The sequence below is a fragment of the Callospermophilus lateralis genome, chromosome 1 (assembly GCF_048772815.1).
Source record: "Callospermophilus lateralis isolate mCalLat2 chromosome 1, mCalLat2.hap1, whole genome shotgun sequence".
NCBI lineage: Eukaryota > Metazoa > Chordata > Mammalia > Rodentia > Sciuridae > Callospermophilus > Callospermophilus lateralis.
In genome coordinates, this window is record NC_135305.1 from 93,803,148 (window position 1) to 93,875,236 (window position 72,089).

Below are 72,089 nucleotides of genomic sequence, written 5' to 3' on the forward strand. Positions count from 1 at the left end.
AATCTTAAGCTGATTATAGTTTGTTGTTGTTGTTGTTGTTGGGCTGGGAATTGAACTCAGGGCCTTGTGAATATAAGGCAAGCACTCTACCAACTGAACTATGTCTCCAGCCCCTTAAGCTAATTATAAACAAACAAACTTCCCAGGATTAAATACATTGTTGTTTTAACTCTAATAACAACAAAAAAAATTACTTTAAAATGAGTCATTAAAGAAAAATAGCTTTTTAATTCAAAAAAATTCATTTACATTTTTCACCCACCTACAATTCACTGAACATTTCCTTTTATCTTTGCCTACAGAAATATCAGTATTATTATACTTAGTTAAAACAGATCAAAGGCATGAATATATACTGCAAAAAATAAAGAGTATAAACACAGGAAAAGATGTGTTATCTGTATTCATAATAGCAAAAAAAAAAAAAAGTGACTGTGAGTGGCAAGTTAATTTTTCTAATCTGTATACTGTAGGAATATAAATACACCTGCCTGAAAGAGCTCTTTGAGGATCAGGGATTGCCTGGTACATGGTAGAAGCTGCAGCAGGTTCCATCCAACCTCTCTGCAGAGAGGTAAGAGCAGAGATCTTCCTTGGTGCTTTGGCATGTATGTGAGTCCATACTCTTTTTAGAGTTCATCACGTTACAATGCTGTTGAAGACTTTCCTGCACCAAGCAATATTAAAATATCTAATCCAGACAGCTCCAGGGAATAGGGCATCTAAGTTCATTTTATAGGAGGAAATTATGGCAGAGAGTTTTTAAGTATCTGACTTCACACAAATGCTAAATCTCAGACCCAGGAGTGATATTTAGGCCCTCTATATCTCTGGCTACAGAGTCCAAGTGCTCAGTCTCCTAGTTCTGCTGCCTCTCCATGGTTGGTGCCCCTCTCCTGGGGACTATTACGAGGATCCAGAAACATAGTACTTGTAAAAAGCTGTTACAGAACTGAGCACATACAGTGTGAGTCACATTAGGTGTTTTCCTATTTTCATTGGTCTCAAATCAAGTAAACCTGAATCTATGAACCTTCAGAGCAGTATTGTGGGTGTTTCCATTTGGCTGTGGCTTCTCTTGGAGCCAGTCCCTCAGGGAAATCCCCATAACCACCATCTCAAGGGCAGAATTGGACATGTGGTATTGGACTCTTGTTAACAACCTAGGCTTGAAGTCATGGCTAAGCATCCTCTGTTTCTCACCTTGGACTTTCCATTCATTTTCATCAAAATTAAAATATGCATGTACAAATGTAGACATTTGATATTTAAAAATTTATTGTATCTATTATGAAAAGAAAAGTACAGAATAAAGTAGAAAAGAGAGCTGCTTTAGAGTGTTTAGAATGGAAGGCCATCTTAAAGATGGTCTCTGCTTAAAGGGCACTAAGGGCTGTGACTAGAAGCGGCATTCTGTCCCTAACAAGGATGCCATGATTTGGGAACTCTGGAGAAGTTGATGGAGAACATGGAGACAAAGGCACTAGGGGTTACAATAGGTTGTTCTTTGTTATTACAGCATCAAGTTTCTGAGTTCATGGATGAATCTGAAATCTTATGCAATGAGGACAGAATAACACACACAGGAAATTAAGGACCCCATGCTCAGCAAGCAAGCCCAGCCAGGTCCTCAGCAGACACTCTCCAGGACAATAAACAAGAAACACAACACTACCCTGTTGTGCTTCTGTCTGTTAGGAGCTCTTCAGATTGCTGCAGACAGCTGTTCTTCTTAACAGATGGAAGGTGATGATGGCCAAGTAGACCACACTCTTGAGCAGCAGGAGGAGGAAGGTCCAGTAGGCAGAGGTGTTTGTGAGCTGCAGCCTCAGTGTATCTAAGAGAAGTCATGCAATTAATTTTGCCTGTTCTTTCACAGGAAAAAAAAATAACTCTTGAGGTAGGGTTCCATAGATGTTTATTTTTGGTGACCTACACTGAAGTGACACCACCCCAAAGGTTAACATTTACCAGGTCTACCCAAACCTCCAATAGCAAGGTTCAGCTTGCAAGTCAAGTCCATTAACAGCCTCTGCCATACTCAACTTAGAACCTTACCAATGCCAAAAAGTAAGGTTCATTTTTAATATTTGACATCAATAGGGGTCAAATGAATCTGTGATAACTAGGTTTTAGATTTTCTTCACCTCCAATATGTCTCTAAGTAAAACTAGTTGATCATATTCATTAACTACTAACCAAATGCCAAACAGTATTTGAGTATCTGAGAGCTTTGCATGTAAAGTTTTAGTCTTTAAAAAAAACCTCTGAGAGAAAGAAAAAAAAATATCTTTATTCCCATCTACAAACTAATGATCTGAGAGTATGGATATAAGTAATTTTCCTGATGTTATGCTTTTATTAAGTGACAGTCCCTGATTTTGACCCCAGCAATATGACTTTAAAGAGGACATTCTTATCTACTCTGTGATTCCGCATTCCCAAAGGCAATAAACTACCTAGACATCAAAAGTTTAATCTTAAGTATAAATCTGAGTTTCTGCTTTCGAAGCATATGAGACATTGCAGGTTATGCATGGATGTAATAAGACTATTAGAGGGACTAATCAGTGGAGTTTTGTGGCATTCACCATTGGGCAATGTGGGAGATTTTGGAAAAGAGTACACTATGAAAAATAAAAAGAAAGCTTTTATGCAAAATTTCTGAAAATATTAGGTTGTTGGGGTACACTCATCTTTTCTGAATGTTTCTTGTTGAAGCTATAATATTTTGGGGGTAATGACACATGATATCTTTTGAAGTTTGACAAGAAATATGTGACATCATGTAACAATTGAAGATACTGACAGTGGGACACAGTAGTTAATCAATGAGCCACAAGGACAAGTCTCTTCCTGTGGAAAATTCCACATACATGTTACATTTTCATAGATTCAGACCTCAAGAATCATTGACCCTGAGAGTAGAAAGAGATCTCAAGAAATATGTTCAAATCTCCATGCCCTTGGTCAGGTGTGGGTTCCAGCCTCTCCTTGCCTGTGTGCCAGCTGAAGTCCAGACCCAGGGATACTGGGAGCAGAGGTAAGGTGAGCAGGGCTGGAGCCAATGCCTTCAGCCACCTTCTGTGTGCATATGAAGGGAGAAAGGGGCCATAAACTCGTACTTATTTTCAGTTTGATAAAGATACAATTTGCTACACATTGACATTCAATGTAAGTGAGTCTGGCATAATTATTATTCTCTATTGGCAGATGAGCAAAGTGGAAGTCCCTCACCTAGGTGGATACAACTGATGATTGTCAGAACAGGGGGAACAGTCCAGGTCTGTGGTACTCTGAGGCCCATGCACTTCACACCCCCCACCATATGTCCGTTCTGCCTCATGATCAGGCTTTGGAATTTCTTGCTCTGAGACTCTATCTTGGAGGAAGAATAGAAATCTGAGTAAATCTTCTCTTGAAGCCATGAGTTGAAACTCAGGGTCTGGCTGTGTGGCATGTGCAAATTATATAATTAATTTTAGCTCATCAGCTTCATCTGTAAAATTGGAAGAACTATCCTACCATTTCATAGGAATAATATGAGGAGGCATGCAGAACATAGTCCAAGAACTTCTACACTAAAAGCACTAAATGCCACTGTACTTTATTAACACCTATATAAAACTTTATTTAAAAAACTAGAAATAGCTTGAACCCTTAAAAACACTAGAAATAACTTGATATCAATTTTTTCCAAATCATTTGAAACAATAAAAATCTTTTTGTTGAAATAGTTCAGAGCATGTTACTGTAACTTTTAATTTAAGCCATTTCCTCCCCAAATCAGTAGTTGACTGTGTTAATGTCATGCCTAGAAATGATGAATTAATTTAATATATCACTCAATCTATTCTGTAATATCCAATCATTCTGTTTTTTTTTCACCTAAAACCAGGGAAGTACAAAAGGGAAAAATGCTAAAGCATGACATGATAAAAAAAATACACTAAAACTTACTGATTTCATCTTTAGAGCAAGCTTCAGTCCTGGTGACACCTGGCAGAAATGAGAGCAAATACTGTTCAATTACTCATATCCAATATTTGACAGTGGGATCATAAGTGTTTGTATAGATACACAAAGGTTTATGCATAAATCATAAATATATATAATCAGTTCCATGGAAAGACAGGAAGACATTAAAAATCTGAGCCCCACGATTACAGAAATAATTGGTCTGAGGCTGTAATTAAATATGTATCATTCATATATAATTTTTCCACTCTTGAAGAAGTAGAAGTTCATGCTAGATATTTTTTCTCTTTTTTACCACAAATGTAATATAATGTCCAAGATAACCTACAATAGAAAGAAGCCATATTATTCCAAATCATGCATATCCTAGGATAACTCTGCAGACTTCACTTGTCATTGCAAAAACTAAGGGTCTCGGAGGATGAAATCTTACTTGGAAAATCTGGACCTTGCATGGCAAAGTTCTTCACATGTTCTGCTCTATGTTTCTTTCACTGATTTAAAAGGGCTGTTATCCACAGGGAGTAGTCTAAGAATGATTCATTTCCACGGCCATTTTGGAGCATTTGGATAGCAGTTTAACACTCAGGACTATTCTTACTTTCCAAAGTCATCAAATGTGGAAACTCCTTTTAGCATTCTCATGTACTAAATTGCTAGATGCTTTAGAGTATGGTGTTTATAGTTTTGTTTGATTTGTTTTTTGGTTTTGTTTGCAGTGCTGTAGATGGAACCAGGGCCTCTCACATCCTTGACAAGGGATCCATCATGGGGTTAAATGTTGGCCTTGTTGTCTCCTACAAACCATTTAACAATTCTTAAAAATATAAAATCATGTGATCTTAATATTTTGCATGAAAAAAAAAAGGCTGAGAAAGCTTTGGAAAAATTCCTCTTTTTTTCCCCCCCAAAGACTAAATCATTCTAATTGAATGGTAAAATAACAGGGCATGTGCTACCATTAAATGTAATGATATTTAAGAAGAATCTATATATTTTTACATTAATATATCACCAAAAAATGTAATAACTCTTTTTCAAACAAGATTTCTAAAGCTGAGCAATGTGTCAGGCACCTGTAGTCACATCTACAGAGATTGAGTGAGGAAGGTGACAAGTTCAAGACAAGCCTGGGCAATAGTGAAGCAATCTCAAAAATAAGAAAAAAAAAGTTTTCAAGGAAAAAAGCATTAAAATTTATAAAGTTCACATTTATATTTAAACATATATACCTTTATTTATCGCAGGAAAGAGAATCTCTTGATCAACTCCACCTTTATTATTCTCGTGTTTGACGATACACCTGTGCTCTTTATCCATTGACTCTCCAGTCACAGTTAGCCAGCTCATCTTCATGTATGTGTCATCAGTCTTCACAGTGTTTCCCTGCTGGTCTTCCAGAATCCCATCACCATCCTTTTCCTTCCAAAATACCTTAATAACATCAGGGAAAAAGTTCTCAAGAAGACAAAGATGGGTCCCAGCCTTATGGAAATTTATTTCAGCAACTGAAGGAAGAAAAATTGTGGGCTTGGGGGAAATGTCTACATCAGAGCTTTTATCTGTGGAGAAAGTGGAATATCAATAAAAAGAATTACTAGAGAAACAGAAACATTACATAGTTTGGAAAAACCTAGTGCATAGAAATAGGAAGAAGAGTTGTCATTGAATTAGTGCCCAAGCTGGCTTTCATTCCCAGTCTAGGTTGTGAAGTATTTACTATTGTCCTTATTTACAGATATGGAGAGAGTTTCAAGAGATTAGGTAACTTCCCAAAATAAGAGTTATGAAGTGGCAGAGACTGGAGGCAAATCTGGCCTTCCTCCTTTCTTCACATGCTAAGAAGGGGATGACATTTAACCGTTCCTAACCAAGCTACCAACATTCATGAAACCACTTCCTTTTTTTGATTTCTTGTAGTGGTGCATATTTTCATGGCAGATGACAGGGAGGGAAAGGAGACCAGGCTGCTGTAGTGATCTGTCTGCAGATGAGTCTGTTACTTCTAAAGTGCTTCCCTTGCCCATCCTTTATCACTTGTGCTCATTGGCCAAGTAGCTCACATTCTCATGATATTTGGTTCTGTGCAACCTAGACTTCATTTAGCTGATTCTAGAATGCATCCTATTTATCTTATTTCTTATATGAGTAAGCATCAGGATGTATATTTTCTTTTTTTCTTCTTCTTCTTTTTTCCCTCTTTTTGTGAACAATATGCAATAATTAATTTTAGTGAGCATATACTTTCATTTATACTTTCAATCTATCAAGTTGATCTCTTAGTTTCAAAGACAGATCCCATGTCCTGTTCTGAAGTCCCTGGAGTTCTAGCTGATGTCTAACTAGCTACATAACACTTCACTTTCACATCTGAACTACTCCAAGTTTTGGGTTAGGCAGTATTTAAAGTTGCATCTCCAAATTATTCATACTGTCCTGAATTTAGAAGCAAAATAACAACATTGTTGTACCTTTTATTAAAAACAATTTACTGCTTATTTTCAGAAATGATCTTGTGCTTAATCTTATCAACCAATGTGCTTATCTAATTTTGTTTTGCTTTAAAAAAGATTCCAAGATGTTCATTTTATTTTGGGTTTTCATTTGAAGTTCAGTGTGATTAGGAAGATAGCAAGAATATTTTTCATATGTTCTTTAATATAAATTGGGAGAGTCTATACATATCTGCATATCCCATATGTGCCTCTCAGTATTTTTCCCCAAATTCACATTTAATCTACATACTATTTAACTGTTTTGAAGCTCCATTATTCTCTTTATCTTAATCTGCTTGAATAAAGCATGTAATGTAATTGGTATAATGTAAAATTTGTGTTTCTAAAGTTTCTTGCAAATATAATGTCAAAATATCAACCAAAGCATCATGTGTTTACAATGGTATATCATTTGTGTCTGGAATGTGAATTTGTTATATAATTATTTTTAACCTATTGACTAAAATGATAGATGTTGGCTTTCTAATTGATTTTCAATTGAAACTCAAATGCTTTGCTCTTTGGACTAGTTGAAGTGAGCATAATAATTCAAGGCCATTTCTTTCTTTTTCCTTCCTTTCTGTTTCTTTTTTATTTTCAGTACTGGAGGCTGAACCCAGGGGCACTTAATCACTGAGCCATAACCACAGCCATCCCCCCTTCTTTTTATATTTCATTTTGAGACAGGGTTACTAAGTTGCTCAGGTCTTCACTAAGTTACTAAGACTGGCTTTAAACTCATGATCCCTAGCCACTGGGATCACTCCATACCACGCCCAGATCCCCAATACTATTATTTATTTATTTATTTGAGGAGTACCAGGGATTGAACTCAGGGGCACTCAACCACTAAGCCATATCTCAGCCCTATTCTGTATTTATTTAGAGACAGGGTCTCTCTGAGTTGCTTAGTACCTTGCTTTTGCTGAGGCTGGCTTTGAACTATTGATCCTCCTGCCTCAGCCTCCCAAGCCATTGGGATTACAGGTATGTGACACCACACCCAACCTTACCTTTTATTTTAAGACAGGGTCTCAGTAGGTTGCCCAGACTGGCTTAGAACTTGGAAAAATTCTGTGTCAGAATCTGGAATTATTGGGATTACAAGCCTGCATGGCCATACCAACCGGCAAATTCTATTTTTCTTCTTTTTCCAGGGCCCAGGACCAAATCCAGGGCCTTGATCAAGATAGGCAAGGGCTCTGCTGCTGAACTAAATCCCTAACCCCAGGCAATTTCTTAAGAACAATTTGGATTCTCATTTGAGATGAAAAAGACTAAAGCTCCTGACTTTTACACAAAAGTCAGCTATAATGTCTATGTTTTTGAAAATGCTGTAAATATAATTGGGTTATAATATACTTATTTTAATTTGGTTCATCTTGCTTTTAAGTGCACATAGTAAGATATTATATATTTCTCCACCACATGCTTTATTTTTAATTCAAAAAGCATATTGTAGAAGATAAGATTGATTTTGAAATTTTATATTATAGTTACATAATTTGGGTCACTAGTCCATATATCAACAAATCTAATTTTCATTTTAAGAATAAGTTTGTCCATTGAAATACATCTGATTCATTATAATACAGAAATTGAAACTCAAATGTTAAACTTGAAAAATTTCTGCACAGCACCCCACCATGCATTGCCTTTTTTCTCTGGCTAAGCTTGTTTTATTTTTTTGAGGATAAAATGAATCTCAAACTTCTATGACATCCTCAATGTAACAGTTAACTGGGCATTAAATAGCATATTTGATTGTAATGAAAAGTACCTTTATTGTGTTTTGAAAGACATGGTCCTTTAAAACTTCCTTTATAAATGTACTTATTAAGAGCGTTTTTCATGGTCGATTTTTGTTCAAGAAGCATAAAATGGCAGCAATTCTATTTTATTTAAATGACGAATAAAAGAATTACCCTATATTTAATTATTTTTAAAAATGACAAGACCTCTTCAATTCAATTATTTATATTAATTTGTACAATCATGCAATGTGAGTTAAATTGCCAACTTGTTTGTATTTGAAGATTCAGCAAGATGAATTATGTATAAATTTATCAAACGTCATATGCATTTTCTATTTAAAGTAAGATTTTGAATCTTTATGTGAGAATTTAAGTATTCTCTACTTTCTGTTTTTCCTTCATCAAATCTGGAGGTATAGTTATTTTATATTTAAATATGTATTTCAGATTTTTTATAAGTTTCAGACTGTATTTAATTGATTTTTATATAGACCAATTTCTGTATGAATTTATTTTCTATATGAATCTTATTTGTCAGGAAAAAGCTTTGTATGAATGTTTCCTAATAAAAAAGGTAAAAACCTTTTTTATTGACAATAAAATACAGAATAAATAAATGTTGATGATACAGTTATTATTAGTTAAGATAAAAATATTAAAATTCAAAGCATGTAAAACAACAAAAATGCTAAGAAACATTTTAGTGTAATATTTTTTGCCAAGTGATAAACAAAAAAAGTCTGCTAAAGATAAACAAGGGCTGGGGATGTGGCTCAAGCGGTAGCGTGCTCGCCTGGCATGTGCGCAGCGCTGGGTTCGATCCTCAGCACCACATACAAATGAAGGTGTTGTGTCCGCCGAAAACTAGAAAATAAATATTTAAAAAATTCTCTCTCTCTTTAAAAAAAAAGATAAACAAGTACCTCCAGATTCAATTTTATTGTGAATAAATGTTAAGATAATCTTTTATAGGAACAGTTAGTAATATACCTGAATCCTTTTAAGAATGTCTGCTCTATAGTAAATGTTTTTGACTAAAAACAACTTTCCATCATAGAAAAGGTTCTCTCTTTCCATTTGAATCAGAAAAATTATGGATTGAACAATATGCAAACAACTCTATTCACATTATCTCTTTCAATGCCCATGTATCCTTGCTGGGTTCATACTGTTTTCCCACTTTATGGTTTAGGACACTGAAGCCAAAGGATGTTTCTGCATGTCCACTAAATAGTGATGAATCTGGAGCAGGTGAAGCTCCGAGTCTGCCTGGGAGCAAAGAGTTGACTCCCTTGTCTGACTCTTGGTCATGAGTAAAGGCAATGTCTCCACTCTATTGAGTCCATCGAAGGCTAATCTATAACAGTGGACATGGTCTTAGGGTCAAGTACTTGAATGATATTATTGCCAACATTGTATGTGTTTCATAGAAGTTTACATGTACACAGAGTCAAACCTTATTAAAATATTTGCACAATGTGTTCCCTGTTCTCTAGTATAAAACTTTCTTTTGAAATCTCTTGTAAGGTTACTACTGAAACTTCATCTCATTCTCTCTTTTTCTAAACATTCTTAGTCCTATTCCAGTTTAATCATTCCTTGCCTATCTTCTATTACCTTGGAAATAACATATCCTCCGATACATACCTGTGACAATGAGTTTTGTTCCACCACCCAAAATTTTCCTACCATCATTCCACAGTGTTTTCACCCATATCAAAAATGTTAAACAAGTTTAGTGTCCTTGTGTTCTTCAAATTCTAGGGTCAACATGATGTCCTGGAATTCCTAAGAAACCAGAGACCAGGATTCTGGTCTTGGTTCATATTGCTCATAACAAGTTCTGTGACTGAGCAAGGTGACCACCTTCAAGGTTTTTGGTTACTATTATTATTTTTATTATCATTATTAGGTACCAGGGATTGAACCCCCAGGTGCTTACCCACTGAGCCACATCCCAGTCCTTTTTTGTATTTTATTTAGAGACAGGATCTTGCTGAGTTGCTAAGTGCCTCACAATTCTGCTGAGGCTGGCTTTGAACTCAATATCCTCCTGCCTCAGCCTCCTGAGTTGCTGGGATTACAGGCAAGTTCCACAGTGCCCAGTGGTTATTTATCCATTAACAATGATGAGAGTGTAAAGCAATTTAACATTGCTACCAGTGCTGAAGTGTGACCAAAATGGAACAAGACATAAAAAAGCAATTGGATTAAAAATACCATAGAAACAGAGAAGGGTTTATCATTATCAGCTTCATTGTTATCAGTAGCTATGACTATGCTCCAAGATGGTATTATAATTTCAAAGGACCAAGACTTGCCCTCTTCAATAAAAATTCAGCATTTGGGGTTGCAATTAGATTTAAGGCAATAGGAAAGGTCATTCCTCTGTCCTCAGTTTGAAGTCTACTTTGCTCCAATATACCTGGAATTGCCAAAGCCATCATCATAGGAATTGTGTATTTTTCACTCATCTCTTTTATCTTCCCCATTAAGACAATGGAAGGGAGCCCTGGCTCAAGCTAACAGGTGCAGTGAGTAAGTAAAAACTCTTCCCTTGTATCGTCCAAAATATTGACTTTCTTCTCAACTAGCAGCACAACACATTGTGAATTCCAAGTTTTCCCCAGAATGTTCAGCCTTAAACAATCTTCCTTCAGTACATGCCAAAGTATGACTTGTAACTGCTGGTTAGGCCCTTAAAGGAAGAAGATGACCAAAGAAATGGCAGGCAGCCTGGCTCTCAAAGCCATCTTAGGTCACTATGTGCTACCTGCCTGACCCATCTGCTAAGGGACCCCTCTGTGCATAACATAAGATGTCATAAGCCCCACAGCATTGAAATAGTGATAGTTTATAAAGGGATTCTTCCCTCTATTTCTTAGAATAATTGTTAATAATTGTTGAGTCAAGCACAGTGGCACATGTCTATAACCCCAGAGACATGGAAAGCTGAGGCAGGAGGATCACAAGTTCAAGGCCAGCATTAGCAACTTAGCAAGTCCCTAAGCAACTTAGAACCTGTTTTCAAGCAAAAAAATTAAAAAGGATTGAGGATGTAGCTCAGTGTTAAAGCGCCTCTGAGTTCAATCCCCAGTATCCAGAAAAAGAAAAAAAAAAAAGGACCGTTGATTTTTCATATCTCTTCAAAAGTATTGGTGCCTCGATGTCCTTTCTAATTCTATAATGAAAAATATTGTATTTGAAAATCTTGTGTGTGATTCTTTTTCCATTTACAAAATATTATGTGTTTACTATGTTTTTCTTCTACCTTTCTGCATAGTTTTACAGCTCCATCCCTTGGGGATCCACAGCAATATGAATTCCTTGTTCATATCTCCCATGCAAGATCAGGGAAGATACTCCCTCTCAGGAATTGACTGCCCACTGTGATTAATGACCACACAGGAGCAATTCCAATAATTTTGTGCCAGAATCTGTCCTGAAACCAATATTTTGTTAGTATTTATACGAATACATAAAAACAGTCCAATTGACATGGGACAGAGACAAAACTCTAATAAAATCACATTATATTAGAGTGGTATCAGGATTTTAAGAACTCAGTCCACTCTCCCTGGGCAGCTTGGGCTATACCTGTTGTCTTACATCACATTTGTTGTAAAGTCTGGTTTTATTATTTCTCAGGATTTGCCAGAAGCTTTGAATCTCCTCCTTTAAAGGAGTATATCAGTTCTTGATCTAGAGTACAACTTAGATTTAATTAATATTTCTTTAATTTTCAAAGAGGAACAATAATAGTAATGTAACTGGGACATTTAAAATGCATATTTGCTGTGATTTATATTTGTGAATCATATGAATGGAAGGATGGGTATCTGGATTAATTATAATTTAATGTCTTTTTGAAATCTAATTCCCATTGATAGAAGACTTGATTTGTTCCAGAATATGAATACTTACTGATGATCTCTTAAGCTATTCACAGTAGAAAGATGGCACCTTTTGATTTGAACATTCCCTTGCAGTTTCTGGAGCATTGAATATTAACCCTGTGCTGCTCATCAGAAGACCCTAACTGGTGGGCATTTTTGTAGCTATCCTGTCATGAGTGACCAGGCAGCTCTGTGTCATGCAATTGAGGAAGGAAAGTCAGTATAGCTGCAATAGCTCTTACTAGCTTCTGTATTTCTGGCAAATATAATGCAGAAGTAAAATTGAATGAAATGCTATAAGAACAGCTTATCATTCTGTACAAGAATAATATCTTGAAGTTTTAGTAAATGCCTATGCAATAGGATATCTGTGACTTTTTTGATGAGAGAGAGAGATTTCAGTGTGTGATTAGAAGCAGAAGTATGAGTAAATACAAATTTATGAACTGCTAATAATTAATCAGTGAAAAAGTCCATGTAAAAGGTAAGGCTACAAAAGAAATATTTGGAACATTTAAACTGTAACTTAAAAATGGTAAAAATTCATAATTGTCCAAATAGGGCTTTGAAATAAACAAGTCTCAACTAGAGCCCCGATTTTTGCCACAGTTACTAGTCTTATAACTAGGAAAACAAATGACCATATGCCTCAGTGTCTTCATCTATGAAATAAGAATAACAGAATCTCTTGTACTGTGCTGTTAAGCAAGGAGGGAAGTCCTGAAACTCTTTAATGTTATGGTATTGGGCCATTTAATCAAATTCTTCCACCAGACACAATACAGATTGGATATTCTTCATATAAAATGCTTGGGACCAGAAATGTCAGAGATTTTTGGATTTCAGAGTTTTAGATTAGGGATGCTCAACTTGTACGTAAAACCATGAAGAGTCTTTCCCTACACTTTGGACTGAAATGGCTTGTGGAACTTGCAAATGCCAGTCCTTCTCCCGGCAATGTAACCGGACTCATTACTCCATAAATTGTGATTATTCTTAGCCTACCTTCTAAAGAATTAGAGAAATAAGAAGATGGAATAATTTATACTCCATAGTAATGTACTAAAAAAATTATACTTTTTTACTGCCTTCAGGCATAAGATTAAAATTAAGAATTTAGATTTTGCAGATTTCTTAGAGATAGCTGAACTGTGATTTATCTCATATAGAAGAAGCAATTAGTCAAAATCCATTTTAAAGACTCACTTCAAAAACCTTATACAAAAAAAAAAAAGTATCTTGAGGCAACAATATTTACACTAATAGTCTACAGACATGGTTCCCCAAATTTTAATTTCTAGCCCGAGGCTATAATTTCTGTGTTTGTGCATTCTAAATGTACACATTCAATCTGCTTTCTAACAAGGAAGGGAAGAAATCATGTACAAAGTAATTTTGTTTCAATATCCAGTATCCCAAAACTGTGAAATTGCTTTTCCTAACCTGAGGCCAAGAAATTGGTAGAGTCAGGAAAAGTTTATTGCAATTTTTTTCTTCTACAAAGCCTGTATCTATTTTTCATTGCTAGAGTAAAAACAGGAAAAAGGTTACTTACCAGAGGGAGAAACTATGAGCTTTGTACCTCCTCCAAATATCTTGATCCAAACTTCATTATATATCACATTGCTCACAGCTTCTACAAAAATCTCAGCCTTCTCCTATGCTTCATGACATGCCCATGAGTTTAACATCTTTGTCCTGGAAGTTTGGTCTTCTGAGTTTCTTTCAACTCCTTGACTATAGGTTTTGTGCCTTGTGATATTTTGTAAGTTTCCTCTTACACAGACCTTGTAAACTATTTCCACTGAAGCAGGAATCTTTGGAATGCACCAAAGAAATTGTCAATGGTAAGAACAGGAAAAAAAGAGAGCTGGACCAACTGGTCCTATTTTTCTAAGTTAACAGGAATAGTAATCTGAGAATTGAGTCCTTTATTTTTAAATTTCTATGTGTTTGGTTGTATTAAAACTGCTCAGAGATACCATCAAAGGAAAGGGACTTCCGTTCTTACAGACACCGAGGCATCTGTGCCAGCCATTGGGAACACATTTCTCAAAGGAGGAAGCTCTTTAGTAACTGAAAATGCAAATGTGAGAACTGTGAGCAGGTCTCCACTTTCGGTAAAGCCACATTTACTGTGTGGAATCACATTCACTATAGGAGCAGTGCCAGGTGAGGAAATAAGTTCTGTGATGAGTTATTGTTTTTCCTGGAATAAGAGAATAAAACTGTAGGATTCTATTCCCCATGAAATTAGAGACGTCTTACTTAAACTACACTAGAAACTCCAGTTCTCTGATACGTTGAAAGAAGAAGTCTCTTTGGCAGCACTTTTGTAATCTTATGTCTTTTTATCTCAGAGTGGGAATAAAGAAATTGCCAGAATCAGCCAATTCCTCATCCCACTGCAGATGAGCAGTTCAGCTGCAAGAACCAAGAACAGGCTGCGATGGCCTCCTTGTTCACTCCAGGCCCGATCCAACCTGGCCTAAGTTCCGGGAGCACATATGCCATCTGCCAACCAGGGTGAGGGATGAATGCGGTCATGGAGGAAAACTGTCCATTGACAGCCACTTACAGCCACCAACCCAATTGGCGAGAACAGGAGGCCTAGATGAAAATTATGTCTGAAAGTGTTTTTAAATTTCAGTTGATTGGTTGATTTACAATAATGTTTTCTAAATTCCATTTTTTTTTATTACTTGGAGGTATCCATTACCCTTTCCATCTTTGGCACCCACACACAATGCCCACTCAATCCTTTTAGCTTTTATTTTATTTACTAATCAGAAGCTTTTTTTTTTCCAGTATTGTCTGCATTTCCAGATTCATGAAGGATCTCAGAAATAAAATGCAAAATAATGAGTATTATATTATGAAATCTTTTATTTTACAAAACTTATAAGAAGATATATCAGAACTCTAGGGAGAACACAGTTAACTGATGGCCTACAATAAAAGGATAATACCAGGAGAAACTTATTAATGATGAAGAAACTATCATAAAGAAGCCAATACCTGACATGCCTGTGTCAAAAATTTGCTCCCAGAATGTAGGCTCTCACTTCACCTCATTGATTGTTTCTTTTGCTGGGAAAAAGCTTTTTAGTTTAGAGTCCATCCCATGTATTAATTCTTGATTTTATTTCTTTTGCTTTAGGAGTCTTATTAAGGAAGTCGGGGCCTAATCTGACATGATAAAGACTTAGGCCTACTTTTTCCTCTAGTAGATTCAGGGTCTCTGGCATAATTCCTAGGTCCTTGATCCACTTTGAGTTGATTCTGTATGCTAAGAGCAGAAGTTTCTAAACATATTTGCATACCTCCCCCAGTCATACCATCAAGTATTCATTTTATGTTATTTTCTTTATAAATTATAGAACTATATTAATTCATCAGTTTTTCAATATGTTACATTATAAAATATACAGCTAAAACTATGAGGTAAGGTGTATAAACAGAGAGGTACTAATATTACCCGTTTTTGCTCGAATGGTTCTTGGTTCATGGGCCAGGGCTTATGAATTGCATTCTGGAGACTGCTTGAGCAGGCAGCTGTCTTCTCACTAGTACCTTGGGAGAAAAATCAGCCCAGGAGTGAATGATTTAGTAAAAAGTATCTTCACCAAACTTAAATTTAATACATTTTCCTGAAAAGTAGCAACCAGGATCATTATACTCAGAATTTTCAACATGAAGAAAACATCAAATGCAGCAGAAGACAAGAACCAAAGCTTTACAGATATTCAAAGAGAGATGAAAGATACCTCAATCAATAAATAAAACTCCTTGGAAACTAAACACCATACATGAGTCAAAGATGACTTATCTTGTAGTACAGCATATCCCATGTGAGTTTTGTGTTAGAGAATAGAAGCCAGCCACATATGACAGGCTAATCAGGCTTTGGTTCCATAGTGCTACAGTGTTAAGCATAAGTATTAAAGACAGACTATAACAGATTCCACTTAAAAATACACTGTACCTTGTACTTAAAAAAACCCTAATTTTCTGGATTCTTTCAGCATGAAATCATCTTAGCTAATACATATGAGGTACAGATATGCAAAGGGACATAAAAGTGGCAGACACAAAAATCAATAAACTGTGACTTTACAGTTAAAAAAGAAGATGCCAATACCTCCTAAATCCACTTCTAAATTGACTGCAATTTCAGTCAGAATCACTAAAACATTTTGTTTCTTCTAGAAAATGAGGATTAGTAATGAGCTTAATAAATTGATTAAATGTCTATAAGGACATAGAAAGATGAGGGAATGGAAAAAGAAAAGAAAAAAGCAATAAATAGACATTTGGGAAAATAAATGTTAATACTTATTACAAAGCTACTGACATAATGATGTAAGAATAATGAAGCAGATAAAAAACAGAAAACTTCCAGAAAAGTGTTCCAAGTATGTTGGTATGTGAAATAATAACACAACATTTTTAAACTGCAAGAATTTGATAGATAGCTTAAAAACTGGAATTGGACAAGGATTAATGTTGGACAGATAAAAATCTTTCTCTACCTCCTACCATATGAGATAAACCCTAAACAGATTAAAATGACAAAGACACAGCTGCTTGTGTGTTCAGTAGTTGTAGGAGTGTAATTACATCCACTGGTGAGAGGAGCATCAGCTGGGAATGGGGCAGGAGAAGTATCAATTAATACACTAGGTGTTAAGAAGTAAGTATGTGGGTGATTTTGCCTTTTTAATAATGTTTTCAAATAAATGTTTTTAAAAGAATAAACAAGGAAGACTTACTGAAGGCTTTTCAGAAGATATAGACACGATCAGCTCTGTGCTTTAGAAAGATAAATTTATTTGTGGAAATCAAAGGGAACTGGGCAGGGGAGGAAGCTCAGGTGATACAGCTATATCTCACACATGATCACAAAACAGTCAGAGGCAACTGAGGACCTGTGTTTCCACTGTGACCAAGGAGTGTACAGAGTGGCCAGTGTGCAATGCAAATGAATATATATAATGTGTTTTGAAGATTCTTGTGAAAGAATTCAAATTATTAGCATCTTAGAGGTTGAAAGTGAAGGAAAAGATGCTTTAAACTGAAGGGAATTGATAGATTCGAGGCCTGGTGCTTCCACTCCTGGTGATGTGTGTGACCTTGATACAATTTACAGAGCCTTAGTCTCTTCATCTGTAAGATGGAGATGAAGAGACCCATTTCTCATGAATCCATAAGGTTCAAATGAAATAATGTGTATAGACTAGAGATTGGGACATAATAGATATTCAAATATGGACTATTTTCTCCGATCATTAATGCAAAAATTCAGGCGCTTTTAAAGAAAGAATGGAAGTATCTTAGATTTGTGAATAAAAATCAGTAATTTCAATTCTCACCCTCCCTATGTAGCCCAGACAGACACACACAGCATTTGCCAGGTCCTGAGATGACCAGTGGAGGAAACTTAAATCCTGTTTTACATATGATGAAGAATGAATTAATAACCATGTAAGTTACAAGAAAGTCCAGTAAGGTCAAACATATTTCAATTTAATTGTAAAGTTTTGCATCACTTTCTCAAGCTTGGCCTTGACAATTTTCATCATTGACCAAACTCAACCAAATTTGTTAGATGAAAAAAAGGTGTTAAAATACATCTCATTTCAATGTTTGCTTGCCAACTAGAAACAAAAGAATAACATATACATTTTTTTTACATTGGTTCATATTCTGGAAATTTGAGAACTTTTACTGGAATCTGGTACCTGAAAAAGTTGCAAAGATTTCCTTTGAGAAAAAATGAGCAGATTGTTCTCTTAAGCAAAATAATCACATTGTCCACATTATCTGACATGTGTAAGAAGGTGCAAATCACATACATCTATAAACCACTCATTTTCATGGTCTGGCATAATGTTGATTTCACATATTTTATTGCTTGAATAATACCAAATATGTTCCAACAAAGTACAGTGGGTCATTGGGAAGTATTGAGTTTTCTTGTTTATAAACATCAGAGGACAGTGTTTGAGAGAGGCCAGGTCATTTCACTTTCAAGAAGTTATTTCTCTTTAGCAATTTCATCTCTCATCTCCCTTCTAAGTTTGGTGATCTCCTAGTTTCTTAGGGCTCCAAATGTATGACAGATACTTAATTTATATAGCACCCTCAGCAAAACACGCCTGGGGAAGCACCTATTTATTTTTGGCAAAGAGGATATTTGTCTGTTCTGAAGAGGGAGGCACAAAGGGCCCTTCTGTGTGAAAGAATCTTTCCTGGGGAATTAAAACCACCCCAGCTCCAAAATCTCTTTTCTATTTTCTTTCTTCCTATTGCAGGTTGATAAGCTCTGGCCTTTGACTGTGGTAGTAGAAGGAAAGAAAATTCATAAATATAATGTTTACTAGGAGTCAGGCTTCATCTTACATTTATCTCTTTTACATTCACCTATAATTTGTTATGATCATGGAAAGTCAGATTGGAAACTGGAAACTTGAGAGCTTGAATTTGAATTGAGTTTTGCAAAATCCCAGACCCTGTTCATTCAAATGCTTCACATTGTGTGGACGGAGTTGTTTGTCAGGGTAGTGTGTCAAGGACAGTTTCTAGGTTTGTGCAAACCTGGATAAGACAGTGGATCTGCATTTCATCTGGCCATGTGTGATGTTGGGTGTTGCTTTCTGAAAAACACAGGAATCATCAAACTAATAAAAAGTAGATTAAAGGATTGATTTGCATATTCTAAAAAGCAATATACCAGTGCATGGTACTGTGAACCAAGTGCCTCTAAGTAGGAGGCAGACTACTGATAATGATAATGTACTGCATGCTTGTGAAAGCTAGAAGAGAGGACTTCAAATGTTCTCACCATCAAGAAAGGATAAATGCTTGGGGGAAATGTGTTTACCCTGATTTGAACATTACAAAATGTATACATGTGTCAAAATATAACACGGTATCACATGTACATGGTAATTGTGTTTGTGATAAAGCATCAAAATTTCTGTAAAAGATTGAGGTCTTTGAACTTTCAAACACTAATGCTTAATATGGGGAGGTAGCCAGTGTCTCCTTAGGTGGTCCTTCTTCCTTCCAAGTAGGGTGTAAGCCACCTAAGAAATTAAAGTCTACAACTAGTGAAGAACAAGAGACAAAGTCAGAAAGATAGATTCAAAAAGTTGGAGCCCCTGATAGGTCCAATCCACATAGGAGCTGGAGCTAGGCAATTAGAAAATGGCTCCAGTGGTTTATTTAATTTTTTTAAGAAGGTACATCAAAAACAGGGATAAGGTTACCGAAGTGGAGTCTTGCTTCGTGATGTCTTGCAGTCACCAGGTCGATTGACATTATGGCAGGTCATACCCATCTCAGAGAGGCTGTGCAAACTACAGCAGGTCACCCATCTCTGGTGTTATGTGGGACCTTTGGCAGAGCTTGAATGTGTTCTCACAATGTATCTGGGCAGTCAACCAGAGGAAATGTCCACTGGAAGTTCCCAGACACCAGATTATCCTATTCATTAGGGTGTGATGTGCAACATAGTCCACACACAGCCCCTGGATGGCTCTAAACATCTCCTCCATTTTTAATTTATAAATGCAAACAAGGGGTATTTACTTTGCATCATTGGATCCTTAATCCAAGGGCATCACAATCTATTATTATGCTCTAAAAAGAATTAATAGCAAACATATCATTTCAATAATATACAATGTAGATAGCTTTAACATGTTTCCAGGAATGAGAGCCAATTAATTTACAAAGTATTTGATCAGTTAGAGATGCAGAGACCATGAGATTGGTCCTTCTTTTCTAAGTATCCTGGGTGCTCTGATGTATCCCCATGAGATTTAAACCATTATTATTTTTATGCTAAAAAGATGATCTTTTAATTTTTCCCAAACTTATTAGGAAGTATGATATTTGGCTGCAGTAATACAGCCATATTTAGCATAGCATTTAAGCCTTTGTTTGAATTTAAGGGTAGAAAGCTCACTATTGATATTTGAAGTAATAGCTTTAAGAATATTTTAGTTTCAATCTATCAATACTTACCTAATTGCATGGGACTTTAGAAATACTTTGAGCCAAATTATTAAGAAAATGAGCTCAGTCAGATTACATTTTTTACAATTTACAGGATATTATCCATTTTTTTCTTATTTTTTATCTCTAATAATTAAAACATAAGAGGATTGAAAAAGGCTCACAGGCCAAAGCAGGAACCCTCCTTGTGGTTCCTGCCTATAAAGTTATGCATGGGGCCATTTGTATAATGTAGAAAATTTGAGGCTGCAGTTAAATTCCAGAGATCTCTTTGAATATCATCCTTCCTAAATGTTAGACTATTATCCATAGAACTTTCAGAGGTCAAAATATCATAAGAGAATGGAATAAGTCCATAAATATAGTGAATACGGAAACAGATAAAAATCTGAAATAATACATTAAGATACATAGGACCCAAATTATCATCAAATAAGGAATAACTGGTATAAATCTAAACAAGAATTATTGATCTTTCTAGTGTAACATCAATCAGTTTGCCAGGCTTTAATTTGGGCTTCATTACATGGCTGTAAATAATATCAAAACAACAGGGAGTAATCTAAATCATATGGGTTTTTAAAGAATCGGAATGATTGTATATTCAATCTTCTTTTTACATTTTGAAAATAGTTCTAGATAACTCAGTTATATTTTTAGCTTCTTAGATCTTTTACTAAATTAAGAATGGCAAATTCTTTGTAAGAAAAAGGAAAAGTGAAACACATTTAGTGACAGTACTTCCATGTGAAGTTTTTCTGACTTTAGACTTTCTGTAGGAAATGGCATATGACTGCTTTTTATCAATTTTTGAAGATAAACCCAAAACTTATTCATTACTACTAGAGATTTTATGTCACACTGGCAAAGCATTTGTATATTTCATTAAATTAGGAAAGATGCCAAATTTTATTGCAGAATGATTAAAGTAATGAAATATTGGTGGATATTCTGTGGAAATAATTGGCTTATTATGAAAGAATTTCATTTCAATAATTGTCCCATTTTAATAACTGTCCAGATATAATCTTAAGTTCTAAGGGCCAGTATGACTGGCTGGCCTAGGTCTTTTTCTATGCTGTCCTTTCCTCAAAAGCCACTTTTAAGTAGCCAACGTGCTTGTCAACATATATTCAGATTCCTATTGTAGCCAGTATAGTTAAATCCAGCAACATGAATAAATGCAATGTTTATCTGTAAAATCTCCCATCATGTAAGTATCATTAGAAAATACTGGGATGAATTCCCTAGTCCACTTGTTAGGTACATAAGAGGTGGATCTGGGAAACGGGTCCATTGAAGTTTCTCCTTAGATTTTACTTACCTGATAGCTCACAATGCCAGCATAACTATAAACATTGTGGTTAGAGATTTACCTTCCTGTGTCAGGTTTTTCAGTTGTCTCCACAATACAGGTTTAGATTCCATCCTTTGAAATTTTATTTATCCTATTGTACCATGTGTTGCTCAGCAGAAGCAAGACTTTTAGTATTAAAATTTAAAGAATTTTTTTTAAATAATTTTATGAGATTCATTGGGCCATGTAGGATTTTGTTTTCCCTCTTTTATTATTTAAAATTGAAGGAAAAAATTGATATTATTCAAGTCAATGTTATTGAGCTGAATAACATTGTAAAACAAACAAACAAACAAAAAACTTTAGTTTTTACCAAATGTATGATTTGATTTTGTTTATAGTAATGGGTTGAGCAACAAAATTATAAAATGGAATCAGTATAGATGTTGAATGTCAGTTTTACAACTTGTTTGTTCTATAGTTAATAGTCATTTTAAATTAAGTTGTTATATCAGAATTGGTGCTTCTGTAAGGTGTTTTAATATTGAAACTAATCTTAGTTTCTCATTTGACTACCTTTCTATAGTTGGGCTATAGAATATTTAGAAAGATTGCTCTTGAACTTCCTTAATTGGTTGTTCCAATTCTATTTGGAACAAATAGAATTTTGTTCTAAAGATTTTTTTATCATTGTCAATAATGAAAGTGTTTACTTCATAATGGTTGATATTCTGTTTACCATGGAGACTGTTACTACTTAGAAATCTAAATGGTCTAATACCTTGTTTGGAATAATAAAAAAAAAGAACAATGAGCACTAAATGCAATACCTAACAATAGAATCTATAGGGCTAGGTCTAGTTTAAACTGAATATCCAATTGAATTGTACAAATTACTTGTTTTCATTTGTCTTTGCATTATACCTGGAGATTGCAGTGACCAGGGGAATATTCTGGCTGTACCCTTCAGAATTATAAATAGGCATCTATTGCTGTCCAAGATTGCTTTTTACCCTGCACATGTCAGTGTGAATGTAAGGAGTTTCTAAACCTACATTGAGATAGAGAGGCAAGTGGAAGTGCTCTGGCCTTAATATCTAGAGTTTTGGCTGGAGATCATCTTGACAGCCAAATGTCATCTGAGGTGATTCTGAGCAGGGTTTGATCTGGTGTGTGGTTGACTTTTGAGGATGTGAAGCCTTAGTTCCTAGGGTTCCCATCTCTGCTTTCAGAACTCACATCACACACACACACAAAAAAAAAACCTTAAGAATGTTTGGGTTTCCTCAGAATTTTATTTCTCATTACTGGAGGAGAAAGAACATGTATAAAATATTAAAAAAAAACAACACTACCATTCATTTCATCAAACATCCTTGCCATTGTGATATATGATACAGGAAACCTTTGCCACTTACTGAGATGTAAAAGCTTGAGGATAAAAATAACGTGTTAAGTAGTTTGTGGTACAAGGGACTATGACTGGAATTAACTTTGCTTGGGTAACTTATTAGTAGTGTTTAGGTATAATATCATAGCATGGACTTTTTGAGTGTTGCTGTTATTATTTTCAAGGATTATCTGGTAAGTCATTTGACATAAATAAGTCCTGGGACTAACAAGGCAGAAGCTGGCCAGTGCCCCCCATTTTAACCAAAGACAGATTAGAAATGCTTTCAGGCTTCACCGTGACGTAAAGGAAATCTTGGCCTTGGGTCAGCAGGTCCTTCTGGAACTGGCAAAGTATTTACACGTATATTTACACGTATATTCATTAGGAAGTCAGTGTCCATCTTATGCATGACCTTATGTTGGGTGTATATGCTGAAGAAACTATTCCAGTGTTATGATTTCAGAGCAGAAATGAAGCTATAAGAAAGGAGGGTAGGTAACCTTGGATGGGATAGCAGAATGGGGATTGATGGAGCCTGGAGTCCATCCTCTGCTGACCTTCACCCTTTCTAAATAGTGTGGCAGTCACGTACTTCACCTACATAAAACCTGGTTGGGGACTGGATTATCACTTGGAAGACAAGAAATAGTTCCCAGATTCCTTTTGAAAGATATGCAATGTTGCTTTTAAAAAATAATCATTATTGACCACAAGAGAGGTAGAAAGAGGCACTGAACAGAGTCTGAAAGGTAGGAGTATTCCTGCCTCTGAGGTTCACTAGCTTGAGCAAGCCAGTTGGCTCCTAATTTTAAGTGAAAGCATTGGGCTAAATATGTCCCAAGCACCTTTCTGTTCCAACACCTGTGAACCTGGGAATGACAGTATTGGAGAGTCCATGTGGTTGCATATGAGCACAGCTGAGGGGTCTTAATCGGGAGGTTCTCATACAGGTCCCTTGTGACTCTGTGACATTGTGGGATCCCAGCAAGCACAGAAGTATGTGGCTTCATCTGAGGTGACAACATTATTGATTATCAGATAAAAGATGCCATCTTCTCTCTCTTCTGTCTCCAAGCGGGGGTTGGGCTTATCTTGCTTGTTAGTCTTGGAGGAGCCATAAAGGATCCGCTTCAGGGGCTCCCCTTCTTTCAGTTGATACCAGTGCACAATGGCATTCTGGAAGGGGATCCCAGAGACCTTGCAACTGATGTGTGCTGTTCTGTCTGATCTTCGGGTTAAGGTTATTTGATCCTGAAATAACCTTATTTTGGAGTCTCCACCTGAAAAGCAAAGAAGAGAGATCATAGGTGTTAAAATTATTTTTGTGTCCAGATGATTCTGTACATGAATGGAACAGGACAAGAAAGAAGTTACGTTGACTTACAAATCCAAGTCAAAGTCACAAGAAAAATCCATGAGGTTATCATTTTCAGTGACTAGTTAGGATTGACGGCACCAGAAAGCATGAACAGGACCTGGGGTATGGTGGCAGCTCTTGCTCTGAGGAGGAGGGACGGGGAGGAAAGGCTAGTTTCTGAGCCAATGAGAGTCCTGCACAATGAGATCTGCTGCAGTGCTGCTTCATCAGGTTCCTGGTGTTGAGACTGTCAGTTCCCAGAAGACCAGAGAAACATCTGTGCACTGATACAATGTTACCTTACTCTATCCCCAACCTCCATAGGAGCATTTCCTCCCTATTGTCCTTTAAATGTTTCTAATACTCCTATCCTTGACCTCTTTTTTTATGATCACCTGCATTTTACCATATTTTGTAACACCTGTGGATAGCTATACATGCTTATTTTGAGTGCAGAAATAGGTCTCTTTTATGGATCAGTAGTTTGCTCAAAGTTCACAGCTTGATGCCTTATTAATAATTAGTGTGGTTACAGACACTGAGGTATTTCATGCTATTGTTAAAGGAGAAAAAAAATCTTTTTATGTCTACTGTTGTCCATTTCAAAATTCCTAGTGTTTTTTTTTTTAACTAAAGCATCCCTTTAATATTATTTGGAGGACAAGGTAGATGTGATTTTCTATGAATTTCTGAGAATCCCCACTTTAGTTGAGGTGGCTCAGTGAGGTGAAAAACACTGGGATTTTCGTACTATGATGCTAAGAACCTTCAGATGAAACTTCATTCAGTCCTCAGAAACCCATGGCAATTGTTAACACTTAACATTGTTCCCACTTAACATTGGGAAACAGAATAAAAAGCTCTAGTAATTTTCCTAGATAACATTGTCAGTGAGTGGCCCAGCAAGAACATTAACACCCAGGCCTATCTCATTCAAAAGCCCTGTATTCTATATCATTCATTCATTCATTCTAGTAAAAATTTACCCTAGCAGGGTGCTGGCCTCCCCATGATAGTCATTCTCCTAAAAAGGGTTCATATTCTTAGACTGCTTTTATCCTTACCTTAGTCTTCTTTCCTTTATGTCTCATAGACATAAGGTGAAAGGTGAGGTCTGTTGAGACTTATGTGCTCTAGTTATTCCCACTGTAATAACAAAATCAGGAATCATCATGGACAAGGTATGGGACAGATAGCCCCGAGCCTACCCCTGGGAACGTGCCCTGGAGCCCCCAGTGTTCCCTCACTGGGTTTCAACAGCATCTCTGTTCTTAATAGCACAATCTGATCCTTAGAAGGGAGAAATGGAGCAAGGATATGTTGCAGTAATTTCATGTATGGATATTATGTGCTAAGAAATTCACAAATGGTATTAACATGAGAAGAGTTTCTGATGTAAGAACTTTTCACATTAATTTCTGCCTTGTTTGAAGGTAGATTATAAGAGAGGTATGAGTGGAATTTTTTTATTTTGGGTCTAATATTTTGTCCCACTATTCTGTGAAAGTTCTCAAACATCCAGCTGGTATTCACAGGCTAAATATAAAATAATCATCAATAAATATGTTTTATTTTGTTGATTTGTGGAAATACTAGCTTTGCATTCTCTGTAGATGCAGGAAGCAGGTATTATCTCTTTTTAACTATCTGTTCCTCTTATTCACGATTTTGTTTGTTTGTTTGTTTTATTTGCAGAGCTCTGATATACAAGATCTTCAGGCTTTGTTTTGTCCCAGCCCTCAGCCCTGAATGTGGACAGAGCTGCCACCTCTTCCCCCAGATATAAGATTTGTACAATGATCTCTCATGGACCCCTAATAGCTGATTGTCTCCTTATAAATTTAAATATCACTAGATTTCTTCAGATGGTCTCAGGATACCAAAAGAAGGCATACAATTATTATGTCTGACAGATCATTCTGTCCCTCTGAAAACTTCCAGTGCTCAGGTATAAAATGGAAAAAATGACAGTCACAAGAAATATCTATATAATAGATGCACAACTGTTCAGCATTCATTTTGAACCTCTTCTGCATTCATATTGAACCATTCAATTTCTGAAAATCTGTACAGTCAAGTAAACAACAATTGTACTATGTTCAGCTATCTACCCTGTGTTTTCAGATTATAATTGCTGATACCATGCAGGGCTCACTGAGAGCCTAATCCAGGAGTTTCCCTGGAAAGCTCTGGAAGTGCTGTAGAGAAGGGAGTCTCAGGGTGGACACCCAGCTCAGCAGCCACTGTGGCTGCTCATATGAGAAGAGGGTGAATGGGCACAGACTTGGAGGTGGTTCTTGTCTAAGTTATCCTGGAAACTCTAATTTTGTCCTTATCCAGCAAGTACAGTAGTACATGGTCTCATCTTCTTTCTCTAAGAAATTGCCAAGGTTGCAGTATTAATGCATGCATTTTTGCTGGCTCTGAATTTGTTCTTCCATCTAAATCCTTTTGAGTAGTTGTCCAGATATATAATACATGCTACAGACCTTGATTTGGTTTCTGTTGGTAGCAGTATAAGGTTGGTCTGAGACTATTTTGGAACAACACCTTACAAGATATGTAAGCATTCTTATCTGTTGCTCTGGAAATTAATATTTCAGGTTGCTCCAGTTGCCCTAGTCCAAGTGCAAGCAAAAAAGAGAGAATCTCATGAACAAATAATACATGACAAAGCTACAAAAAAAAAAAAAAAAAAAAAAAAAACCACGAATGACTTCATTCTCTTCTGCAGACTGTAGTGATCGGGGGCAACTCAGAAGCCCTGATGGAAAACAGGATGAGTGCTTTCAGGAGTGGCATCCCTCCCCTCTGCTAGGTTGCTGCCCAGGGAGAAAATGAGAAAGTGAAGGTGCTGAGAGAGCTGAGGTCTCAGGTCAGTGTAGGAGGGTTGTTCTGGTGTCTCAGAGAAGTGGAGGGTCAGGTGATTTCCTGGGTTCTTTGTGATCTGCCGCAGTTATGAGCAATTCTAGGGTATCCTGCACCACATAAGCTGAGCAGATTGGGTATGTGGAAAGAATCACTGGTATGCAAGGGTTCATCTGGGTTTGGGAGAGGGCTGGTACACCCCTTCCCTCTGCAATTTCACACTGTGAAATATTGCTTTGGAGCTATGAAGACATGGCTGCTGTGTTCTGTCATCATATCTGTCTCTGTGATTTCCTCTTGAGTCAGAACTCAGGTAAGAATCCTGACCTTAATTTTTCAGTATCACAACCAAAAAATCAGACACTTTGATGTTAATTATTCAATATTCCATTCCATGTATATAAGCACCAGAGTGTGTGTGTATATATATACATATATATATATGAAGCAATTGGGATGTCCCTAATCAATCATGTCTCAGAGAAATCCTGTTTCATTCATAATCTGGTAACTCTAGGAAGGAACTCGACTGCAATTGTTGGCAGGTTTGAAAAAGAGAAATCTCTAGAAATCTATAAAACCATATAGAAAAGGTGCCCCATTCCCTCCTCTTCATCACTTTATTATTTCTCCAATTTCCACCCATCAAACATGTGTTGTAAAGTCAAGATAGTTTCATTTCCCAGAATGTGATCTGATGGGACCCTGCATTGGGACTCTACACTGCTCTTTTGAGGATTTAAGGAAATGATCTGTATTAAATATTTAGCACAGATATTGTAAGAAGCTTAATTCCATCTCTTCTATCATTTCTTCTTAAAAAAAAAGTTTGTATTCTCAGACTGTTTTTACCCTCCCTTAGTCTTCCTTCCATTGTGCACATTAGGTAAGAGATGAGACCTATTGAGATTTAGGTACTCTGGTAATTCTCACTGTAACCCCAGGGTCAGGAATCACCAAGGACAGGGTGTGGGACAGGAAGCTCTGAGTCTGCCTCTCAGAATGTGCCATGCACCCCCTAGTGTTCCCTCACTGGGCTTCAACAGCATATCTGCTCAAAGCACAATCTGATCCTTAGAAGGGAGAAATGGAGTAAGAATGCGTTGAAGTGATTTCAGATGTGAGGGTAAAATGTATGCATGGATATTATATGATAAGAAATCCATATTAATAACATTATAAATACAATAAAATTTTCTGATATGAAAATTTTGCCTCATTAATTTCAATGTTTTTTTTTGAAAATAGACTTTAAGAAAATAGAAGAGGAATTTGTATAGCTTCACATTTAGTATTTTGTCCCATTATTCCTTGAAAATTCACATCCAGCTGGTATTCACAGAATAAACATAAAATAATTGTCAATAATTACTTTTTACTTTGCTAATTTGTGGGAAATATTATCTCCCCTTTTAAGTGCCTGTCCTTTTATTCAGGATTTTTTGTTTTCTTTGCATAATTCTCATATACAAAATCTCCAGGGCATACGCTTGGAGAAGGACTTGTTTTCTTCCAGCCATGAATCCTGAGTATAGATAGAGCTGTGGCCTAATTTCCCCAGAGGCAGGATTTGTACTTTGGTCTCTCATGGACCTCTAATAGTGGATTATTTACTTATAGATATAAAGGTCACTAGATTTATTCAGATTGAGCACTGGATACTAGTGAAATGGAATAAATTATTGTGCTTGACAGATCATTTTATTTCTGAAAACCTCTGATGCTCATGAAAGAAATGAGAATATAACAATAACAGGAAATCTTTATAAAAGGTACATGTCTCCCAGGCATTTAACCTTCTCCTGCATTCATTCTGAACCATTCATTTATTGGAAATCTATGTACAGTCAGATAATAAACAGATGAAGTATGTTGTGAACCCTGTATTTTCAGAGTTCTCTGATAACCTGACTTAACAGAAAATAGTTCCAAATTATTCTTAATTTGAAGCATAATTGCTGACACCATGCAGGGCTCACTGGGAGAGCAGAATCCAGAAGCCCCTCTTGGGAAGCTCTGGAAGTGCTGCTGGAGGGGTGGATCAGCCTGGGCACCTAGCTCAGCAGCCACTGTCGCTGCTCATATGAGAAGAAAGTGAATGGGCACAGACCTGGAGGTGGATCTTGTGGAAGTTATTCTGGAAATTCTATTGTGTTCATCCAGCAGGCACAGTAGTTCAAAGCCTCATCTTTTTTCTCTAAGAAATTTATTTTCAGGGTCAAATGGAAGTTTGAGAACTTTTACTGACTCAAATTTGTTCTTCTCACCTAATTCTTTTTGAGAATTATTTATTAGATGTTTCTGTCAGTACCAGTGTATGACTTCTCTTTCCAACTTAGAGAGGAATAACATACAAGTTAAGTGAGCACTCTTATCTGTTGCTCTGGAAATTGATATTTTAGGTTGCTCCAGTTACCCTAGTCCAACTGCAAGCAAAGAAGAGAGTCCTATGAACAAACAACTCATGAAGAAGCTACAAAAAAAGAAGAACTTCATTCTCTTCTGGAGTCTGTAGTGATGGGGTGTTAGAGTCTGTAAACAAGTCAGGATGGTGCCTGGCATTTTGCCAGAGAAATGTTAGAGTCTGTAAACAAGTCTGGATGGGGCCTGGCAAAATGCCAGAGGGAGTGGTTTGTGAAGTAACTCCAGCAAGCCATTAAGTGTGGAGATTCCTTATTGGTTGACTGCTGTATCTAGTTTATGCTAATTTAAATAAGCTGTGTAAAATGTATAAATACCTCTGTTGTCCTACAATAAATGGCTCCCACTCCTGCTGTATCATTCTACACAAGTTGCTCGTCACCCCCTGGTTATTTTGCTGCAGCCGTACTCCGGCAGATGGTGGCCCGTAAGGGGAGCCCCAGGACACTTGGGGGGTAAGTGACAAAAAAAAAGCTGCCCATCCCTAGATAGGACTGGAGCAAATCTGCTCATCCCTAGACAGATAGGGCGAGAGGAAAAATGGCTATTTCGAGAAAATGGAGAAGATTGATACAGTATGTTTGTGTCTTGTTTTGTCTTGAAATGTTGTATTGTCTTTGTGACGAAAATATGGAAGGGGTGAGAAGTAAATTACTAAGGGAAGGAGGCACCCCAATGGAACCAAGAGCAGTTAGGGCATGTGTTGATAAGAGCCCAGAAACTCTAGTCAGAAAGAAAAAGAAAGTTCAGAAGAAGGATTATCAGGAAAAAACTTGCAGCAAAAGGCTATTACTGAATACTTTTCGTTACAGGAGGGTGCATGAATCAACAAGGCAGCTGCCACCTGTGCAAGCCATTCATCCACTGAAGGACATCTAGGTTGGCTCCACAGTTTAGCTATTGTGAATTGTGCTGCTATAAACATTGATGTGGCTGGTCCCTGTAGTAATCTGTCTTTAGGTTCTTTGGGTATAGTCTAAGAAGAGGAATAGCTGGGTCAAATGGTGGTTCCATTCCCAGCTTTCCAAGGAATCTCCATACTGCTTTCCAAATTGGCTGCACTAATTTGCAGTCCCACCAACAGATACATAAATTTTCACTTTTGTACTTGAATATTCTAAATAAGACTGATACTCTTGAAAAGAAAAGAAAAGAAAAGAAAAGGTTGATTTTGCATTTGGTATGTTCATCTCAGGAGCAGTTTTCTTATTTGTTTGTTTGGTTGGTTATTTCCATAAAAATATGGAGAACTAGGAAAGTTATATTTAGACTTAGCAGAACAATAGTTCTCTCTTAAAAAAAAATAGTCATGCTCAGAAACACTGTAGACAAAGAATCAAAGAAGATGTAGAATCAAAGAATGATGAGCTCGAAGAGGTAGGAGAGGAAGAACTGAGGGTTCACATGTCTAATGCCCTCTCCTGCATCTGCCTAACCTGAAAATCCCTTTTATCCTTCAAAGAGTTTCAAAATTAAACATTAGACCATGGATTCTTTTTTTTAATTTTTTTATTAGTTGCTCAAAACATTACAATGATCTTGACATATCATACTTTGATTCAAATGGGGTATGTAATCTTATTTTTCCCCATGTACAGATTGCAGGATCACATTGATTATACAGCTACATTTATACATAGGGCCATACTAGTGTCTATTGTATTCTGGTACCCTTCCTATCCCCCCCTCCCCTCTCCTTCCCTCCCATCACCTCTTTCTACCCAATCTACTGTGACACGTTTCTCTCTCTCTCTTTTTTCTTCCCCCTCACAGCATCTTATATGTAATTTTGCATAACAATGAGGGTCTCCTACCATCTTCCGTGCAATTCCCCTTCTCTCTCCCGTTCCCATGCACCTCTCATCCCTATTTAATGGTAATCTTCTTCTCATGCTCTTCTTCCCTGCTCTATTTTGAGTCGCCCCCCTTATATCAAAGAAGACATTCTGCATTTGATTTTTAGGGATCAGCTAGCTTCACTTAGCATAATCTGCTCTAATGCCATCCATTTCCCTGCAAATGCCATGATTTTGTTATTTTTTAGTGCTGATTAATAGTCCATTGTGTATAAATGCCACACTTTTTTTAATCCATTCATCTATTGAAGGGCATCTGGGTTGGTTCCACAGTCTAGCTATTGTGAATTGTGCTGCTATGAACATTGATGTAGCTGTGTCCTTGTTGTATGCTCTTTTTAGGTCTTTTGGGTATAGTCCGAGAAGGGGAATAGCTGGATCAAATGTTGGTTCCATTCCCAACTTTCCAAGGAATCTCCATACTGCTGTCCAAATTGGCTGAACAAATTTGCAGTCCCACCAGCAATGTACCCTTTTCCCCACCTCCTTGCCAGCACTTGTTATTGTTTGATTTCATAATGGCTGCCATTCTTACTGGAGTGAACAGTTTAGCAGCATAATAGTTCAGTGGAGCCAGATTACCTGGGTTTCAACTCCCACCTACTCGGATCAGCTTTGTGATTTGGACCTGAACCACTCAACGCTTCACTTATCTCCTGAGTCAGGTATGCATAATGACAATAACAGAATTAACCTGACAGCAGTGTAGATTAAGAGACGAAATATGTGAAGAATCATAACAGTCATCTTCTGGTCTTGGCAGCTTCTTTAACAGGGAGGACCAAGGATTACCAAAATTGTAGGCACAATTAATGGACTCAGTGGCTCAAGCTCTTTTCTGATAACAGAAGCTGGAAGAATCCTCCTCGCCACATCTCCCATATAAAGGACATCTGCTCCATATGAATGTGTCACAGATATCCTGGCATTCACTTACAGAATTGCAATTCTTAAACTTCTCAGCCTAGTTCAAAAGAGCATGACTTCTTGTCTTTGGGTGTCCATCATTAGGCTCCTTTCCTCTAAGCTTTAACTTCTTCATGATGCAGTGGACCAGTGATGGGTACACTGCGCAGGGGTTGTCTTGATTATGTATGGCAACAATGATACACTATGAGTCCCCTTCTACCTGCACCTTGCACTTACCAAATGCCTCTGGTAGCTGGTATGATGAACATTGGCAAAGCCTGTGCCTCTCAGTCTACAGACAGAGCTAGAACCCCTTAGGAAATAGAGTCAACTGGACATTTGGAAGCACAATACCTGGGCCTAGCTGTGAACTCCTATAACCAGGGCCAATGATGGTTTCCTGGAGAGCACAGGAGGGCTGCAGAGAAGGCAGCCTGTGGCTGGGAGCCCAGCTGTGGAGTTGGTTGTGGTAGGAAAGGATGTGGGAGGGCTCAGGCCCAAGGAGAAGATCTTGTGTGGGTTGTCTCAACAATTCTAATACTGTGGACCACCCGGCACAGTAGTACGTGGCTGAGTCTTCTTTTTCTATGGAAAATATGGTGAGGACTGAAGACAAAGTTTGAGAATACTTTTTTGCCTCTATTTTGTTGTCCTTCCCATTCAAGGAACCTCGAGCTGGGGACTTTATTGAAGAAACTTGAATCAGATGCTCCAAAGTCTTATTTGGTTTCTTCCAGTACCAGTGAATGACTTCAGTATCAAAACTTGTGCTGGATATCTTGCAATTTATGCTAACACTTTTCTTTATTTCTTTAGAAACCGATATTTCGGACTGCTCCACCTTTGACAATCCAAGTCCAACTGTGAGTTGAAAAGGAGAATATGAGAATATGAGAAGAAAACATGAAAAAATTACTGTAGTCACTCATCAAGAAAGAATGAAATGGGCAGAGTGACTCACCAGCCCAGAAGGAAAGGAAGGTGACAACTTGCAGCAGTGACATGTTGACTTCCAGGCTATGTCCTCAAGAAGTGGTGGGGACCTGGTGTCTTGATGTCTCAGGTCAGTGTCAGGAGGGTGTGACCTGAACTGGGAAGAGGGAAGGAAGGGGTGGGTTAGATGATTCTTGGGCCCTTCAGTGCTGACTGCAGACTCAGCACCGCGCTCATCAGGCCTGCCTTGCATATATTAAAATAGGGCTAATGGTCACCATAGGGCTCTTTGTATGAATGTGGAACCAGGAAGGGCTCTAGTTTCTGTGAAAATGCCCAGGAGCTATTTTATGAACTCTTTTTCTCAGCATCCTATTTTTTCATATTGCATATTTAATAAATATTTTCATAATAGCAAATATTCAAAAGTACTTGCTATACTTTTTTTTTCAAAATGTTCTCCCCATTTTTAACCTTGGCTATATTCACACAGTTTGAATACTTGTAGTTGCATTTTAGAATTGAGAATTCTGAGGTACTGAGAAGAGAAGGGCTCCACAAATTCACATGGTTGATAAGCAGATCATGCTGGTGAAGATGCTCATGAAGAAACTCATAGAAACAGGATAAAAATGGAAGCAAAAAATCCATGATTACATAACCAAGGCCAACAACTATTACCAGTGTGGTGTATTAACTTCTAGATTTTTCTTTGTAGGTATATGGATATGAAAATATTTCTGTGGATATAAACATTTATATTCAGGGTTTTGTATTCTTCTGTGGGTACAACAATAGCACCGGAGCATTTTTCAATGTCTACATCTATTAGCTTTCCATCTTTATCACTTAGGAATTGCCTGACAGTTGCAAATTTCTTCACTTCATTGTGTCTGGATTGCTTCCTCTGAAAAGAGATGCAATAATGATATCTGTCTCAAAATTTTATGCATACTGAATGATATATCTAGTAATATAGTATATATCATATAGTATATTTTTAGTTTTATTAATTATTATTACTACTATAACTACAATTTAACATTTAGCTTCCCCTTCCTATCAATCACTTCATTTTCCCACCACTTTCCTTCTTAAAATGCTTTAGTGGTTATTTTGAAGTAATTACCTGCATAAGTCAAGGGAAATCATCAAATATTTTTAGTTATTTATTTTATTTGCACGTCAGGGAGATGCCTTTTGCTATGTTCTTTTCTTCAGCTAAGCTTCTTCACTTTCATTTTGTGACTTCCATGTGGTTTATTCTCAAATTTGGGTGTATGAGAGCTCTTTTAGCTTTGGATGCTGGTTGTCCCTGACCTTGTTCTTAGCTTTGTCAAATCCCATATGTAGCAGGTGTGAACTCAGTCTCCACGGGGGCCTCCATTGGAAAAAGGAAAGGAACTGGTTGGCTTAGATGGCTACATTTTCCCTCTGAAATAGCTGCCCCATATTCTCTGTTTTCCAATATTTAATCCAGAAGGTCCTTGGGCTACCATTAAAAGAACTCATGCTACTCTCACACAAGTGTTTTTCCTGAATATAGAAAGATGGTAGAGAGGGACACCAATGGAGTTTGCTTCCTGGGTCTGTCTGAAGGCATTGGTGTGGGGCTGTGGGTACTGCTAACACAGGGGTGGCCATAACTACACTGGAACTCACTAGGTCCCCAGTATACTCATGGCTGACAGGTCCTCCAAACCCTTCAGTCCAGTGGCTGTGTGCCTGTGTTCTGTGTGGCTGGATATTATGAGCATGCTTTAGGGAGTGTGTCTAACTGGTGGAGCCCACACCATCTCCCTATACCTAAATACTGATGGTGAGAACATATTTGACATTTTTCTTTTCTATTATGTGGGATGAATTCATTCTGCACCAAAAATCATAAGGTGAGAAGCTCCATAAACGCAAGAGTACATTATTACTAAGAGGGGAAAATGACAGACAAATGGCTGTTTCAGACACATATTTTGTTCTTTATGAATTGTATGAAATAAAGATTTGAACAAAGGTAGACTATTTTTTTTTACTTATTATTGTAAACACTGTAAAAATAGGTATTTTTATTTTTATGTTGTGTAATTCTCTATACATGAACAACTTGAATTCATTTTGAACATTCCTTGGTGCAGTCACTTGCTGGCACTTGAACACCTTTGTTCCTTATATTTTGAATTGGCACTGTTATTGTTTTTCCCATTTTTCAAATGGGTAAATAGAGGCTTTGACAGAACAAGCATTTTTGTTTCAGATCAAACAGGAATAAGTGGCAGAACAGTACTTTGTCCCAGAGTGTATAATTCCAAAACCTGTGTTCTTTTTTTTTTTTTTTTTAACATTTTAACAAGACATTTGAGTTCTTCCATATGTCCTTCCTATCGTATATTTCACTTCTTTCTTTTCGGGGCTCTAGATTGCACATTCTACTATTCGTTACAGGAAATAGTTCACTTGTGCCTCCTCCATGGCTTGCAAAGACTCATTTATTCCAGTAAATATGCATCAAGGGTCTGCCAAAGTCCAAACTCCATGCAAGAACTGGGAATGTTACAGAGACTAGATAGACAGAGGTCCCTACTTTGTAATACTTGGATTCCAGCAGCACATCCATTATTCTTAACTGATTTGCTGCAACACCTGGACATAAGAATCACACTCTGAATCATCAGGAGTACCCTCTCTTTATTGCAATTCCCTTATGATTCAGTCAGTGTCATCCACACCCCCTGGAGGTCTTAGGATAAAGGAATGACAGTCTCTGATTCACTCAGACTGTTTACACAGTCTTGACAGAAGCCTTAATCAGGTTGAAATCAGCACAAAACGGCATTTGGAACATCCCCTACAGGGGAAGAGGATGAGTCCTTGCTACCTGCTGTGTGTCCTCAACACTTTCCTCTGTGGCATCTGGGATTTGGACTCCTCTGAATCTGCTGGTGCACTAACAGACCTGAACTTACCACTGTTGACTCTACACCAAGCCCTTGGGATGGATGCAAAGCTTCCACTTACAGCTTGTCATCCAAATCCCATGCAATGTGTTTCCTGACACTTTCAGCACCCCTGTACCCTATTAGAGACCCCTGGAGGCTTTAGATCTCCTCTGTATACACCAGGGGGAAAAAAGTGCTGGGTTGGGCTGATATTTTTATATCTTCCACTGTTGGTGAACCCTGGCAGTATTGAAGAAGCTCAACATCAACTGAAGCTCTCAGATTCTCCCCAGGACTATCTTGGGCTCTGTTGGAGTTTCTATCACTTCTGAGCTAGGGCACTCTGGGGATAGAGAAAATGAATGGCCTTCATTCAATTCTTTGCCTTTCTAACTCTTCCCATCATCTCATAGCACTTCCCAGCTAGAAATGCCACCCTTCTCTCTGGGTAAATGCTGACTTCATACTCTGAGTTTATCCTACCGAGTACTTGCAGTAAAATTTTATATTCTTGGTTTTGTGGGATTGTCTTTTAACTTCTGAATGGAGATTCAAACTTTAGAAAATTATTGTTCTCTTTTAACTGCACCTGATTTTTAAGCCCACTGTCATTCAACTAACTGATCCAAGGGGTTTGGTCTAGTCACATCTTCCAGTGTTCTTTAAAAAACAAACAAACAAACAAACAGCAAAAACACAATTACTTTATTGATTTCTTACTGCCAACTAGCATTACTTCCACTTATGCATCATTAAAAGCAAAGAATCATTCCTTAGTATTTTTAAGTGATGCATTATAAAACAAAGTTAGAACTTAAAATGCACCCTGATTAATTTTATGTAAACTGGTAATTTTTAAAAATAGCATAACTAATAATTTGGTTCCTTTCTTCATAAAATGGAAATTTAAATACTTCTCCTGATAGTCTTGAGGTTATCATTATATTATTAGTGCAAAATGTGGCACATATAGTTTCATCTAGAAAGGTGTATATCCTACACACCTTACTTAAACAAACAAAATGTGCATAACAAAATGCATACAGTCAATGCATGATAGAAAGCATGTTTCAAATACAAGGCAGCCCCTCAGGCTACATATTATTTAGGTTTTACATTATTATTTATGGCATTATAGATTCATTTTATATAACACACTTTTATACATTTTAACCCTGAAGAAAAATAATTGGTGCTTGAGAAAATTATTCCAGGTAGCCATTTGGTTTGTATCAGGAGAAAGTGAATCTCCAAGAGTTTACTGTCTGCCAAGTGGGAACCCTTAGCTCGAGTGGGTAGATCAGATATGCAATATATTTCACAGTGACTGTTTCCCACATCCTGGCAATGCTGCTCCTGCCAGTCAGCCAGATGGTAAAGCACATCTGGAATTACCCTTGTATGTGGTTTTCCCTTTTTAATTTTTTCTTCTTTTCAACTGTGTTGCTGAATTTCTTCTGATCTCTCCAAAAGCCTTCTATTTTAATTATTCATAAGTTCTTTCAGAAAATCCTCAGATAGCTCCATAAGTGGAAGTTCTAGAGGTGGAAAATCCAAGGGAGGAAGATTGGGTATTGGAATATCCCTGGCTTTCCCAGTATTTGCTGCAAATTTCTGCCAGGTTGAAGAAGCTATAGCAGTGTCTGAATGTGGTGGCAAGCTCCATAACTCCAAAATCAGCACCCATATCCAGCTCCTTATCTACTGGATCTTTTAGAATTCTGGCTTTTTCAGCCTTTAGTTTTGTTTATTTTCTTTCCTTAATCTTTCATTCTCAGCCACAAGGAACTCCACATGCCTCTTCAAATCTGCAATTTTGGTTGCCTGCTCCTCGATAATTGTTTTATCATCCTTCAGGGATTTGCTTCCAATATATGTCTCTGTTGGCTCACTCTTTTGCTGAAATAAAAATAGTAGTGTGTCTGGATCCCTGTCAAAGACTCCCTGAATTTCAGGGAGATGTTTCTCTGTAGAAGGGCTGTACTTTAGAGAAAGAAGGGGACTCTGGTCCTCTGCATCCTCAGCAGAGGGTTTGTGAGATGCCTGAAGATGGGTAGCTACATCCTTGTCTGTGTTCTGAGCTTTTGATCGTTCTTCACGCTTTGCCCTTTTCCACCTCTCCTGGATGAGGAGGAGCTGTTTCATGTGGCTATCCCTTTGTAATTCCAGTGATAAATAACTTGACCAGCTTCATAGCATCAGAAAGATATGCTGCAGCCTTCTTGTGACAAGAAATAGCCTCTTCGTATTTCCCTGCAGCTAATAAATGGTCTGCTCGTCTGCTCTGCTGATGAGCCAGGTTGAGAGGTGCTTCCATTACTTCCATAGACCCTGCAGGAGCGGTAGCCTGAGGAAGGGGAGCGGCGGTGAGGGCACATGGAGGGGAGTAGAAGAAGAGTTCGAGGCAGGCTTGGAGACAGCCACCTCTCAGTGCGCCCAGAGACATTGTGGTCTCTTCCAGGGTTTTTAAATGTCATGGTTTAGCCTTAATAATGAAGGGGCTACATACAGGAAACATGACTTACAGAGGAGAGTAAAATGAGGAAAACTCTATTTCCAAAACACGATCCTCATTTCACATCCAAAATACTAGTTAGTTCAGGCTGTTGGATTTTAATCCCTCTCCTTATATCCTATTCATGACTTCTGATAAAGGAGGTTCACAAGAACCATTTTCTGTCCAGTAAGGAGAATGGCCCTGAGGCAGAATTTTCCAGAAAGGAAACTCTTCCAGTTGTGTACCCTACATGACGTTTGGCCATGACTTCTCAAGCAACAGTTCATTCTATTTTGGCCAGACTCTGCTGGGCTTGAGCCAGCCCACATTTGCCTTCAAATGCCACAGTATATTCTTATAAATTTAATAAACTGAAGGGTATTCAGTGTGGCTCAAGGGTTCTACTGAAATGTTATGACCTGTGTTTGAACAGGTCACTGACCCTCTGTATGCATCAGTTCTTTCTTCCATCCATAGGCTTATTTTAGAGTTTTTATGATGGTCCCCTGAGGTTCTGAACACATAGAACATCTAGTGCATCATGGGGCTGAATGGATATGAGTTTTTCCTGTTCCTTCCCAGAACTTTTTCTTAAATATTTCATCATTACTGGAAATCTCAGGGAAATGGAATAGTGGAGTTTGCCTGCTCTCTGAGATGCTCAGGCAGTACCAGCATACTCAGTGTCTACATATGAACCTGATTCAACAGGAAATGATGCCAAACCAAACATTGGGGGCACTGTTACTGGCATCTGGGGGTGCAGTTGATATCCATCAGACTCCCTTTCCTGTTTCCTCTGATAGGGAGGCTTCAATGTGTGGAAGACAGGAAGTGCTGCAAGCTGGGGCTGACGCCTAGCAGGGCTCAAGACTGGAGGAGGCAGTTCCATGTTGGGGAGGATGTGGTCACAGACATGTCCAGGGGCGGGGCATGTGTGCTCATTATTTTTTTTCTTTAATGGCATGATAGGTTCTTAGGGACATTGTAGTAGATAATGATGTTTTCTCTTTGTATGAACTTCATATTAAGTACCAGAGGGAAGCAGGCAGAATTATATACCTCAGAGGTGGAATTCTTTGCCTGAATTCACGTAGTTTTATTTTTTGTTCCTCCCCAAATAAATATAGATCCTCAAGAGTCTGGTTTGGTGTTTTTCAGTACCTGAGTATGTTTAAAAAGTTGTACCTGACTTTGGATTAGACAGAGGGGAGTGAAGGGAGGGGAAGAAGTATGGAGGTAGATATTATTACTGTATGTGTGTGCATGTGATTACACAACCAGTGAAATTCTACATCATGTACAATCAGAAGAATGAGAATTTATACTCCATTTATGTATGATGTATCAAAATGCTTTCTACTGTCATGTTTAACTAATTAGGACAAATAAAAAAGAAAAGTTGTACCTGAATATCCTGCAGTGAAGACATGTGCTTCATTTCGAATACAGAAATAAATGTTTCCACTTGCTCCCAGTGTATTTATCCAATATTTACTAGAAACAAAAAAATAGAACTTGCATTTTCAATCAAACTATAATATTCCAGAAATAAAATAGCATTTAAAAGAGTATCCCTCAACGAATTTGAGAAATAGAGGAACAAATTCACTTTCCCAAAGTGAAGAGCAGACGAATATTTGTACCCATAATATCCTGTCTTTCATGATCTGTGCCCAGGAAAAAGGTTACAGAGATAGGGAACTAGATCAGGAGGTGCCAGGCCAGGATTGGGTGGTACAATTCCTACAATGTCAACAGAGAAAATTGGCATCTCAGGACTATATACCCACATCTCTCATTTCTGAGGTTGCTAATTGGTCAGCAACACATGGAGCATTATCCATATCATATGACAGCAAAATAATCAATTCATTTGCTAAAGTAAAAAGTTATATACTTAATTTTCTATTGGTTCTTAGAAACTTGAGATTCCTTTTTGTTGTTCTTGTTACTTTATCAGGATTATTTAGTTGATTTTATGGAGAATTTGGCCCAAGTTACCAAATCTCTTATGACTGCATGCCACCTGTGGACTTCTTCAGGTCAGGTCATCTCTGGTCTCTGTGCCCACCAAACCCTCAAGATACAGGTTAAGCCCTTCCATCACCCCACAACAGAGCTCTGCTCTGGACCCATATTGGCTGCAGGACGTGGAGAGACACTGTGGTGTGGATGTGGGAGAGCTGACTCCCTGCCTCCTACCTGGAAGAAGAGGCATTGTCATGGCACTCCCAACAGTGTTTTATAGAGAAATTCTGCAAAATTATTGCTTCAGGGATTCTATGGGCTCCCATTACATGCAAGCTGGACATAGCTCATAACTGACCTGGTTGGACTTAACAATTTTGTTGACCTCTTGGAAAATCTGTGGATAGTATATCTAGTCAAGGTTTCCTGAGCCTCTGCATTGTTGATATTTGGGGCTTGATAAAGCTTTGTTACAGTGGTAGAGGAGGGATGGTCTTCTATGGGATGTTTGGCAGCGTCTCTGGCCTCTATTCACTAGATGTCAGTGCTGCTCCCATCCCACTGTGGTTGTAAAAGTTGTCAGACCTTACAATTTCCCCTGGATATAGGAATGCTTGGAGTTCAGACTACAAGTTTAGCTATCTTTTTAGGAAGCTAATAAGACTTACTACCTTGAGATTTTTGTACTAGTCAAGGTGGGAACAAAATGAAACAGCAGCTAAACATCATATAAATTTCATATTCACCCAAGAGCAATATCATTTAATCGGCATTCTACCACTGAGTTACATCCCCAGCCATCCACAATTTTTTAATGTTTTAATTTGAGAGAGGGTCTCACTAAGTTACCCAGTTGTCCTTGAACTTGATATTTTCCTTTCACAGCTTCCCTAAGTCTCTGAGACCACCGGCATCTGCCACTGCACCCAGCTACCACCTCTTTTCTTGAGAAATAGGAGGTGGACACAATAACAACAGTCCCTCAGTTGTACTGCCTTACTTCATCAGTTACCTATTGCTTTCATATACATGTTGCTAAATTCTTTTTGCTACATCAGGACTTGTTTTGAGTGATTGTTATATCCTTTTAGTGAATCAATTAGAATTATTTCTCTCTAGGGAGAACTCTATAAATATTGGCTGTCATTAGGAGATAATTCTTATTAGAGATCTTAGTGGAATGAGTGAAAAACAATAAAATGAAACTGTAATTCCTTACCTTGGTACATGTAAACATGCACCAATTTCCAAAACACTTTTATATACTTTGGCTTATTCTACCTAATCAATGATATTTTGAATCCAAAGGAAGTTCCAAAAGGAATGAACTGGAACTCTATTCCATTTCTTAACACTAAGTCTACTTTGTGTGCCTCAAAAGGGAGCAGGAAACCAGCCAGTCCTTTTCATTCCTCTTCTGCCTGCTACGAGTTGGACTTGGTGCTTTCTGACTGTTGATGCCTTCAGCTATGAAAACGAAATAAACACACCTACATCCCAGCAACAATTTAAGGAGGGGGCTGGACACAGCACATGGTATAATATTGGTGCTCAATGGATTCTGCACACTGCACCTTTGTGTTCCTTCCTCTGCCTCCTTGTTGAAGCAGGTTCAGCACATAGCTACTGTTGTGAAGTCTAATTTTAGATTAAGAATCTGTAATTTGGCAAACTTTTACTTGAATTTTATAGCTCCATGAAGCCTACCAACAATCTACTCATTTCTGTATTCTTAGGGAACTTAGATACATAAAAAAGACTAGATAACCAAAGAATCCTTTGTTTAATTCTTTATTTCCTTTCAGGTACATCGTGAACAGCATAGCGCTGCTCCTACCATTATTTATCTAATTACGGAGGATATTTGATTGCTGGAGTTATGCTTCATTCAAAAAGTTGGAATTCTGTGCAAACACTTTTCATTAAAGGATCAAATTCCCTATTGGGATATATTTTTAGGCACGCATTCTGCATCTGCATGAATATACAGAGAAGTCTGACCCTACAACTTCTCTTTATCTTTTATTCTAGTTATTTCTGGGTCAGAATATGGTGGTGTGGTAGGAAAAAGGGTAAGTTTTAATGACAAAGTTGCCTTTAAATCCATTCTCTGCTATTAACAAAGTCTGCTTGACGTTGGAAGTTGTTGTCACACTGAATCCCAAGTTCCTCATCTAATAGAGGGGATGATAGTCTCTAACTAAGACAAAAACATATAAAATTGAGGACCTGACACCCATTTGGTCCTCAGCCCATGTCAGGTCCTCCTTGGGAAGTTACAAGGGAAGCAGAACAGAACGTGGCCATCTCAGGCAAGGCTTCCATTTGGGTATGTCCTAAACTTCCTTTTCCATCCACTTTGAATAACATGTCTGTGCTCCACAGCAGGTTGAGCATCAGAGCTGATGGTCAAGGGGCATATTTTTGTGTTCCATCTTGATGCTTTTCTGTTTGTTCAATAGCATATTTTTTATCACATCCTTTTTTTCATTCTAAAACAAAACAATACAAAACCTGCTCATAACCCAGAAGTAGAAAAAACAGATTGTATTACAACATTTTCTGGATACTGTTTCTAAGTTAACACTCAATTGAAGCATCAATTTGAATGACTCCATGTGACTCTGAAGAACTGTTGAACCTAAGGCTGCAGGTAAAGAAATGAACAGCAAGGAAACAGCAAAATTCAGTTGCCCCTGAAACGTCTCATTAGAAAAACTTTTCAGTCTTTTGTAGATCAGGAGTTTGAAATTATACAGAACTGGGTTCAGATGCCATTTCTCAGCGGGGTATGGTGTTGGCACACTGTTGTGATTCCAGCAATATGTAGGCTGAGGCATGAGGATCACAAGGTTGAGGCCAGCCTGGGCAGCTTGGCAAGACTTTCAGCAATTTAGTAAGATCCTATCTAGAAAGAAAAAAAAATCAAGAGGACTGAGGATATACCTCAGTAATAAAGTACCCCAGGGTTCAATCCTCAGTATCTGAAAGAGAGAGAGAGAGAGAGAGAGAGAGAGAGAGAGAGAGAGAGAGAAAGAAAGAAACAAAAAAAGAAAATTAAAAAAAAAGCTATCAAGCTATCAATTTATCAAAGTCTTAAATCTCTACCTATAGAGCATCTACAAAACTGAGATAATACTAATAGCTATCTTCCATGTTTTAAGTTAGGATTAAAGGACATAAACTATATGAAATGCTTACAACAGAACTTAGCATGTAAGATATCACTAATTGATAGCTAGCATTACTATATTTTTGAGAACATTATTACATTATTTTCCTACAGAACTTGGGACCTTGAGAGACTACTTAGTATAATAAATTCTATACAAACAAATTAATTAACTTTTCTCAATTTTCTTTGTTGTTGATGGCATTTTGTTTGATTTCTTTTTCTTTTTTTTTTTGGCATGGCAGCAGCTAAGCGAAGAAAATAAAGATGGTCAAAGTAATCTACTGAACTAAGGCACATAGAATGCACATTTTGATTGTTTCATTTGTAAAATATAAGTATAGATTTTTGGTAATTACTTCATAACTTTAGAAGTTAAAAAAAGAAAGAAATTCAATGGAACTACAGTAGAATCCTAGTGATCAGCAAGTGATTAAAACAGTGAAAAGGTGATTCAAAAGTAGAAAAGACTACTACAGAAGAGGGGCTGAGGTTGTGGCTCAGTGGCAGAGCCCTTGCCTCGCACATGTGAGGCACTAAGTTGGATCCTCAATACCACATAAAAATAAATAAATAAATAAGCAAAGATATTTTAAAAATAGTACAGAAGAAAAAATCAACCATAACAAATGTATGGGGGATTGATTTTAGATGGCATAAATATGGCAGTCTTTTCTCTATTCTCAATAGCCACAGAAGAGCTGGGAATATTATATTACTCTGTACTTAATTATTATTTTAAAGACCATCAAGGACTGAGGATGTAGCTCAGTGCTAGAGTGCTTGCTTACCATAGCATGAGGCCCTGAGTTAGCTCTCCAGCGTTGAAAAACAGAAAGAAAAAAATCAAGAACACAGAATTGGTTTTGTCGTAATATTGGTTAACAAAGCATGATCATCACTTATCTACATATAGATTCTTTTATTATTGATTTTATTCTACTCATATATTGATAATTTATTTAGTAATTCCACAAATTCTGAATCTATTCCTCAACATGGGCGGGGGAAGCATTACAAATACTCTATATGTTCCTCCCTATTAAATAATCAAGATAAATTAACAGAATTTAATGATACTCTCTCAAGACTTTCCAGGTTCCTATGTGTCACTGAAGGAAAAACAATGTGGCTTGTCATGTTAGAGATCAGATCTTGGTGGCTGTGTGGAAAGTGAAATGAATGCAACCAGGTAAATTTGTCTTCTTGCTCTCTGGGTGCTGTGCTCACTGGGGGATAAGCCTCACTTACTTCTTTGGCATCTGCTCTGTGTCTTCTCTGCTCTTCCAGATCTACTCTCCACCTCTCTCTGCCCTCCACACTCCTTAAGGGTCTGACCCACGGGCTGCATTAATGGTTGCTTGTTGTCTAGGTGATATTTGGGACCAGTCAAGGGAAGCATCAGCAATAGGGTGGGAAGAGAAAGGGATGAGAAGCCAGGGTTCCCTCTCTGACAAGTGACCTTGACTGCATCCTCCCCAGTGGCCAAGATATAGTGGCATCCATGCCATGGCCAGAAGCTTCAGATCCAGGATCCAAGAGGTGGAGTTGAGAATGGCCATTCTCTTCTATACCCATTACCCACTGGAAAAGCAATTCTTTTCCTCCCAGGACACTGAGGCCCCATGCTTGAAATCCCAGGTCCCAAGGAAGATGTACAAGCCCACTAAGCTACTCTGTGCACCGAATGCATCAGCATTTTCTCTAACTTGGCAGACTGTATCAGCAAGAATCAGGAGAAAAGGCACAATTTATTTATTACAAGAAGCATACTTCATTAAAGCAAAAGAAATAAAATATGGGCAAGCAGAGCCTGCTGCAGAGTTCCTAATCAACAACTTTCAGATGTTAGCTCAATAATATACAAAGAGTTTTATCATGATGCATATGAATTCTTTTGAAAAGTAATTTTTTAAATAACACTTTTAAGAGTAAATGTTTTCTATTAGATAATTTGAAAATTACAAAAATGACTTGGAAAACATAGTCAGTTTCTGAAGATAATCAGATCAGACCCAAGTCGCTGCCCATTCCTGTATCTCAGGCTGCTTCTCCATTCAAGGGACTGAAAAAATAAAAATTAAAAAATAAATAAAAAAGAGCATTAAGGATAAGCAGTGGACAAGAGTTTCCAAGGGGGTCTAGCAATTTCTAGAATAACTATTTCCATAAAGTGATAAATTTCCTAGGTAATAAATATCACTTTTCCCAAATGGCTGGTTTGTGGGGGGTGTTTAGTAATAAATGAAATGTTATAAAAATGCATTACTTTGGAAGGTTTTCTTAGGTTTTGTTTGACCTTAGTTAAATAAAGTCATTTGTCTCACCCACCTCAATTGTGAAAGAAAATATGTAGAACCAAAATCATCAGAATATCACAGCATCCATCTCTACAGAATTTGCACATCTGAGGTAATATGGACACTAAGAAATAATCAAATCTTCTATCTCCTTTTAATAAGCATTAATGTAATTCCTACTCTATTCAGTCCTGTGCATTATAGTAGGATGCTTTCAGTGATTCTTGAAATCTGAAATTCAAATAGCAATTTAATTTGTAAATGTTTCCTTGAGACAAAAGTTGTTTCTCTGGCTAATATACCTTTGATGTGGCCACAAAGCCTAGGTGATAATCATGTTGCCCAAAGGAAAGGGCAGGAAGAGTAAATGACTCCAAACATGGGCTTGTTTCCCCTATAATGGTTGTTTGCTTCATGCAAACTGTCCGCCCTCATTGGCCTTAAGTCTAAGGGCCTGTGGAACCATGAGTGGAAACATTAAATTAATTCCCAGTGACATCTTATGAAACATTATGCATATGTACATATTCACTCTGTAAACTGTATTGATCAGCCCTACTGGGACAGAAGTGGTGCCAAGTTCTGGATATACAAGTCTCTTTATGTGTATGTGTGCTTGTATCTGCTACTGTAAAGACAGAAGATGATAGAAGATAGCTAGAAATATGTGTGTGTGTGCTAGTAGGTATATTGTTTATTTTCTTGATTTTTTTTAAAATTCAACTAACCCTTACTGGGCTCTCACAGTATGCCAGGCACAGGACAAACCTGTTTCTTCCCAGGAGGACTCAAAACAACCCATGAGATAACTACAGAACTTTGTTTCACCTGTGAGCAGATGGGGCTACAGCAGCTCCATACCCTATGCCTTACCAACAGCCCAAAGGTGAGAGTGTCCATGTCAGCCCTGGGTATCTCTGAAAGGAATAGGATTTCACCACTTTGTCCACCATATGGATAACCAAATCAGTACTAGGATATTGAAGAATCAGAATGTTTAAGAGCTGTGTGAGAAGATAAGACTAAGAATTATTTATACCTTAATTATTTCACCAGAATTTGCATGTTTTATGAATGCAAGATCATATTTCAAGAAAGGATGCTATGGAAAAAATTGAAGCAATAACCACAAATGGTAAATCATGAGCTGAGCTATATGTAAACGGAATTCATGGAGTTTTGTAACCATGAGCTGCCTTTAAGTTGAGTGCTTATGACAACTCAGAAGCAAAAGTGGTTAAATAGGAGCAACCTCCAAGCTTGAGAGCAAACCAGACATGTAATTTCTGCTGTGCTCAATGTCTGGCTCAGTGCAGTCTAGCAAAAACGTATTGTCAGACAAGCTGAATATTAGTACAGAAAATGAACCATTGCACAAGCCCCATTCCAAATTAGACTTGGACTTGGACTCCATTAGAAGTGATTACAAGTTTTGTGTGAAATTAAATATCACCACCCCAAGGCATGCATGAGAAATGTTTGTCTTCACAGTCTTCCCTGACTGTTTAGATCATGCAGTGTCTGTCACATTTTAGCCTTTAGGAAAATGAATCTTATTAAATCTAATACACTTTTTTTTAATTGCTCAAGATAGTTGAATCAGAGAAACTTAATCTAATGTAAATCAACTAGTACAAATAAAGTCACAAAAATGTTTATATATTTTAACAGAAAAAATATCACAAGTGGAGAGTTTTCCCAGATGAATAAACATGCATGACCTAGAAAATCTGTGGAGAAAGAGAAAATGTGTGAAAAGATGAGGTTGAGCATTTGTACAATCTTACACAAAATCTCCTCTTTGAGAAAATTTAGATGGTGACAACTCTGCATAAAATCACCACATGAGCTACCACCTGGAAGCCAGTAGAAAATTGCAGTGGTACTAACTATGGTTTCCCAAATCATAATAATAAATGAGGAAAAAAAAAAGATTGTCTATGATGCCCTATCTGGTTATCTGGTACCATGCACCTCCCAGCAGGCACAATAGTAGGTAGTTGAGTCTTGTTTTTCTTTTTCTTACTTTCTTTCTTTCTTTCTTTATTTATTTATTTATTTTTATTAGTAGCTCATGACAATATAATGATCTTGACATATCATACATTTGATTCAAATGGGGTATGAATTCTCATTTTTCCACGTGTACAGGTTGCAGGATCACATTGGTTACACGGCCATGTATGAATGGTAAGGGTAGACATAGAAGTCTTAGGTTTCTTGTCTACTTCATGTATGCCCAATGCAATGCCTGAGTCTACATTGATAGTGCTGTCATGTATATCAGGAGCTGTAGGTATAATCAGGTCTGTCCTGATATCAGTGTAGGGACATTACAGCAATGGTTACCCCAGACACCTTTATTACAGGCCTGCTGTTTTAGGCAGCGATCAGTAAAGGAACATTGATATTGCTTTAGGTGATGTGCACACACACACAAAAAAAGGTGAAAGTGCCAGTGGACAGAAAAAAGCAACTGGAGCTTTAAAATAATTACAAAATGAGATAATATCAGCCTAAAGTAAGTGGATGAGGACAACTTCTTACAGAACTGAAAGACTGCCAGAGCCATTTCTGGTTGCAGTGTTGGCTTGGCTGGTGGGCTGAGGTCCCCTCCAGCGAATCTTGAGTCATTTCTAAGAAGAGGTTCAGACTGGCTGAGCCAACAAGTCAAACTCCCTGTGAGTGTGAGTGAAACAACCCCCCCCCACAGCTCTCCTGCCTAATCATGAAGGGGGTCCTAATACCTGTGAGCATATCCAATCTGTGTGAATTGCCATACCCTGTCCTCCAACTTACATCTGACCATGGAGTACAGGCAGTACCTCAGAATTATGAGATGACCTATGTACACCATCAGTATCCAGGAAGGTCCCATGGTGTGCTAGGCATGGTCCATAGACCTTTGGGATACAGATGCAATGAGGTAGTAGCTGACCACAGAGAACTGTATAATTGAGAAAGTGTGACTTACATCCATGGTCTTGTTCTTTTCTTGTTTTACCTGTTACCTTTTACGAGCGAACCCTCCATAATAACTGTGAGCCACGGTGGTGGGTGGTCAGGCTGTGCCATGCATCATTTGGCCCATAGAGAGTTTGTCTTTACCAAGCTAGAGACTTTGGTTCATCAGTCAGCTGACTCCTGTTCAACTACCCCCTCACTCTATAGCATGGGCTCACCTGGCCATTCTTGGTGGCTGGCTTCTGTTTAAGCATGAGATTCATGTCCTCTCTCAGCTACGTGAGCTATGCATCTCTGCTAAACCCTTCCCTCCCCTCTAGAAAGCAGTATTCCCTCTTTATGGATTACTGAGTTGGATTTCTCTGCTTTTCTTTAAGACATTTAAGCTATGCAGGAATGTTTTTATAAAATAATTTTTCCCCAGTCATCCCCTTAATATTTGTTGTGTAGATTTCTGTTCTCACTTTACCTACTCTGCCTGAGTGATCGCTCTCCCATTAGTGGCTTTAATTATCCTGGACGGGAAAAGAGAAGGAATCATGGGGACATTCCTCATCAATCTCCACTCCACGCCTGTCTTCTGAGCATTGATTGTGTACACATCTCCAGCTCAGACAGCTACAAGTTTCTCTGCACTGGACCTCAAAGTGAAAGTGACAGAGAATGAACTCATCCTCTAAGGTGTAACAGCTTGCTATCTCAGGGAACACCACTGCCCAAGCCCTGAGTGTCAGTTTCAATTCTAATTTTTCACACTTCAATTGCTGTGGATTCAGCTACCTAAACATTTCCTGGCTCACCCTGCCTCCAACCACTCTTTGTCCTGCAACCAACTTGTTCCCTTTCTCCCGATTTCCCCACCACCTGGGACTGAGCTCACCTAGTCACTTCCCTGCTTAGGATTCTTTACCCTGCTCTACTCTGCTTCTGAGGAACAAGTTCAGGGCTGTTAGGACCTGAGGCCTCTATGACGTGACCACCTGTTCCCTTCCCTTCCATCTTCAGCCAGTCTCTCTCCAGAATCACATAATCCAAATCTATGGATTGACTGGAAGTTTTCCTCTCTGGACCACTGTAGATCCCACCCTTCGTGCCAAACTCCTGTTCATGTTTGTGCTCAGCTCAGCACTGAATCCTCCAGGAAGCTTCTCATCCAGGAAGTCAGGGGTGGATGTGCCTCCAATTGCTTTCTGGTAGCGCCACCTAGTGTCTCCCTGTCTCATAGCCATTCCTGCCCAAGCATTGGCTGTTTACTGATTGTTCTCTCTCATTAGACTCATCTGGGAATCATTAGTAGGAGAGGGAGACCCTGTTTTATATTTCTTTCATTCCTAGTTTTTTGGAATAGAAAAAAATGAAGCAATCAGAAGAATAATGGACTTTGAAATATTTCTTTTCATTTTGATTTCAGGAAAACATCACTAGTTGAAACACAATTTTTCAAGAGAGTTACCAAATAATGAACACTTACTGAATGCTTTCAGTGTGCCAAGTGCTTTGTAACTATTATCATTATTGATCTCCATAAATTTACTATAATATCCAGGAGACCCTTCTGGTAAGAGGTATGGAAATGGTTCAAGGTTTAGCACATTCTTGCTGACAGATTTCAAATAGTTGTGTCTGTCTACAAAGTCTGTATCCTTTGAATACATCTGTCTGCTTCTGTTTTCTCAGATGTCCAATTAGAATAAAATCAGGGCTAAACTTATTGAATATTTGCAAATAATATATATGTCAGACCAGGTAGAATATTTAGAGCAGTGCTTGAAACACAGCAAACCTCAAAGCCTGATGGTGGTTACTGACACATTCTGTCATGCTGCTTTTGTTAAACATGACCAGGCCACAAGGAGAAACACACCTGCCATGCTTTTGTTCTGCTGGAGACAGCCCTGCAGAAAGACACCTCAAAGCAAGGGACCGTGAGACAAAAAGTTGCAAGCTATTTCTTAGAAATAAAACATTTGTCTAATAACTATTACCAAGAAGGTAAGTTCATTCAAGAAAGATATAATCCAGGTTTGTAAATAAATCAGAGGAACTTTTGAGTAGGAAAGTCTAATATATCACTCCATAGGTTGAATTAAAAAGAAGTGGCAGAGGTCAGGGACAGCCCATCTTTGGCACTATTGCTACCTCCCTTTGAAGATGCAAACTTGACATCCATAGGAGTAAAGACCAATGTGTCAGGTCACAGGGCCCACTGAGGGTAAAGCAGGAGTTGGTAAGGGTAAAGTTTCGCCTTTGGCAGAGTCTTCTCTTGGGACAAGTGAAGGATGTTGTTTCACAGAGTTAACTGAGGAGTTTGCTCCTCGTGGTTGCAAGGCCCACATCCTCACCAGTCCACAGAATGCACTCCTGTCCACAGACAGGCTTGAAAGAGTGCAGGAAATGCACAAGGCCTCTCCTTGCTGTGTCCACCCAGTTTTATCAGCACAGTGGGGAACAAGAAATGAAGGAACAACCTGAGAAAAGAAAAAAGTAAGGTTCAGTCCCTCTCCCTGCATGCCTTCATTCCTCCATTCATTCCTCCATTCATTCCTTCCATTCATGCTGGGAAGTCTTACCTAGATTTAGAGCTTCACTAGGGGGCGCTATTGTGGAGCTCTTTGAGAAGCCAGCATGTGCCAATTATAAATCTCCAGCCCCCAAAAGAAAAGTCAAGAGAGGAGCAGTGAGCTGGGGAATCTGAGACATCATTTGCGTTTTCACTCGCCAATCTTTTTATTAATTGATTTTATGATGATAAAGTCATGTAAAACATTGAACCCTCAAATGAAAAGACATTTAAATTCAGCATAGGCTTCAAACAACTAACTTTCTTTTTTCTTTCTTTCTTTCTTTCTTTCTTTCTTTCTTTCTTTCTTTCTTTCTTTCTTTCTTTTCTTTTCTTTCTTTCTACATACTGAGCAGCAGATGGTTTCCTGTTTAGTATTAGAGGCTTTCTTTTTTCATTTAATTTTCTTTTAATGAAATTGACAGTTTTACAGGAATCTATATGTAGTAGAATGAAATTTATCCCCTAGCTCTCACCTTACACAAAATTCAACTCAAGGTAGATCAAAGGCCTAGTTATTAGACCAGAAACACTGCACATACTAGAAAAAAAAATGTAGACCTAATACTCCAACATGTTAATTTAGGAACCAACTTTAAAAACAAACAAACAAACAACAAAAAAAAAAACCCTAAAGCACAAGATGTAAAATCAAGAATCAATAAATGGGATGGTATCAAACTAAAAAGCTTCTTCACAACAAAGGAAACCATAAAGAGCATGAAGGGAGAGCCTACAGAATAGGAGAAAATCTTTGCCAGCCACCTGCACCTCAAATGAGGCATTAATTTCCAGAATATTCAAAAAACTCAAAAAAAACAAATAACCCAATCAATAAATGGCAAAGAAACTAAGCAGGACTGAGATTCCATTTCACTGCAGTCAGAATGGCAATTATCAAGAATATAAGTAACAATAAATGTTGGCAAGGATGTGGGGAAAAGGGTATACTCATAAATTGCTGGTGGGACTACAAATTCGTGCAACCACTCTGGAAAGCAGTATGGAGATTCCTCAAAAAACTAGGAATGGAACCACCATTGATCCCATTATCCCACTCTTTGGTATATATCCAAAGGATTTTAAATCAGCATACTATGGTGATATAGCCACACCAATGTTTATAGTAGCTCAATTAACAAGAACTAAACTATGGAACCAATCTAGGTACCCTCCAACAGACAAATGGATAAAGAAAATGCAGTATATACACACAATGGAATATTTATTATTCAGCCATAAATAAAATGACTTTATGTCATTTGCTGGTAAATGGATGAATCTGGAGACTATTATGTTAAGTGAAATAAGCCAATCCCAAACAACCAAAAGTCAAATGTTCTCTCTGTTATGTGGATGATAACACACAACAGGGTGTGTGTGTGTGGGGGGGGGAGAATAGAAGTTCAGTGGATTAGACAAAAGGGAATAAAGGGAAGGGATGAAGGATTGGAATAGGAAACAATGGAATGAATCTGTCATAACTTTCCTGTGTTCATATATGAATACACCACAGTGAATCTCCACATCCTGTGCATCCACAAGATTGGGATTCTAATTAGAATAAGATAAGCTTCATATTAGGATAAACCTATTAACATTGACTTTACTGTTATGTACAACTAAAAAGAACAAATGAAGACATGAATTGGTATGAATAAACTTTGTATATAACCAGAGATATGAAAAACTGTGCTCTATATGTGTAATAAGTGTTGTAAAGCAAGTTTAATTTAGTAAATATTTTAAAAAGAACAAATGAAAATTCAATTTTTTAAAAAAAAAATCTTCAAATTTTTTAAAACAAATTTTTATCTTTAATGCCAATATAGCAAATATAAACATCTCAAATGACTAACCATTAAAGGTTAGTTTCACCATGAAAGACATGAACTTGACAGTATCATATAAAGCAGTGGACATGGTGATCTCTTAATTGCTTGACTTCAATTCATTGTAAAAATTGTGTTCACGTGACTTGGCAGACATTGGTATAAACCCCCTCACCTGTCAGATGAGAGAACAAAAATCCAAGAAGCTGAAAGGCATCCATATCCCACAGCGAGTGAGAGAGAAAAGGGCCCAGGGCCTCCTCCAGCATGTGTGGCGTCACTCTGCCAAGACTATAGCCTCCTAACAGCAGTTCCCGTGGCAGCCCTGGAGTGCGTGTGGGTCAACAGCTTTTCCTACCTTCCAGTTGCTGACCCTACCGCCACTGGAGATCACTGGTGCAAGAACATTGAAGCTGAAAGTCACAGCCTGATCCTTGTCTCATTTTCCGAACTTCTGGGGATAACTCTGTGGAGTCCCTCACCCTAGAAATCTCTAGCTTTTCTTTAGGGGAGATGGTCAGAAACTTAAATTGTAATAATCTCTGATTAAAATAATGTGAATCACCAATGTAAGCCACACAAATGTAAAATTTTCCATATACTACATTAAAAAATGTATCCATCCACTGTGCAAAAGGGGATGAGGTTTTACATTAAAAAAGTAAATAGAAAAAGGCAAAATTAGTTTTATTACTATTGTTATTGAGTCCAGTATATCCAAAGTATAAGCATTTTAGCGTTCAATCAATTTAGTAGTAGTTATTACTGTTTTTTTTTCTGTCTTCAAATATGATTTGTATTTTGGACATAGAGCCCATCTCAGTTTGGACTATTCCACTAGCTATATACCAAATAATCCCTAACCACATGTAGGGTATTTCTGAGTGTTTCAGAAATGCTAAAAAGGACTGGGGGTGTACCTCATTTTGTTGAGGGTTTGTGTAGCATGTCTAAGGCCCTGGTTTTATCCCCAGTATCACAAATTACACAAAAAAAAAAGAAAAGAAAAGAAAGGAAGGAAGGAAAGAAAGAAGGAAGGAAGGAAGAAAGAAAGAAAGAAAGAAAGAAAAGAAATGAAATGAAATGAAAAGGAAAAGGAAAAACATTCCAAATAGGAATAGGATCTTAAGAAATTTCCTTCAAACTGGATTGCTTCCCAAATATGTGCCAGCCAGAAACCTCCCCTCTCCTTAGCCTCCTTCTTTTAGGTGTGGTGGGACAACTGAGGGCTATTTGGGAAGACATGGGGGGCTGTGCAAAAGGGGATGAGGTTTTTCTACTTTCACACCACAGGAAATCCAAGGAACCAAGAGTCAGTGAACATGGCCAAGTCCTGGCTGGAGAGGGGAGTAAAAAACATTTTTGTGCAGGGTCTGTGTTGGTGCACAGAGCTCTGCTGGTCCCAGGTCATGTGGTAGTGATGATTTCCAGAATCATGACAATTAACATTAACCTGTCACTTCACATACATACTATTTTGACAGCATGGTGAGAATACTTAGGATCTACTGACTTAGAAAATTCTATACACAAAATTCATAATCATTAATAATAAACACACTGTTCATTAAGCCACCTAATTTTTTTTCTAAATTGTACTCGTAGATGGACAGAATGCCTTTATTTTATTTGTTTATTTTTATGTGGTGCTAAGTAAGGATGGAATCCAGTGCCTCACACAGGCCACTGAGTTCTGCCACTGAGCTATATAACCCCAGCTCAAGCCACCCAAACTTATAAGTGCAAGATTGTATCCTTGGACCAACATCTCCTCATCACTAGAGCCCAATCCCTAGTAACCACCTTTTACTCTCCTCCTCTATCTATAGAGGTAGATTTATCTATCTCTATTTCTGTTGTTTGGAGTTTGACTTTTTAGAATTCACATGTAAGTAGACCAGGCAATATTTGTTTTTCTTTTTCTGACATATATAATTTAGCTCAAAGTCTTCCAGTTTCATCTAAGCTGTAGAAAATGGCAGAATTGTCTTCTGAAAGCTTATATTCTGTTGCACGTGTATGTGTGTATGAATCACGTTGCCCATTCAGTCATCCAGATGCTCAAGTGCTTCCCATGTTTTCTCTATTGGGAAGAAAGCTGCGATGAACATAGAAGGGCAGATATCTCTTGAAGACAGTGATTTTATTTCCTTTGATTTATACCTCAAAGTAGGATTGCTGATAATATTAGGTAGCTCAATTTTTAGTTTTTTGTGGGAAATGCCATACTGTTTTCCACAATGGCTGCCCCAACTTAGGTTCCCATCAACCATATCTAACAGTTCCCTTTTATTAATATCCTCACCAGCTCTAGTTAGCTTCTGACTTTTAGTTAATGACTTTCCCCACAGGTGTGGGCTTAACAATCCTCTATTTTAAAGCATGTCATAGGCAGCACACTGTCATTTGCACCTGGCTAAGGAATCACAGAATCCTAGAACCTTAAGTATGGAAGAGAGTCCTTGTTCCAGAGTGCTCATGAGGAGAAAACAGCCTCCAAATGTAGGTGACTCCTTCAGTATCACAGAACCAGGAACAGCCGAGGCAAGACTGGAACACCCACTCCATTCCCCTCTTTGTAGGGAGTGACTTGCCAGGAAAGAAATCTAGTATCTCAAATTCAACCAATGTATCCAAAGTACCCACACCTGTCACCCATACAACTTAATCTAACCCTTGGGGATAATAAAACTCTTTGCAGTGCAGCTAGTGTCCTCATCCCTCAGATGCTGACACTCAGACTCCTGGGACATTACTCACAAAGAATCCCTGTAAAAAGCTGAGAAGGCCTGAGCCCTATCAGGTTTGGGAGTGCTTTGTATCAAAAATGAGAAAAACCTTTTCTCAGGGTCTGGTCATAAGGCTAGAAATAAATCAGAGAATGAAACACAGGTGTACCATGAAGGAATTAGGAGAATTTGGTTTGAAGAAAATAAGCAAACAACGAGTTTGATGTGTCTTAGGGATGTGTGGTAAGTCAGAAAACAATTTAGACCAAAATATATTATTGGAATTGGAATGGATTTGCTACTGGTGTGGCTAGTCCAGGAAGCATTACATAAGACAACACACTACAAAATGACAAGAAAGAGTTAGGCAACTACTTGCATCCTGTTATGGTTTAGATGTGGAGTCCTCCAAAATCTCATATGTGAGACAATGCAAGAAGGTTTGGAGGAGAAATGATTGGGTTATAGCTTTAACTGAATCAATGAATTAATCCCCTGATAGGTATTAACTGAGTGGTAAGTGGAATTGGGTCTTGGCTTTGGAGTATATATTTGTATCTGGCAAGTAGAGACCTCTCTCTCTGCTTCCAGATCGTCTGAGCTGGTTCCCTCTGCCACACTCTCCGCCATGATGTTCTGCCTCACCTGGAGCCCTGAGGAATGGAGCTGGTCTTCTGTGGACCAAAACCTCTGAAATAAACTTCTCCTCTACCGTTGTTCTGGTTGGGTCTTTTTAGTCACAATAATGAAAAAAAGCTGACTAAAACACATTTCTTATCTCACATTTTATAATTTTTATTTTTTGTGAGTTTTATACTACACACAAAGCATTTATGCCATAGTACATATATAACTTACTAATTCATACATACATAAATGGACATGAATTTTGAAATTTATTCATTCACAAAATAAAATCAAGAAATATTGTGAAAAAAATTTAAAAAGGAAGAAAAGTTTTTTTATTAGAAAGGAAGAATTATTATAAAGCTAAAATGATGAAAATATTATGTTCCTGGAAGAAGACTATACAAAACAGGAATTCCGCCCACCTGTCCTGTCGAAGTTGTGCTTAAACAGTGTTATGGTTTGGATGTAAGGTGTTCCCCAAAAGCTCATATGTCAGGCAATACAAGAAGGTTCAGAGGACAAATGGTGGGTTATGAGAGTCTTAACCCAATCAGTGAATTTATTCGATGGTAGGGATTAACTGAGTGGTAACTGAAGTGGTAGGGTGAGGCTGGAGGAGGCAGGAATTTGGGTGTGGCTTTGGGATATATATTTGTATCTGGCAAGTGGAGACCAGACTACTCTCTGCTTCTTGATCATCATGATGTGAGCTCCTTCCCTCTGCCACTCTCTCCTGCCATGATGTTCAGCCTCACCTGGAGCCCTGAGGATTGGAGCCAGCCTTCTGTGGACTAAGACTGTGAGCCCTCAAATAAACTTTTTGCCTCTGTAGTTGTTCTGGTCAGATCCTTCAGTTACAGCAGTGAAAAAGCTGACTGAAACAAACAGTGACTCTCCTGTGATCTACTGGGAAAGTGGAGAGGGACCAAGAAGACACACCTGCCAAGAGAAGAGAGAGCAGAAATGGCCTGTGAGATGCTGCACATTCGCCATGGAGAAAACAGCAGTGAAAAACGGTGGCCTAAGGATGCAGTAGACAAGAAGTTAGGGGAGACATTGACTCTCCACATTAAGAGCCCTGCCTTGACTCATATGCAAAATTCTGTTTCATGTGGGTGAAAGAAACTAATGGGCATAAACCTCACACTCTTGGAAGAAAACAAGTTAAAATATGCAAATAACAAATGAGGCTTTCTTATGGCTGTAAAATGGATAAAGGTGTCATCCCTGGTAGAGCAGAGCAGGTTAACACAGGATTATGGAGGACACCACTCTTTCTCCTGAAGGTCACAGGAAGAAGAAGAACTAATAGTTTTGACTGTGGTTACCGATTACCATAAAGGGATATGAGGACCTGTTAGAGTAGCAGCACAGGACTAAGATCAGAGTGAGCAAGGTGTGGGGTTGGGAAGGAGCTCAGGGGCAACTTTCTAGAACACCTGAGTATGTCAGGCTGGGGATAATCTCTCCATCGGTTAATGCTTAGACAGGTGTGATTGCAAGCGTTTTAATAAGAACTAGCTATCAGCTGTATCAATTCACAATAACTAAACTATCAAACCAGCCTTGGTGTCCTTCAACAGATGAATAAATAAATAATGTGGTATGTATACACAGTGGAGTATTACTCAGCCATAAAAAGAAATGAAATTATGGCATTTGCCAGTAAGTGAATGGAGCTGGAGAATACCATACTAAGCAAAATAAGCCAATCCCCCAAATCAAAGGCTGAAATTTCTCTCTGATATGTGGACGCTAACTCACAATAAAGGGAGGAGGGTAGGAAGAACAGAAGTGCTTTGGATTAGACAAAGAGGAATGAAGAGAAGGGAGGGGAATTGGAAGGGGAAAGATAGCAGAATGAATTGGACATGACTTTCCTATGTTCATGTATGTATATACAACCAAAGTAACTCTACATCATATACAACTAGAATAGGAAGTTGTACTCCATGTATGTATAGAATGCCAAAATGTATTCTATTGTCATGTATAACTAAAAAGAACAATTTTTTAAAAAATAAAGGTGTAACTTCTTGTCTTTCCCTCAGTAAGTTATGGTATTTCGACACTTACTAAGTACCTACTATGTGTTCACATATTATGATTCTGTACCTATGAAAACAACTTCAAACTTAAGCAAGAGTCCCATTAAGGGATAGTTTTAGTGTCAAATCATTATATCTAGATTGTTTTTAAAGATGAACATAACTAAGAAGCTATAGAGTATTACATAAATGATTGTTTGCTGAAAGAACTGGTATCTATCTATCTATCTATCTATCTATCTATCTATCCATCTATCTATCTATGTATCTAGATACTTGAGGTAGAACCCAAAGCCTGAAGCATGTTGGGCAAGTGCTCTACCCCTGACCTATAACCAGATCTTTACTTTAGTTCTGAGCAATCAAATTAATAAACACATATTAATAAACACATTCAGAACCTTTTTAAAAAACATTTAAACAAGTTATCTTGCTAAAATACTGTGGAGGTTGTAAGGTAAAAGTTTGAAAATATTGTTTTAAAATTCATTTTATGTATACTATGTATACTCGTACCAACACATCATGACCTGGAACCCCGTTAATATTTACAATTTGTATGGTTTTTACATATTAGTTAAAATAAATGTAATTTATATTTAAAAAAGAATTAGCTATCAGGATTATTTAAAAGTTTAGGTTCCCAGTCTTTATTCCAATGTTTGAAATTATTATGTTGGGTGCTACCCAACTAACCTTTATTATTTAAAACCTCTGAGTTGCTTCTGAAGCAAGTGGTCCATGGACCACAGGTCTAGAAACTTGGTCTTTAAGGAGACCCAGGGTTATAGGTCCTGGGTGAAAACTGGAGAATCTAGTAGGAGCCCCACACTTGAGAATCCAGCATTTCTTTCCCTCAGTATCTGGACTCCTGGAGTTTGGTGTAATATGGAACTCCCTCCTTCATTATTATTCAAACACCTTTCTTTTTTTTTTTGAAAGCAGAGTCTCAAACCTTTATTTACATTGGTTTGTATAATATACATTGAGTCATTAATCATAATAAGCAAAAGGTAGAAACAACTTAAATGTCCATTGATGGTCAGACATGGTAGCACACATCTGTAATCTCAGCAGCTTGGGAGGATGAAGCAAGAGGATTGAAAGTTCAAGGCCAGTCTCAGTGACTTAGCAAAACCCTGCCTCAAAATAAAAAATAGAAAAGGGCTGAGGATGTTGCTAAGTGTGAAAGGACTCCTTGACTCAATCCCTAGTATCAAAAAAAGTCTATTGATTGGTAAATGGATAAATGAGGTGCATTAATACAATGTAATAATATTCACCCTTGAAAAGGAATGAAATTTTGACATGTCAAACACCTTTCTGAATGACCTCCGTTGCTTATTCTCCTTCACACAAGCCATGGCCTTCAGCACATCTGCTCTGATTCATTCTCAGCGAAAGTTAATTTGCCAGTGTAAGTGTTGCTTCTTTCCTATATGCTCCTGTTTTTTCCTCACTTGTAATTACATTCTTCTTTCTTGCATGGGCTGTGACTCAAATTAATCAAATCATTTTGAAACAAAAAGAATTATTTTCTGGGGCTGGGGATGTGGCTCAAGTGGTAGTGTGCTCAAGTGGCATGCTTGCGGCCTGGGTTCAATCCTCAGCACCACATACAAACAAAGATGTTGTGTCCATTGAAAACTAAAAAAAAAAAAAAAAAAAAAAAGAATTATTTTCTCAGCCTGCCTCAAAAAACATGTGCAGAATACATTCTCATTTTATGTATGTATTACAATGTCACAAAGTAACTCATAAATATATGCAATTGTTATGTATCAATAGAAGATAAAAATATTTAAATTGAGATATTCTTGGAAACAAAGGATTTCATGCATGTTAAAATAAACAGAGTATGAGTTTCAGTCAGTAAAAATTTAAAAATTCATGTAGATTTCAATTAAATAAATGCATGAAAGTAACTTGAACAATCTGGGCAGGCTTGACCTCCTTATTCTATATGCATTTTGATACTATCCATTACATGACATTAGACATTTTCTGGAACCAGGATAATGACTGTAATAGGTCCATTTACCAATTGGACTCTGCTTTAAGATGGACTTGGGTGTGAAGTACTACCATTAGCTGTAGTAGGAGCCACATTAGCTCAGATCCTGCTTCCAACAGCCTAGAAAGATCTGCATATTTCCCATCCTTGTGAGTACAATTCCTCAGATTCCTACCTTAGTATGATTCCTAGATCTCACTGAGGTAAAGTTCTGGAGAATCATTAGAACACAAACTTGTTACAGCATCAAAAGTTTGTCTCTTTATAGGCCTTGGCTTCTTTCATTCAAAGGACTCAGAGCTTGGGTAGTTAACAAGTTTAACTTAAGTTAACAAGTTTATCTTCTTTTGATATGTGCTGATTTTTTTATATGTAAAACCACCCACCCCTGCCCACACACACAATACCATACCACAATGGGTTGGCCATTTCCTTACCCCTAAGAATACTTTGGAATATCAATCATCCTACAGGTTTCTGTAGATCAGGGTTGCCTTTCTGTCTTTACTACATTTTACCCTAGTTCTGTTCATTAGTCTTTTATTTTTAATGCTTTCATCCACAGTGACACTAGGAAGCTAATTCTTTAATAGGATCTCTGTAATTAGCCCTGCCCTGGAGAGCACAGTCCCCCTACTGAGGTTCTCCAAAATCTAGCATCTCTAATTTCAGAACATGCTTTATCATCCTAATTAAGAGAGTTCTCTGGGTCCTAATTAATTCCTAATTAAGAGTGTTCAGAGTGCAGAGCTGTCAAAGTGCAGGAACTTACTCCAGAGTCCCAACAGAGGACAGGTTCAGAGTGTTAGCTTGACATATCAGCTTGGAGTGGGCCATGTGTGGTCATCAGGAACTGGAGAAATTGCCCTCTGCTGAAGCCTAAGGACAGAGATTTGAGATTTGTTGCTATGGTGACTTTCTTGGGCAAAGCTCCTGATGAGTGATCAAGTGATGGGGTCAGTGGGCCTTTGTGCTCAGTCTTTAAGCGCTCCTCCTTTATGGGCCTGGAGTGAAGGGATTTCTTTGTTTGCTGGTCTGATGTGTTTGATAAACTAATAGGTCTTATTTTTTCTAATATGAATTGAATATGCATCTGGATCCACATGCTTTGGGTTAATTCATTCTGATTAAAATCCAGGTAGTCATTTTTATTAGCACAATTAATATATTTGTCAGTTTGTACTTTATGGTTATGCTAGGCAAATGGTCATTGTTTACTTGTACAACAAGGTTTAAAGTTATTCTACCTCAGCACATAAATTCAAAATGGAGATCTCATGGCAAACTACAGCATTATAAAATAGAGTAACACATTTAGGAACAGTCTGAGAACTATTGTTCTATGTATCATGGAGTAACACAGCAGGGCACAGTCTGCTCCCCACATCACCTCAAATGGGTGGGCAGCAATTTTGGCCAATTCTTTGAAAGATTCTCTGGATGGCCTTTACTAAAACAAAAAAAAAAAATAGCCTTGGTTTACAGTCATTCAAAGGGGAAGCATCTTCTCCCTGCAAGCTTAGGTGATTGTGCCCCAAAGCATCTGCCTAGCAACTAATACTTGCAGCATCATCACTTCCAAATTGTTCATTTCTGGAAGAAATAGTGGCTTTCAAGAACCACATGGTTGCTGATTTTACATAATATTTATCCTTTCAAAAAATTATTGGGAAATATGTTCTAAAGAAAAAACTTAAAATAGTGATTTCATACTTTTAATGTCATGTGAAATGTATATTGATGTAAGCATTTGAGAAACAAAACACTCATACCAGCATTATTATTTCATATGTGCCAGTGGTCTGAAGGAATGCAACTGAACAATAGAATATTATGGATATAAACATTGAGAAGAAAAATATTGCTTTATCTTAAAATGATAATTAGAAAATCTGAGAGCCCACCAAAAATATTACATAACAGCTAGTAATTTTTTTATATATGAAAAATAAATATTTCAGAAACACAAAGGACAAATACTTTATCCAACAACAAAAGCAAATACAAAGCAGAGCAAGGTGAAGTAGTGGCTCATGCCTATAATCCAGGTGGCTTGGAAGGTGGAGACAGGAGGATGGAGAGTTCAAAGCCAGCCACAGCAAAAAAGTGAGGTGCTAGGCAACTCAGTGAGATCCTGTCTCTAAATAAAATACAAAATATGACTTTTATGTGGTAAAATATAAATTTTAATGGTGGTTACATGAAAAATAAGCCTACTCATTTCAAAACTTGCATTATGCAGTTGAAGGAATTTGCAGAAGGATATTTATAGATATGAATATCTGAATAAGAGAGAAAAAATATGAAAATTAGTTATTCAATATCCAACCCCAAAAGTTAAAAACAGAAATACAGTATAACAAAAATAAGTAGAAGGAAGGAATGCTCAGACCATAAATTAATCAAACAGAAATTAAATAATCAAAAGCTGGTTCTTTAGAAAAAAATTATACAGTAGAATAATTTCTGGCAAAGTAGGCAAAGAAAGAAATAGAGAACACACAGATGGTACTATAGAAGAAAAGAAAACTTTACATGCAAATACAGAAACAGAGATTCAAAATAACTTGCATTAATAACTTTATCCCAATTTTAGTGAAGACAACTTTCCACTTCTATCTCACAGGGTTCTGGCTGACCCTGAAAATTAAATTGACAAAAGGCCGATTAACAGGACAAAAGCATGGAAATTTATGGAATACAAATTCCTCCTGGCATGGGGGGGGGCCTTAAGGAAATGAAAACCCAAAGAAGCAGCAAGTGCCAGCTATGTATGTACAGATTTGGATGAAGAAGAGTCCTGACTTGTGAGGAAGAGAAAGACGGGGCCTAGGGGAGTTAATTGGGTAGGGAAGTGAGAAGGAGGATAAAGATGAGTTTAAGGAGGTTTTTACTGATTCCCTGAGCTTTAACTTTCCATCTTTTATGGCAAGAATGTGGTTCTACAAGCAGGGGGTCCTTCACGTGGGAGTTTCTCTCCTGCTCTTTAGTGGCAGTACACAGGTCAGAGTGTCCTTCTTGCTTCTCTGTTTTATTGCATGGCTTTAACCCAGCACAGTCCATATTCCAGAGTGGTGTATTTTGAGTGGTGTATATTCAAAACATCTTCATTTAGATATATAGGAAACTTGAAATATTTTTTGAAATATTATAGGCAAATATAAATGATAAAATTTACTCTAGAAGAGAAGAAAATTCCATAACAACTAAGTAAATTCAATCACATCTGAAACATTGCCTAACAAGGCATACAGTTATAGTACAGTTCTATGAAAATTTCAATGTACAAATGACCACAATCTTCAACAAATGGTACTAGATAACAGAAAACAGAAAAATCTCTGGGATCCTTTTTTTTTTTTTTTTTTTTTTTAATCTATAAGCAGGCAAAGACAAAAAAAAAAAAAGAAAGAAAGAAAGAAAGAAAGAAAAAAAAAAGTATGGCCCATTTCACTTAACCCTAGATGCAAAATCTTTACATATTTCCCAACCTTGCTAATAACAATATGACTAGGTATGAAAAATCTTACAATTGCAACAATAACCTAACACTGGATAATTGACACATTATAAAAACCATTTCAGGGGCTGGGGATGTGGCTCAAGCGGTAGCGTGCTCGCCTGGCATGTGGAGAGCTGGGTTCGATCCTCGGCACCACATAAAAATAAAATAAAGATGTTGTGTCCACCAAAAATTAAAAAATAAATTTTGAAAAATTCTCTCTCTCTCTCTCTCTCTCTCTCTCAAAAATTCAGTAAAAGCAAAAAATCTAAATGAAGTCCTTCAACCATGATTCAGGATTTTAAAAAGATCCCAATGAGCTCAAAATGGACTGAAAGTACAAATTTAAGAAAAAACATTTTCTAAAAACTCCAGCGACCATGATGAACATTAGAAAGATTCTACTAAATTTAGGAATATTAAAGAGATGTTTATAATCTCAGCAGACTTTTACATAATCTAGAGAGACTGAAGAACTTGTATTTTGAAATAATATGAGAAAAAAAAACAGAATAAAAAAATTTAAAATGCCATGATTTGCTGGTGTTTCAATTTTTTTTACTATTATAATTTTTAAAGCCTCCATAGGAAATATTCGGATTAGGAAATATGACAGATATCATTAATAAAATATCACCATAAAGAAGTCTGTAGCACTTCCATATAATAGTCATAAACAGTAAGAAACATAATAAAATTTTATCATACACGTTAAAGAAAATGTATGAGATCTCTAGGGATTAAATATAATAAATATGTTTAACATTTTTAGGAAAAACTATTAAAAAAAAAGAACTTTGCTAAGAAGCATAGAATGATATCTGGATCTAACGTTAACAAGGAACACACACCCAGAACAATGAGGTCCTGTGGTAATCCTCTCTGGGTACAATAATGTAGTGTCCATTCCCTGGTTCCCTGTAAGGTAGGGACCAGACAAGGATGCCAATCACCTTCACTTTCACTAAATATTTTAGCTGAAGTGGTAACCATGGCAGTAAATGAAAAAGTTAGAAGGATGAAAGGAAAACAAAACAGCCTTTATTTGTTTATGATATATAAAGTTATATACAGAAAATTAAGTTATATACAGAAAAATTTAAAGAATCCCTATGCCGCAATCTGGCTGGGCACAAAATCATGAGCCACTCAAGCAGGAACAAACTTTATTTTTTGAAACTGCCGCCAATGCTCTGTATGCGTCCGGGAAGATTGCCTATCCACCCACGCTGCATTCTCCCGAATCCCAAAAGGAAGTTCCTCCTCCGGAATTCCCTCCTACCGCACTTCCCCAACCAATGGGAACTCTCCAGGAGTCCCTTAGCAGGCTGAGGTGGACAGCAGGAGTCCAATATCCATATGAATGCAGATCTTAACATAATCATATCATCTCAATGGCTAGCTGGCATCACCTTTCAACCAAAAATGCCATGCATCATATTACTTGGCTGTGGCTCTTAGCATCCCTAAATAAAATTAGAATCAAAGAGATAACTGGATAAAATTATTGGATACAACACATACACATCCTCTCAGAATCAATGGCATTTCTCTATACCAGTAACAAATGGAATTTTACGCTATGAAATTCAATTTTTGTGTAAGCCTAGTTCCCCCTCCCAATCATGGTCAGGCTCTCCCACAAAAATTTCTCCCTTTTCAGACTAATTTTAACTGAATTAATTTTCTAATCTCACACATGGCCTCATCTGATAGCAATCACCCTTTCCCTGAATGACTTTTCATATTAAATATATATTACTTGCTATGTGATTGGTCACTCAGGTTTCTTAGTTTTAATTATTGACAACAAAACAATGATCTGATAGATAGAGGCCCTAGTTAATGGCTTGGTGTGTCAACACAAGAGGGTTGGGGTGGAAAGGAGTTTTATCTTTATTCATTTAAAAGAGAACAGGCCTGACCATGGGCTGTGTGTCAACAGAAAGTGTGTCAAATAAGATTTATGGGAGACCATTGACTGAGAGAGCTCTTACACCAAAAGCCCAATAGATCAAGCCAAAATGGAGTCACTCAGGCTAACGTTTCATGTCACGAAACTAAACCTAATGGTTTACTTGTGAGATCTGATCTTCCAAGAATTCAGGAGAGAGATGATGATCAGAGACTTAAACAAGCCAGTTTATACGCAGTATTCAAAGAAACAAACAGGAGAGTCATAGCAACCAATCACCAGGTGCCCAATCAACTTTTCTAGGCATAGTAAAGAAGTCCCTCTGCTTGTCATCTGATGTCACCAATCTGCTCTTTGCACTGTGCTGCATCCTTGTTCCTGCTTAGGCTGCTATGAAACCACAAAAGTCGTCACACCTAGCAGAACTCAGATATGTTTTTATCGACTGGATGTCACTAAGTTCATGAATCGCAAACAAAAGGCAATTCAATCTTGGGACCCGACTTAAGGAAGTTTTATTCTTTCTCATGTGTCAGTAGTTACAGTAGTATCTTACTCACATATGTAAGTAGATATAATGGTTGGCAAATCTATAGCAAGCTCTTTCATCTCTTGTTCTCATTCAATGAGCAGTAGCATGGTTGGTTATGGTAAGTGAAGCATCAGTTTATTCAAAAGATAATAAACACAGCTCTCAGCGTGAGGTCTTCATGAAATCTAAATTTTTCCTTCCACCAATTCTCATAACCCTGAATAATGAATAAGCATCATTTTCAGTTATTATCCATAAATCATAGTTGTACGATTTAATACAAATAGCCTTCAGCAATGCTCACCTAATGGTCACCTATGACTGATCAACTCTAAGTGACCTTGTGTGTCTTAGACAATAGATTAAATAGCACAACCCCAATCCTTAGGAGAGCTGAAAGAATAATGTTGCCAGCCAGACTGCTTGGCTAAATTCTGGAGATGGTAGTTCAGTTTTAAGAAAAGTTCTGGGGGTACAGTTGGGGGCAGGGGACAGTTGTTGAGAGCAGAGTGGGATAGATATAGGGTGGGAGTCAGGCTTTAGGCTCATGGTTTCCTTTTGTTCAGAGAACAGTGAGGTCAGGGGAGGAAGTGAGATGGGTGATTAGTCTAGCCTGTGTACCAGAAGTAGACACAAGCAAAATTTTGAGTACGGATGAGGCCACTATGTCAGTCCAGAGGGCACAGTAATACACAGTAGTCACTTTTTTTCAGATGTCATACTACAAAATTACAAATCCTCTCTAAACTTATATAAGCAATGGTATTTTCCTGAGATCTCTCTTCATCTTCAAGTCAAAGTGCTGCTTCAGGTAGGGTTGAAAAGTTTCATAAGGGCACATAAATAAATATAGGTTCCATGCTATGCAGTAATCCCCACAGCCCTGGATTGGAAGAAATAATAATAGAGAAGGTGTTATGGGGCTTCCCCTCCTTAGACTGATACTATTGGATGTAGTTCCTTTCTTCAGGAGAATTACAAGTGATTACTACATGGACCCAGTTGGCCTGGTGATTTACATTCTCCACTCCAAGTTAGAAGATGTTTCTCTGCCTGCAGTATGGAGATTCCTCAGAAAACTTGGAATGGAACTACCACTTGGAATCAGTGATCCCACTCCTTGGTTTATACTAAAAGGTCTTAAAATCAGCATACTATATTGATGTAGCCACAACAATGTTTATAGCAGCTCAATTCACAATAGCTAAACTATGGAACCAACCTAGGTGTCCCTCAAGAGATGAATGGATAAAGAAAATGTTGTATATATATTCAATGGAATATTACTTGGTTTTAAAGAAGAATAAAATTATGGCATTTGCCAGTAAGTGAATGGAGCTGGAGAACACCATGCTAAGCAAAATGAGCCAAACCCAGAAGACCAGGGGCTGAATGTTTTCTCTAATATGCAGGTGCTAATTCACAAGAAGGCAGGGAGCACTAGAGAAGAATAACATCACCTTAGGTAGAGGGAAATGAAGGGGGGGGGTTGGAATATGGGGATAGGAAAGACAGTAGAATGAAACAGACCATTATTATTGTATGCATATATGTGACTGCATGACCAATATAATTCTACAACATGTACAGAAAAACGAGAAATTATATCCCATCTATGTATGACATATCAAAGTGTATAAATGCATTCTACTGTCTTGTATAACTAATTAAAACAAATTTTAAAAATTATTTTAAAAAATTCCATTCTCAGCTCTTAGCCTAATGAGGATGTAGATTTTTCTCAAGGGTAACTTGCTTCTACTTTAGGAGCAAATAACGTAGAAGGTAAGAGTAGAGATCTGGAATCTAGGCTTCTTAGGTTCAACTCCCAGCCCTGTTGCTTATTACCTGTGTAGCTATGGGGAAGTTCCTTAGTCCTCGCTGACTCAGTTTCTCCTTGTAGAAAACAGAAACAACTGTATGTACCTCATAGGGTGCTTGTGAGAATAATATGATGTATCACATACTGAGATCAGAACAGGACACATAATCAGAACTATAAAGGTGATTGCTATTTTTATTTCATTGGAATGATGTCATGATTTGCTAATGGTACTATCACCAACTAGAAAACTTCCATATAAATAAGCATAATACCAAAATTTACCACATTTGTTTAATAGAATGTCAACACAGAAAATAATCAGTAGCATTTCTATATCACAGTAGTGAAGAGTGAGAAGTACATAACAAAATTTTACCATGCACAAACAAATAAGTACTGTAAGATACATAGGAATGAGTTTAGCAATATGACATCCAGGATCCTTTAAAGGAAAACGGTAGAACGTTGCTAAGAAAGTTAAACTGAAACAGAAATACATAACCAGGAGCACAAAGCCATGGAATAAATGTCCACTGTGTTACATAGTTGGGTCTGAAACACCTGCAGGATCAGGACTAAGATAAGGATGCCAGTCATTTCACTTTTTAAAAATATTCTACCAGAAGTCTTTACCAGGGCATTAAGAATGCAAAATTAATAAAAGTTAGAAATTTCAAATAGAAATAAAACTATCTTTATTTGTAAGTAACAGGGAAAAATTAAAGAATCAATGAATAAAATAAAAATTGATAAGATAATTCAGAAAGACTAATGGGTAAAATGCACCCATACCCTTGATTAATCTATTTTATTTCTCTATACCATTAACAAATGAAATTTCAGAACATGAAATTTAAAATTTCTACAAACCTATTTCCCTTGATAGTCACAGCCAACCCTTTAGCGCTGATTGCTTTCCTCTTATCCGGATTAATATTATAACACTAACCACGGCTTAATAGTGATTTCCCCTTTCTCTGTATGACTTTTTGATTTAAAAATAAAATATCCTTATATGATTGTTCATCAAAGAGATTGTTAGTTTTAATTATTGAGAAAAATTATAAATTAATAAAAACTCTAGTTAATGGCGCATCTGTTTGTTCATAAAAGAGGGCAGATGTGGATAGAAAATTTCAGTTTTGTTCTTTTAGAAGAGAATAGATTGACTATAGGCTGAATTTCAATAAAAGGTATGTCAGCAAAATTTATGGAAGGTCATCTATAAAGATGGAGCTTGTGTTTGTGTACTAGGAGATTAACAGATTAACCCAATATAGAGTCACTGTGCAAAGACTCCCTATCATTAAACCTAAACTGTTGCCAGAAGCAGTGGTACACACCTGTAATCCCAGAAGCTGAGGATGTTGAAGCAGGAGAATCATGAATTCAAAGTCAACCTCAGCAACTTAGTGAGGCCCTAAGCAATACAGCAAGACCCTGTCTCCCTGTCTCTACAATATATATATATATATATATATATATATATATATATATATATATATATATATTTTTTTTTTTTTACTTTAAAAGGGCTGGGTATGTGACTCTGTGGTTAAGCACCTCTAGGTTCAATTCTAGTTCCCCAAACCAAAACAAAACAAAAATCCCAAAATGTAAGCTGTTTAATTGTAAGATCAAAGCTTCCAAGAAATTGGAAATAACAAAGACCCAAACAAGCCAGTTTGTAAACAATATAAAAATAGACTAATAGGAGATTCACATCAACCGATTACAGGAGCCTAATCAACAGTTACAGGCATGTTAAGGAAATCCCTAGGCTTTAAGCCACATGGAGAAAACCCAAGGTCACCAGTCTTCTCCTTGCACTATCTTGCATCCTTGTTCCTGCTCAGGTTGTCATGCAACCACCACCACTTGTCACACCCAGAAAAGCTCCTGTCAATATTGCAGACTGAAGCCTCCTGGTTCTTGAATCTCTAATGATATCCAAAAAGGACTTTGAAGTCATGTTCTCTGATGTGTGTAATTAGATACAAAGGTTAGCATATTTACAACAATCATCTTTTCCTATGTTCTCGCTCATACAAGCTGTACCATGGTTGGTTATGGTGGGGGAAATATTAATTTGTTCAAAACAATAATCATGACTGTCTGCATGAGGTCTTCATGAAGCCCTAATATTTCATTCTATCATTTCTCTTAATCTTAAGTTATGAATCAGAGTCATACCCAGATATTATATGTTGGTCATGATTGGATAAATGATACAATGCAACGTGCCTTCCATAATGTTCTCCTACATGTCATCTCTAACTGATCAACTCTAACTGACCTTGTGTTCCTAGTCAGTAGATTGAATGAGCCTCCACCAAGCTCTAGGAGAGCTGAGAAAATGATGCTGTCAGCCAGGATGCTTGACCAAGGATGAGAGATAACAGTACGGGAGTTTGGTCTTGGAGTGTAAATGGGAGCAGGATATAAGTGCTATCTAGAATAGATACAGGGCAATAGTTAAGCTTTGGGCTCATGGTTTCCCTTTGTTCAGATTACAGTGAGGTCAGGGGCAGGAAATTGGAAGGGGGCTGATCTCTATCTGTGTACCAGGAGTAGTCTAAGCAACATTTTGAGTACAGATAAAGGCAGGTCTGAACCACTGTGCGAGTCCAGTAGGCACAGTAATACACAGCAGAGTCACTTTCGTCCACATTTCGTACTTCTAATTTACATCTCCCATCTGGGCCTTTATTAGCATCATATTTCTCTAAAATGATTCCTGAGTCTACCACAACCGTGCAATAGAAAAGATCATAGTACAGAAGGTATCGCGGGGCCTTCCCCTCCTTGAATTGGTACCAGTAGATGTAGGTACTTCCTTCACGTAAATCACAAGTGATTGGCACATATGACCCAGGTGAACTTGTGACTGACATCATTCTCCCTTCCGACCTGGATGTTTGGCTACCTAGAATGGTAACAACAATATAAATTAATGGCAAAGAGGGAATGGAATTCCTTGTTGTGGCTCTTTTGGGGAAAGCAACATCCCATTAGCATCTGTGCCACATACTTACCAGGAGGCAGGATGGCTACAAGTAGGGCTAGAGCCCACAGCATGTCTTCTTCCCTGGGGCTTACAAGGAAAAGGACCAGATGATAAGAGGAGAAGGAAGGCCTTCCAACACTCAAATCCTGCTCAAACTGGAAGTGATACCTCCAGCACTGACTTAGATCCTCCTGATCCTCCTGACTGAGTCAGAGACAAGGAGAAGTAACTGAGGAGCTGCTTGAGAAGACCACCCAGCTGTTTACCAGAAGGGGTGGTGCTGGGAGGAGCCCCTGCCTCTTTGTTTCTGCTCAATTCTCTAGCGCCCCCCAGTGGACCCTGAGGGCAGGCCCTCTGCAGAGGAGGAGAAGCCGGGAGCCTGGAGAACACAAGAGCTGAATCAGGTTGAGCACAAATATGGTCAGAGGCAGAGCCCTGGATGAAAATGCCTATCTTCCTGAACTTCAGGTTTCTGCTGC

The 72,089-nt window shown here is 37.6% G+C and overlaps 1 pseudogene and 1 gene segment (V, D, J or C); both read right to left on the reverse strand.

Annotated features, from left to right (window-relative positions):
- Positions 1-1,694: 1,694 nt before the first annotated feature.
- On the reverse strand, positions 1,695-33,250 carry LOC143397661 (T-cell receptor gamma chain C region DFL12-like). The segment is given in 7 exon segments: positions 1,695-1,837; positions 3,961-3,999; positions 5,211-5,540; positions 13,679-13,705; positions 23,393-23,399; positions 32,788-33,107; positions 33,208-33,250. Coding segments are annotated over 7 exon segments (909 nt in total).
- Positions 33,251-37,594: 4,344 nt separating this feature from the next.
- LOC143405680 (nuclear receptor-binding factor 2 pseudogene) lies at positions 37,595-38,438 on the reverse strand (annotated as a pseudogene).
- Positions 38,439-72,089: the final 33,651 nt, after the last annotated feature.